Source organism: Oryza glaberrima, chromosome 2 (genome assembly GCF_000147395.1).
Source record: "Oryza glaberrima chromosome 2, OglaRS2, whole genome shotgun sequence".
In the NCBI taxonomy this organism is placed as follows: domain Eukaryota; kingdom Viridiplantae; phylum Streptophyta; class Magnoliopsida; order Poales; family Poaceae; genus Oryza; species Oryza glaberrima.
In genome coordinates, this window is record NC_068327.1 from 3,671,392 (window position 1) to 3,728,712 (window position 57,321).

The 57,321-nt window shown below is 41.4% G+C and overlaps 4 protein-coding genes, 1 long non-coding RNA gene and 1 pseudogene across 6 annotated transcripts; 5 read left to right on the forward strand and 1 right to left on the reverse strand.

Moving 5' to 3' along the window:
* The first annotated feature begins 11,968 nt into the window (after positions 1-11,968).
* Positions 11,969-13,278, forward strand: LOC127762035 (uncharacterized). The gene is made up of 3 exons (XR_008015351.1): positions 11,969-12,247; positions 12,364-12,931; positions 13,210-13,278. It is a non-coding gene; the product is annotated as an uncharacterized LOC127762035 (long non-coding RNA).
* A 1,304-nt stretch (positions 13,279-14,582) lies between these two features.
* LOC127761632 (defensin J1-2-like) lies at positions 14,583-15,264 on the forward strand. Its single transcript, XM_052285957.1, has 2 exons — positions 14,583-14,655; positions 15,011-15,264. Exons 1-2 carry the CDS (start codon positions 14,604-14,606, stop codon positions 15,262-15,264), a joined length of 306 nt encoding a protein of 101 aa, XP_052141917.1. The 5' UTR covers positions 14,583-14,603.
* Positions 15,265-17,488: 2,224 nt separating this feature from the next.
* Positions 17,489-18,109, forward strand: LOC127764518 (defensin D2-like; annotated as a pseudogene).
* A 2,359-nt stretch (positions 18,110-20,468) lies between these two features.
* On the forward strand, positions 20,469-20,967 carry LOC127764517 (defensin-like protein 1). The gene is made up of 2 exons (XM_052289407.1): positions 20,469-20,520; positions 20,735-20,967. Exons 1-2 carry the CDS (start codon positions 20,469-20,471, stop codon positions 20,965-20,967), a joined length of 285 nt encoding a protein of 94 aa, XP_052145367.1.
* Positions 20,968-24,890: 3,923 nt separating this feature from the next.
* LOC127763283 (cation-transporting ATPase HMA5-like) lies at positions 24,891-30,403 on the reverse strand. 2 transcript variants are annotated; one of them, XM_052287934.1, is made up of 9 exons: positions 30,053-30,403; positions 28,642-29,256; positions 27,727-28,156; positions 27,201-27,523; positions 26,728-26,786; positions 26,303-26,645; positions 25,996-26,196; positions 25,616-25,873; positions 24,891-25,503 (listed from the first exon to the last, which is right to left on the reverse strand). In XM_052287934.1, exons 1-9 carry the CDS (start codon positions 30,347-30,349, stop codon positions 25,027-25,029), a joined length of 3,003 nt encoding a protein of 1,000 aa, XP_052143894.1. In that variant the 5' UTR covers positions 30,350-30,403; the 3' UTR covers positions 24,891-25,026. The 2 variants fall into 2 exon arrangements, with proteins under 2 accessions (XP_052143894.1, XP_052143893.1); XM_052287933.1 differs by having other exon boundaries at positions 27,201-27,526.
* A 15,342-nt stretch (positions 30,404-45,745) lies between these two features.
* LOC127761260 (protein RGF1 INDUCIBLE TRANSCRIPTION FACTOR 1-like) lies at positions 45,746-49,463 on the forward strand. The gene is made up of 3 exons (XM_052285530.1): positions 45,746-46,148; positions 48,102-48,176; positions 48,438-49,463. The coding sequence occupies exons 1-3, from the start codon at positions 45,978-45,980 to the stop codon at positions 48,924-48,926; spliced, it is 735 nt and encodes a 244-aa protein (XP_052141490.1). The 5' UTR covers positions 45,746-45,977; the 3' UTR covers positions 48,927-49,463.
* Positions 49,464-57,321: the final 7,858 nt, after the last annotated feature.

The window sequence follows — 57,321 nt, forward strand, 5'->3', positions numbered from 1 at the left end:
TCTCCTGCAATTCGATCTTGTTTTCCGGGGGCTTAATCTTTTTAATCGCATTGATACTTCTCTGAGTTATCTCAATTCCCCTCTCATAGACAAGAAATCCCAAGAACTGGCCAGCCGATAAACCAAAAGCATACTTTGTCGGATTCATCTTCAAGCCATATTTCCTGGTCCTCTCGAAAACTTTTCTTAAATCGGCTATGTGATCTTTTATTCCCTTAAATTTAACAACCACATCATCAATATAGACCTCAACCAGCCAGCCGATTAGATTATGATAAATATAATTCATGGCCCGTTGATATGTAGCTCCAGCACTCTTCAAGCCGAAAGTCATAACAACCCATTCAAATAAGCCGATTGCACCAGGACATCTAAAAGCTGTCTTATGGATATCTTCTTCAGCCATAAAAATTTGATTATACCCTGCGTTTCCATCCATAAAACTCAAAATTTTGTTCCCTGACGCGGCATCAACCAGCTGATCGGCTACTGGCATTGGATATTCATCTTTCAGTGTAGCTTTATTAAGATCTCTAAAATCAATGCATACCCTCACCTTGCCGTTCTTCTTGATGACAGGAACTATGCTAGAAACCCACTCAGCATATCGGCAAGGATGAATAAAACCAGCATCATATAAACGCTTAATCTCAGCTTTGACAGGTTCAAGCATATCGGCTTTGCATCTCCTCGGAGGCTGCTGGTGCGGCCTAACCTCTGGTTTGATAGGTAGCCGATGTTCTACAATTGATCGGCTGAGTCCAGGCATCTCATAATACTCCCAAGCGAAGCAATCTCTAAACTCTTTTAAGAGCTCTATCAGCTTGGTTCTAAATTCTGGAGACAAATTCTTACTAATAAATGTCGGCCTTGGCTGATCGCCTGGACCTATATCTATTTCTTCCGAATCATCGGCTGACATAAAACCTTGACCTTGCTTGTCATCGAGATCATCTACCGTATCCTTAGTGTAGACACTTGAACCCTCCACGACGCCCTCAAAATAATAGCTTGGGTTCTCCATCTTCAACTGGCTGTATATCAGAATCAGACACTTTTAGAAAATCTCCATTCCAAACTTTTCCAGATAAACAATCAAGGCCATCCATCTCCCAAAGAGCTAAATTGGAACTGGCAATATTAACTGACCTGTCGGCTGGTACGATCTCTATTTTGTTGCCTTGCCACTGAATCAAGCATTGATGCATAGTTGAAGGAATACAATAATTGGCGTGAATCCAATCCCTTCCAAGCAACAAGCTGTAAGAACCCTTCCCATCGATGACAAAAAACGTGGTAGGAATAGTCTTACTGTCGACTGTCAGCTCCACATTTAGAACACCTTTGGTTTCCGATGGATTGCCACCAAAGTCCTTGAGCACCATATTTGTCTTGATAAGATCCTCGGCATTTCTACCCAACTTCCTGAACGTAGCATAAGGCATCAAATTCACCGCGGCCCCACCATCAACCATCATTTTAGACATCGGCTTCCCATTGACATAGCCATTTATATACAATGGTTTAAGATGCTGATTCTCTGTCCCCTCAGGCTTCTCGAACACCGCCTGTTCTGGTGACAGAACCAACTTAGCCGATTCCTCTTCCACCTTGTCGACATCGGCTTGATCGATCCCGAATTCGGCTGGCAAGGTAAAAACCATGTTAACTGGTGCCATCACAACACTCTTTCCTTTTGCCAACCTCTTTGCCTCATCAGCTGCAACATCATCGGCTACATGAGCCTGATTCTTAACACGCCACTCCTGCCTCGGTTTTGCTTTCTTCAGCCGATGATTAATTTCTTGCTCGACCTCCTGGAAGCGTTACCTACTCCTCAATCTTTGAACCCTTCTTTTCTGATTCTTCGTAAAAATACCAGGAGGACACCATTGAGTCTTCTTATTTTCGTCATCTTCCGAATCACCACGTTGGTTTACTGGGCCCAATCTCTGATGAACAGGTACTCTTGTTTGTTTTGGCCAATTGCCTCCATCGTACAATTGGCTTGAACCCCTTGCAACATCACGGCATCCAGGACAATCCTCGATAGATGGTAACCTCATACCTTCATTCCAACAGAACCTGAAGAACTCACAGCCCCAATGAGGATCAAAGCCACCATTATCTTCTTCATGATGCCTTTCCTGTTGCTTGTCGTATTTCCTTTGATATTTGTTTATAATTCTAGCTGAAGTTACTTGATAACCCCTCATGCGCCCCGTATCAGTTGTTCGGCCAGCTGTGTGTACCATGTTAACGGGAAATGGATTACCATCGACCCTCATCGGCTTTTTGGAATCATCAAACTTAATCTTGCCTCCCTCAATGGCCACCTGAATCTGTTGTCTAAACACCTTGCAATTGTTAGTAGAATGGGACCCAGAATTATGCCATTTGCAATATTTCTTTTTGCCTAATTCCTCATCCGATGGAATCGTATGACCAACAGGGAGTTGAATTTGCTTCTCTCGGAGTAGCAGATCAAAAATCTTGTCAGCTTTAGTAGTATCAAAATCATACTTCTCTTCCTTTCCAGAACTCTTTACCCATTGGCACGGTATGACCTTTTTACTCCTCACCCATTCGGCTGCAGCTATCTCAGAGTCATCTTCATCGTCATCCGACCCATACATGTAAGGACAAACATGATTAACCTTCTTAGAGCTTTTCCTAGCCTCCGCAGACCTATGCTCATGCAAGGTTACCTTTTGTATCAGATGTGACAAGCTATCAAAGTCTTCAGACGAGAATTTCTCCCTAATCGTGCAATCATACCTTGAAAGACCAGATCGGCTAACTGAGCGTCAGTTAAACTCAAGCTGAAGCATTTGTTCCTCATCTCCCTGAATCTCTGAATATACTCGTGCACAGGTTCATCATGCCGCTGCTTAATCGCCGTCAAGTCAGATAACTTCATCTCATGAACCCCACTGTAGAAATAGCTGTGGAATTGCTTCTTCAAATCGGCCCAACTATTGATCGACCCATACGGCAAAGAAGAAAACCAAGTAAAAGCCGATCCAGACAAAGATAACCGGAACAACCTAACCCTCAGAGCGTCCACAGCCAATGCTTCACCACACTGAGCTAAAAATCGGCTAATGTGCTCATAAGTTGACACACCATCTTGTCCCAAAAATTTGGAGAAGTCCGGAACTTTGAACCGATTGGGGAGAGGAACTCTCTCAAACCACTCAGGGTAAGGCTGCCGATACAAGCTTCCAGTCTCTTTTGGTTTAAGCCCAAACTGTTCCCTTATTACATCAGCAATCACATCGGCCCACGGTCGTTGCTGAGTTGCTCCCTGTGACTGTTGTTGCATGGGCTCGAACTGACCGTACTGAGACGCAAACTGAGGTTGAGCCAGTCCCCCTGACTGATATTGGGCTTGCGGGGAAGGAGGATGATATTGATAATTCAAGTTGCCCCCCTGGTAATTATGAAGGTTCGGCTGAATTTTACGTGCCAAATGCTCGGGAACAGCTTGAGGCATTACTATGCCATCCGGCTGTACGTGGTGAACCAAGTGTTCTGGGACGACTTGATTTAAAAATTGTTGTACAGGCTGTCCACCAGGCGTCACAAAACCGGCCGATGCGCTCATTGAGCCTTGGTACTGAATCGGCTGAACGATTTGCTGTCTTAACGGCGTTTGCTGAATCGGTCGCGGAGGCTGTTGCCTTGGTGGCGTTTGCTGGACTGGTTGCACAACTTGTTGCTGGATTGGTTGTACAACCTGCTGACTCGGGAGTGTCTGTTGAATCGGCTGCTGCTGTATTGGATCAATAGCAGGTTGAGGCGGCAGAAACATGGCAGCAATCTGATCTTGCGTTGGCCGATTCACAACCTGCCCACTATGCTATGGCTGCTCTCTCATTAACAACCTAGGGTTTACCAGCTGGCCTGGTGCCAATGCTGACGGAGCAGGTAAGGGAGTCGATGCCGGCGCCGTCGGCTGAGCTGATGGTGCGATGGGGGGAACTGCCTGAATAGATGGTTGGGCATCAGTGATCAAAGGCCGATAATTTGGAAAGACACCTCCTTGCAAATAAACTGGGCCTGCAACCTGATGCTCAGCTATTGATCCATCGGCTATTGACTTCATCATGTTTGATAAAGTATTGACTAACACCCTAGACTAATTGATCAAAGCATGGTGCACAGCATAGTCGACCCGGTCTTGGAAATTATTGAAAAAATCTTGTGCCGCATCACTATTCTGATTAAGATTTCTCCCTTGCAACCCCTGAGCACCATCACCTTGAACTCCATGCACTCCATCGCCTTGAACTCCATGGACCCCTTGAGAGTTGTCACCTTGACTTCCTAGAGAACCGTCGGTAGCCCCTTTGTCACTCAGTCGAGCCGAGCCATCTGGAGCTTGTTTCCCGTCTTCACCTTTGGAAGAACTGGTCCCAGGGTCATCGGCAACTACCTTTACTTTATACTTCTGAACCAATGTTCCCTTGCGGGTCTGCATGAATGAGTTCAAGAACTGATCCCGGGCTTGCTGCAACATTGCTTCAAAATCCCTCTTCTGCTCAGGTGTGAATTTCTCTGGATCGATGGGCACGACGTTTCCTTCATTGACGTCAGTCAACCCCAACTTCTGGATCTTTTCTTTAACAGTGCTTGGGCTAGCCGAGGATGGCGACAGCGGTGGCTTCTCGGCCATGAGGAAGAATTGCTTGCTGACTTCTAATTGGTCCCACCAGGCGTGCCAAAAGCGTGTTGACAGAAAACATGAGGCCTGGGAGATCTGCTTAACTCCAGTGCAGGTCCAAAGCTCGCCTTCGAATGTATGAGCGTGCCAGTTGATTTGATCCTGTAATCAACAAGAAATAGAGACAAAGAATTCGTGGTTAAATTTATAAATGATAGCCGATCGGCTAGGTGCTGATGACATATCATTTATCTTTGAGCCGATGTCATATATGAATCGATCGGCGGTTATAAATAGATAGTAAGGAACTAAATCTATTCGATCTGCTGTAGATATTAACGATATATAGTTCTTATATTAATATATACTTAAATCAAGTGATTGGGATAGATCGGTCACCATGCCGAGACAGTATAAATCACTTAGATCGAAATATATATTAATAACAGGATTATATATGTTTATAGCATAGCCGATCAGATAGTTCTAGAATGTATCGGCTAATACTCCGATACTACTTTATATAAAGATATCAAAACAAATATAATATACCAAACAAAAGCTTAATATACTTAAATGCAGTAAGATCCCGACATAAAGGGCGGATTTAACATGTCATTGAAGCATATAGATCGAATATGGTTAAATCAGATAAGATCGGCTGAAACTCCGATACTACCCTAATCGGCAACCAGAGGACAGGCTAGAGATTGTTATTCTAAGTACGACTTAATAGATTAAACTCAACTGATGCAGTATTAAGTATGAAAAGAAGAACAATATCTAGACAATCAAGCCGCTGGGTTTTCATAAAGTGGTAGATATCTTATATAATCTAGAACAACGTCGCTATTTAACCTAATCGGCTGCCTTCTATTAACAGATGTTAGCCGATTGTAGGTTAGATGACGATATTGCCAAAGATTATGTAGGATATATGATAACTTGATGAATTATATAGACAAGATTAGAGTGTCATAAAGATGGAAGCACTAATCTCGAGAACGTAAGTCGTCATAACAAGTTTTACCTCTTGTTGAAGATCGAAACCGATGCAGCTCAACCCGAAAGCAAGAACTCGTCGAAACAAAACTAAAGCAAAAAGGTGGCGATGCGCCGAAATTGTATTAAACGTATGTGTTCTTTTTTTAAATTACATAGGGCTCGGGGTCTATTTATACCCGAGAATTACAAGATATGTCCATACCGGATACGACCACTATCTCTAACAAACTCTAAGATACCATAAGTCTTTGCGGCAGACTTTTGCCTAAACATATCTCTAAGGAAGTTACATAAAACATCATAATTAATAGATACAATTACCTTCTCAGTACTCTATCTATGTGCGGCAATCATCTTAAAGCACCTCAATTCAACCCAATATCATACACCAAATCATACTGTCAGAATCGGCCGCATCGACTCACCTAGTCCGACTCAGATCCAGCCGATCCTAATCGTAGCCGATCTGGACTTCAGCCGATTCTTGCTCTGTTCTCGGATCAATCTCCGCCTTCGACTCCACCTTGATCTAATCTCCTTTCCGATGCTGATATTACCAAATTTGGTCGTTAACATACGCACATACCCTCGAATGTTAGTGAGAATAGGAATATACCGTTGGTTTCCCTTTCTTTTTCGTGTTAGGAGGCATATTCGTGGGTGTGTAAGGGTGGTGTTGTGTGTATACTAGTGTATGGTGTATGTACGTGTGTGTCTGCCATGTAATTGAAATAAAGAAAAAAAACAATTCTTTGCTACATAATGATGGCGAGAAAATTGTTTGTTTGTTTTTGTTTTGACAGGTGCAAAGCACAAGAGGGACTGTGGCGAGCTGAATGCGCCGCTGCCGCTGTGCGACCCCGGCGGCGACGCCTGCATCGCGTGGTGCATCAACGAGGGCTACGCCACCGGCAAGTGCTTCGGTGGCGACACCGGCTGCACCTGCCTCAGGCCGTGCCCGGCTCCGGCTGCTCAGCCCACGCCGGCAACACCACGAAAATGGGCTGATTTTCACTGAAAATTTTTCTCATCAGGCTTTCAGTTACGTTGGTGGTATACATGCATATACTATCATTCCTTCTTACACCAAGGAAATTCATCTTTACGGTGCTCTTTAGTGATAATATTCTATTGACTATTGCCAGTATTATCACCAATAAAAATGATTCCCATAATTGGCTTATGAGTTATGTTGTGCCATTTGTATGTACTACATCCGTGCAAAAATAGTTCTCTCTAAGATTGTCACTTTTGAGTATTACATGCTAAGATTGTCACTTTTGAGTATTACATGTCTCATCAATCATCTTCATTTTAGTTTTTTTATTCTACCCTCAACTATCCTGACACATCTATAACCATACCCTATTTAATAAGGAGCACTATAGTCTTTTTCTTTAAACCTTAATCTACCCTAAACAATTTAGAATGACAACTATACTACGACGGAGGGAGTACATATGATTCACTAGATTAAAAAATAAATAAATAACTGGTCTAGATTAATTATACTACCACAAAACACCTCAAAATTCTTCACTATAGTTTGAGCTTACATTTAATCCATGCGAAAAGTTCTCCTCTCAACAACAAAGAAAATATCCACGAAAACTTATCTGAAAAATGATCAGAAGATAATAAACAAGTATGAACATTTGCATGGTAAGTGAGTACATCCAAACTAGCAACATTTGAATGGTGAGTAAGAGCAAATGAGATGAAAATTTCCCCCCAAAAAAATATGATGGAAAACTCGATACAAATTCAATAGATCAGAACAAGGATATCATTTCATTTACTCCATTTTTTTTAAAAAAATAAATGCAACAGCATGGATTTGCACATAAATGCAAGTGTATCTCTCTCTACACATAAATTCGGTTGGAATCAAGCTATGCACATTAATTCATTGCAGATGCAAATTAATTCCTATATATATATGAACGCTGCCCCCATCCCATTTACATCCATCACAGAAAATTCTCTACACAAAAATTAGATTAATTTGCTCTTAATTCATTCCTGGACTTCTTGACCCCCTTCAAAAAAAAAAAAAAACCTCTAGTTGTCGAACAGTTCATCATCCATGGAGTTAGAGCAGCAAGATCGCAGCTGCATTCTTCGTCTTCTTCCTCCTCGCCACCGGCGGCGGCGCCGCCGGCGCGTGCTCCGTCGGCGAGAGCAGCACGTTCAGAGGCAACTGCGAGATCGACGGCGGCGGCTGCGTGGAGTCGTGCAGGGGCGAGGGGTACACCGACGGGTACTGCTTCACCGAGGTCGCCAACCCTGGCTACCACGTCTGCACCTGCACCCGCGGCTGCTACTCGCCGGTGCAGTCGACGAGGAAGATGATGGCGCGCAATTAATTAGCTGATGATTGATTCGATGGGCGGCTTGTTTGAATTGAATCGAGTTTCGGTTTAATAATCAAATAAGAAATTAAGAATCAAGCAGAGTTCATTCGAATGTGACGTAGAGGGGCTTGATAGGAATATACAGGTTTATGACAGGGGCTATTATGAAAAAGTTCCAGAACTAACGCCAAGCGACGCCAGGAGAAAATTTTCTTAGAGACACGCTATAAAATTAAAGCAGACACCCATAACACGTGTATAGTTACCCTATGAACGTACGTACACACAGCCTTCTCATATGAGTATACTTTCGGAACACTAGACCAATATTTTTTGAGATTGACGAAGTCACTACGGACGTCTCGTTGCTTAGGGGTGAAAACAGAGCGGATATTATCCGATCCGATCCGATCCGCTCCGAATCCGTCCGATGTGAGGATATGGTAAGGATCTTTAGATATCCGGCCGGATGCGGATGTGGATGCGGATTTTATCATGCGGATGCGGATACGGATATGGTATCAACGATGTCTGACGGATGCGGATTATCCGATATTTTAATCGGATTATCCGATGTACTGTTTGGCGGATAATCCGCACCTTTCAGGCTATACAACAACTCTATTTAGCCCATTTTACATCGGACGGCCCATCTAGCCTATCTAGTGTAACCTAATCCAATCCTCCCCTAAATCTCTCTCTCTATGTGACTCTTCTCTCGGTCCCTTCTCCTGCTCCCACACGCGCCGCCGCATGGCACCATAGGTGCGCCGCGCCACCGTTGCAGCCTGCTAGCGCCACCGTCGCCACTCCTCCTTCTAGTCCACCGACAGTGTGTTGTGTGCTGTGTGCTGTAAACAATGTGCTGTATGGAACTAGTGTGGTGTGTGCCGTATGCAGTGTGCTACTGCGTTGTGTGGTTGGATGCTGTATGCCTATATTGTTGTATGCCTCATTGCCTCATGCCTGTCGTACTGATGAGTGAACTACTGAACTGAACACTATATTTTAAAATTTTAAGCAACGCAGTGAACTGCTGAACTGAACACTTATATTATGTTTTTGATGGATATGTTATATTAAGCAAAATTATATTATTGATGTGTTTTGGTTGGTTTTTCATAGAGAGCTGAGATCATGTTCATATGTTGTTTGGCCATCATATTGCGGCTAATTGTATTGCCGCCCTCTTGTTGTATGGATTGAATACAAACTTGACATCCGACAACTTTTTGTCCGTTTCCGAACCGAGTCCGCACCGACTCCACACCGAATCCGACGTACGAAATAATCCGCTCCGCATCCACACGTCATCCGCACCCGCTCCGCATCCGCTTAAAAGAGATGGTTTAGGATATGGTATAGCTACTATCCGTCCGAATCCGCTCCGTTTTCACCCCTATCATTGCTGATAGGTACGTCACCTACCACTAAAAGATTAATTAGCCGTATATACGAGCACCCATGTTAAATCTAAGATTTGAAAGGAACGCATATACGCACACTCTATCCCTATGAGCACCTTCGGAAGACTGGACTAATGTTTCTTGAGATTGACGAAGTCATCACGGACGCCTCGCTATCGATAGGTACATTACCGACCACTAAAAGAATAATTAACCGTGAATACGAGCACCTATGTTAAATTAGGATTTGAAAAGAACGCACATATCCTATTCCTATGAGCACCTTCAGAAGATTGGACCGACATTTCTACAGATTAACGAAGTCACCATAGATGCCTCGCTGTCGATAGGTACGTCACCTACCACTGAAAGAATTATAAGCCATAAATACGAGCACCCATGTCAAATCCAGGATTTGAAAAAAATAATTACCTGTAAATGCGAGCACCCATGTTAAATTTAGGATTTTGAAGCCGGATGGGTTGGTTTCATTATAAGTAATCTAACCAATCGAGTTACGCTCACTTTGCATGCCAGCAGAAAATTGTTTGAGGAGCAAGGTGTTATTCGTAAAATTGCTGACGATCTAAAATAGGAGGGCCACTGTGAAAAGTTCTCTAGAATTTCACCCGTTAGATCTCTGAGGAAGATCCCTAGCCGTTGGATCAAGATTATCCGATCGCTCTTTCTTCCCCCTCGATTCATCGCCGCCGCGCCGCCTCGCCGGCCGACGACATCCCCGGCGAGATCCGCCGCCGCCACCCTACTCTCCTCCTCCGGATTCGGCGCCCCGCCGGCCGCCGAGGCCTCCTCCAAACCCTTACCCTCCCTCCCTCCGCGCGGCGCCGCATCCTTCTCTCTCCTAGTTCGCGCGGCGACGATGGCTTGCGTGGCACACGAGGAATCCATTGATGGGTAGATGAAATCAGCAAATGCATATTTACCCCTGATGAAGTGAGCTACTCTACTAACTTGTCGTAATCTTTTTGTTGCTGTTGTTGTTGCTAAGTAGGAGTAAAACTTATTTTTGCTAAGCATGCTGGGATGAGTTTGTGACATTTTCGGTTGGTTTTGCCACTGAGAATATATCATTGATTCTTTGTGCTTGAGAGAAACAAATATATGTAGAAATAAACATTGCATGCAAAGATGAATTGAAACGAGACAAACTCTTGTAAATTGTAGCTGCTTTTCATTGAACCTCTCTGCTTCAATGAATGAACTTAATTAGTCTCTTGTATTTATCTTTTTTTTTTCGAGGGGATAGGCAGGGAGCTCCTGCAATTCACTATAGAAGAAGAGAGAGTTGATCCAGTTTATAAGGGAAAACCGGACCCAAAAACCTTACAACACCACGGTTAATTAAAGGAAAACCGGCAAAAACCTCGACATTGACAAACTGAACCTAAGTACAGCTGTCCAACAAGAGATAAACTCCTAGAACGAAGCCTTCAAGAAGGTCACGCCGACAGAACGACGACATCGTCCGATCCTAACGAATCTAGGTTTTCACCCGGAGAAAACTCTTGAAGTGGAGTTGAACGAGGGCTCCAGTAGCAACGCCTTCAAGAAGGTGAACGGCACCCAAGGGCGTCGCCGTTGCTAGCACCGAGAGCGGAGCAAGACTTTCGCCTTGAAGCACCCATCAACCATAGCATCCATGACGGGAGCCACCAAATGTCACCTGCACACCGAGGGTACCTGCAATATGCACACCACCTGCACGACAGCCGGATGCCAAACCACCCCATCCCCACTCGAGGACGCGCCGGATCTGGGCAAGGGAGCCAGATCCGGCCGTCCCCCTCACCACCAACGCCGGCCGACGCCTAGAGGGGCGCTGGAGGACGCCAGTGGCCGCCGCGGGGTGCCTGCGTGCTCACGCCACCGCAGGCCGCCGCCGGATCCGGGCGCGCCGCCGCCGTCCCAATGCCGTCGCCACCCACAACACCACCCGGCGCACTCACCTCAGCCGCCACCGTCGCCCGTCCCCGCCGCCGTCGTCGTCCCCACCGCCGTCGTCGACCCCGCCGCCGCCGCCGCCGACCCCGTCACCAGCCCATCCCTGGGCGGCTCCCCAGGCCGTCCGAGCGCGAGGAGACGAGGAGCGCCCCGCCGCCGCCGTCCTTGCGGCCACGCGGCCTCGCCGGCAGCCGCTCCGGCGACAGCGAGGCGGAGAAGGGGGGTGGGGTGGGGGGAAGAGGGGCGGCCGGGTCGCCTCCCGAGCCGCCCCTGGGGAGAGCCGACTCTGGGGGAGATCTCTTGTATTTATCTCCATCTGCTGTAAAAAGATATCCATTTGCTGATATCCTCTCTGGTTTACAGAAAATAGAAATGTCCTTGGTGGTTGGTGCTCTTTGGCCTCCTATATATACGCACTCTACACAAGCAAATTCCTTCATGCAAACCAAAAATAGTAGCCAAAAATGCGCATCCGATGAGATGAATGCGCGCCTCTAAATTTGGTTCAGCATATATAAACCTTTCTCTTCGATGCCATTTTTAAACAATTCCATGCCTTGTTTCCATTTCTAAAAGAGAAACGAAACAGTTTCCCTTCTTTTTTCCCCTTCTGGTTGGTTCTCCCTTAGTTGATGCCAAACCATAACTTCTTTCCAACTTCAACAATAAACTCCTCCACGCCTTATTTTCCGATAAATGTTTCACCTTACTCGTCCTATAAATTGTCATGCCAACCTACCCTAAGATTCTTTCTAAATCTTATAGCAACCGGCATATAGGTTTCGGCATGGTTTGCAAGGTTACCTCCATTTTTTCGTCTATCTTAATTTATCCACTCCTCACCGTGTCTTGCGGTAATTGCAGATATATGCTCCTCTTTGCTGATGATTATAAATATTTAGGATAAATTTCTCCGTATGCTTCTCTGCCTTGATCACGTAATTTTTTGTTTGTTTGTTTGTTTGAACAGATGCAGCTAATGCCCCTGCCCCTTGTCCAACGTTTCCTGCCCCGGACACAACCTGCGAAAGTCCTCAAGCCTGTGCTAATCAGTGTGTTGCCAATGGCTACCTGATCGGATTCTGCGAGATCTTTACTTTGGGACTTAGGGATTGCGTGTGCGTGAAATGCCCAAATGCCCAGATGATGCATGCTGACCATCTTCCATTGCAGAGTCGCTTCCAATAGAGCAAATACTACTAAAAACTTATTGATTGTGCACCTTACGGCAGTGCTAGGGGATGTAAAATATTTCCATCATTTAAAAGAAACAGAGCGATCACTTTTCGTATATGCGTATATGATGAACACCACCATAAATGGGAATAAACTGGTGATTGTTGATAGCTGAGTTTTGGTAAATCAAGTGTTGAGAAGTAATGGATATGTAAATAAAGCAGCTTGGAAAATCAGCAGTGTGCAACTTCGGCAGAAGAAATGCTTTTGGTGGTTTGAGCTCCGAGAATCAGATTGCTCAAACTGATCAGTGAGGATTATATGTTTTTTTTTTCTCAGGATGATTGCGCCTCACATTTCAGGTAACTTTGTCAATCAGAAACTATTGCAATACTTATTCAATTCTAGGACTGAAAAACAAAAAAAAAACATATGCTTTCTCTGATATCAAAATAAAAATGTATGAGCATTTATTATTCTTTCAGAGTGACTGAACCAGGATGTCTGCATTTTGTACTTTCCCTGAGATACTACCAATTAGTGCAACACACTGATGCAGACTAGCATACACATATACAAACATGCCATCAAGCACACACTGTATAAAGAGCCATCTGGACCCTCACCCAACAAAATTCAGTTCATTTCAGGTCACTGTTGATTCTGCCATGGAGGCCAAAATTGGAGCCACAGCCATGGTCCTGCTCCTCCTGGCCTTTGGTGAGTTCCTCACTGACAAAATGTAAAGCAGAAATCTTTACTAGTTAGTAGCACTAATCAGACACCGAACTGGTTACAATGGTAGCTTCATACCACCTGAATCTTAACCTGATATATAGCCTGATGATACTGACTTGTTGATGTGAGCAGGTGCTTCTAGTGAGGCCAAGAAATGTGAATACTGTACCCAAACCTTCAAAGGCATCTGCATCCATGACGATCGCTGCAATGAGTACTGGCCTCAGGGAACTTCACCTGCGTCCACTGCCCCAGCGTCTTCCCCCGCCATTGCATGTGCACCGAGGAGTGCGACGGAGCTGGGGACGATGGATCATCGCCGGTGAGATCCTGATGGTCGATTGGTCACTGAAGACACCGGCAGAAGGAGATATAACTATGCATACTTGATGGCAATACGAGCTGATCAATTATTCCAAAAAAATACGGGCTGATCAAGATAACAGGGATGGAATGGAAAGAATAATTAGTGTTGAAGCATGGTGTGAGTTAAGTTTTTCAGTTGAATGAAAAAAATGAAAGGGGAAATGCAAAGAACACCATCACCGTGGTTGAAAGATTGGGTGTTACTAGTTTACTAGTGAGTTTTGATGCTTTTTTTTACTCAATTACGGTTATCATGAGCACAATTTCAGTAACATTGCACCTGTGTCGCGGCAAAGTTCAGAAGCACTGGGTAGATGTATATATGGGATCACGCTTGTAAAAATTTCCAGAATCTTAATGTGACAGTTTTTTCTTTCAATCGATATATCAACTTTTGTTTTCGCGAGGATATGTTACTTTTTTTAACAACAACATGATTAATGTGTTGATGAATGGTTTGGCCTTCTCTTTACCAATGGCTATATTGTTGACCATTAACATTACTTATTTTATAACCGGGACACAATTAAGTCTTGGTACCCTAGGAATTGGAGAAACTTTAACCAAAATTGTATGAAATGGCTGCACAAATTATATTAAAAATGCTAGTACTAAATACTAGGAGTAGTATACTGCAACCTCCAATAAACAAGATATACATGACATGTCAAATAAAATATATGCACGTTTATTTTTATAATGCCTAGGAACAAGATGTGGGCATTAATATGTGTTGAATTAAGAAGCATCCAAAAACAAGGTATCCATATCTGATTATTTTTCAAGGTGGCAATTAATGCAAACAATCCTTATTCTACATACAAATTAATTAAACATGCTCAACTCTGCACTGTATAAATTAACCATCTCCACCCATCTCTACTCCATCAACCAGCAAAAGTCAGTTCAGTTCAGTTCATCTCATCTGCCATGAAGGCCAAGGTTGCAGCAACAGCCCTGTTCCTGCTCCTTCTGACCTTTGGTGAGTCTGATCAACTATTTCCTCCATTTCATATTATAAGTTATTTGACTTTTTTCTTAGTTAAACTTCTTTAAAAATTGATTAAGTTTGTAGAAAAATATAATAACATTTTCAATACAAAACAAACAATTATCAAAATTTAAATGTTAGTTTTAATGAAAGTAATCTGATATTATAGATGTTACTAGTTTTTTTTTCTATAAATTTGGTCAAAATTAAAGAACTTTGACTAAGAAAAAAGTCAAATGACTTATAATATGAAACAGAGTATTAAACAAAGACATTTACTAACCTAATCATGTTTAATTTGTTGAGTACTTGTCTTCTGAATTTTGATTAATTTATGTATTATCAGGTGGTGAGGCCAAGATATGCCATGATCCCAGCCAAACCTTCAAGGGGATGTGCCTCAGTAACAGCAACTGCATCTCCAGCTGCATCTCCGAGGACTACACCGGCGGCTACTGCGGCGGCGTCATAGACCGCAAGTGCATGTGCACCAAGGAGTGCGACGACGCGCCGCCGCCGCTGCCGTTGCTGCCGGCGCCGAAGAGCGGGCGGCGGCGTCCGCCGCCACGGGCGCCGGGGGTGACGACGACGATCGAATGAGGACTGAAGAGAGGCTGTGTTGTGTGTGGTGTGTGGTGGCTATTCTGATTCATGTTCAATTTAATTTTCGATCGGTCGAAGATAATTAAGATAATGGAATTCAAATAATGGTTAATGAGATTGAGTGATTGAATACCTGGTGCAATCCACTGTCATGTTTCTACTTGCAAGTAGCTATGTGTCCACGTGTAACACACATTTGGCTGTGTACATCCGATTGGATGTAGAGGCTCGGTTTATCCCATTTTCTAAAAAATGTGTAACACGCATGGTGTGATGGTGCTAAGATGAATTAAACTGGATGTTTTCATTGATGATAATCCAATGCAAAAACTAAAGGAAAAATTTCAAATACGATACCCAAAGTTTGTGGTTTTTACCGTGGGAAAAAAAACACAACTATTGAACACCCTGAAAAACTAGCAATTAGCTGTGAGTCACCCTGACTATTGGGCGACGATGACTAGCTACAAGCAAAGAATTAAACTGAAAAAATTCAAAAAAGAGAGAAAATAATTAAACTGAATTTTTCATGCAATGAGAAAATCTATATGCATGAGGCGTGCCTGTTGATGTATATGAATTGAAACACAGAAAAATTCAAGATATATACGAACAATCCATATTTCTCCTTTTACTTTCCATGACAAAATGACAGTGATATATAAATATCCTATTCTCATGTTAAATCAACAAAATAAAATATACCTTTATGTTCGTGTGAGGTTTTCAATCAATTTTAGACAAAACCTGCAAGCTTTAAAGTTCCTTTAATTTAAACCTACAAGTCACAAAGTATACCATCACAACTTGTGAACTGAGCTATTTCTTGCGGTGGTTCAAATTCTTAGCTTGCAACGATGCTCGTATTTTGGAGGATTTAATCTCAGGAATTACTACATACACACAGAAAGGTGTGTTCAACAATAATCTTATGTAGACGTGTGGACTATACATGAAACGGATCGAAGTACCGTGACAAGTTGCTAATTATGATGCTCAATTGTTAAAGATTTCTTGGACATAGGAAAACCTTAACCAAGAAACTAGCACGTTTATTTTAAAACATTCCTACAAAAATCACATCCAAATTCGTAGAGCATCAAGGCAAGTTAAAGCATATTATTTTTGGGCAATTTTGTTGTTACCCCTAATTTGATTTCCAATATTGATTTTATCCTATTTTTTAGTTTTCAATTTTGCTCCTGTTTTTTTTTAAAACGAAGCTAAGTTTTACCCTTACTTTGGATGGACATGTTAACGGTGTTAAAACTTTAACGAAAAGAAATCCATACTTTTACTTGCTTGCACATTTGACACTATTTTTATTCATCAATTGTGCCCCCATTTGTACATGCGGCTCGCAGTTTTGATAAGCTTTTACAACTATTTTTTTGTTGGAGTAAATTACACTAGCGGTTCTTAAACTTGTAACGAAGTTTCACTTAGGTCCACGAACTTGCAAAACGCGCATCAAGATCCTTAAACTTGGTTTAGTGTATCATTCCGGTCCAAAGCCTAGTTTGATCATGGTCTTGCCTATGTGGCATGCCACGTGGACGATGACATGGCTAAATTTTCTTTTCCCCTTTTTTTCTCCCCATCTTTTCTCTCCTTCCTCACCTCGGGTGAAGAAAAATGCGGCAGAAGGGAGAGGAAGGAGGCAAAGTGGAGAAAAAAAAGGATAAGAAGAGAGAAAAGAAGGAAGAAGGGAGAAAAAAATAAAAAAATCCATGTCATCGTCCACGTAGCATGCCACGTAGCCAAGACCGCAGTCAAATGAGGATTTGGACCGGGATGATACATTAAACCAAGTTTAGAGATCTCAATGCGCGTTTTGCAAGTTCGTGGACCTAAGTGAAACTTCGTTACAAGTTTAAGTACCACTAGTGCAATTTACTCATTTTGTTGGCTTTTTCCAGACTATAGGAAAAAATAACAAACAACGAAGGGTAAAAAATCTCCCAAAACATGATATGCCATATCAAATAAAATATATCCACATTTATGTTTTCAGGGCTGCATGAGTTGTGTGAATTAAATTTTGCCATTTCTGCAAGTATCCAAAATTAAGGTATGCATATCCATCTTGGATGCAGGGTGGCCATTAATAACTAATGCAACATCACTTGGGTGCACTCACATTTATCAAACATGCTATACCTCTACAATACAAATAGCCATCCATCCTTCTCCTCCTCATCCAACACATCCAATTCAGCTCATGGAGGCAAAGGTTGCAACCACTGTGTTAGTCTTGCTCCTCCTCACCCTTGGTGAGTTCACTATCTACTACTCTCTCCATCAAAAAAAATACTCGATCTAGACGGGAACGTGACCTTTCCTGTACAACGAATATGGACACATCTATCCAGATTCGTTGCGTTAGGAAAGATCACATCCCCGTCTAGATTAAGTTTTGTTGGGACGGCGGAAGTATACAACACCTTTATCATTGCCGATACATAACCAACATGGCTGCAAACTACAGATTAAAATTGGTGTGACTAAACAGACAATGATACTGCTAATTATTAAGTATAGCTATAAAATTCTCATAATCATCGGCAACCTCATATGTTGTATACTGCTACTTCCACCGATTAAGCATCATCGTCAATTGATTTATATTTGTTATTTGTGATGAGTATAGGTGGTGAGGTGGCTGCTGCCAAGATGTGCCATGATCGTAGCCAAACGTTCAAAGGGATGTGCTTCCGGACCTCCAACTGCAACACCAGCTGCACCAACGAGGGCTACACCGGCGGCCACTGCACAACCTTCAGACGTCGATGCGTGTGGAGGGGACAGCCCGCCGGATGATCCGCCGCCGGCGAGGGCCTGATCGGGGCCGGAGAGGATGGCCGGCAATGTGGTTTCTTTGATTAGATTGTGTGTTACAGTGTTAGTCGTTTGTGGCAGTATGGATGGAAGTCGAATAACGGATTGGAAAGAACATAGTTGATGCTAATGTGTGCTTGCATGTCTCTTTTTCAAGGTGAGAATTCATGTAAAGAACTTTAACTTTTATTCGACATAAAAACATCCCCGATGTGATCACCTGGACCAGAACTGAAGCCGGTATCTTCACCACAAAAGTGCTTATAATGCACAATTCCTGGGTTCCTGCTCAAAGCCTGAATTTGACGCCATTTGGAAATCAACAGCTCAGCCTAAACAGATTTTCCTTGGATGGTTAATTCTCCACCAGAAAACCCTCACAGCTGAAAATCTCCTTATCAGGCATTGGCCATGCGATTGGATTTAATTTGTTCTTTGTGCAGGCAGGCGTTCGAAGATGCTGATCACCTCTTCAGAGATTGCCTCTTCACGAGATTGGTCTGGACAAGAGTGGTGGAGATGAGAGCACCAGATTTGCAGCCCCCTCCAAATAACCTAGCCACCTGGGTCCAGCATTTGCAGGCTGTTGGAGACAAAACTACGAAAAAGAGAAACCTAAGTTTGCTGCTCACATCTTGGTGCCACATCTGGCTGCAAAGGAATGCAAGAATTTTCAATAGTACGACGTTAAACCCATATCAAGTAGCAAATCTAATTGTTGAAGACATGGATTTTAGAGAATTCGCTTTTAAACCTCCATAAGCTACCTATGTAATCTCTTGTAATAAACCTCCCTCTGGGGAGGACAAACTCTATGCTTTCCTTTGTTTTACTCCTAATATAATCGGCAGAGCTCATGCCGTTTTCAGCTTAAAAAAATAAATTAATTAATTAAACATGCTCAATTCTACACTACTCCCTCCGTAAAAAAACAACCTAAGATGATTAATAAGACAATGGAATTCAAACAATGATTAATGGGGTTTGAGTGATTGAATACTTGGTGCAATCCATTATCTTTATTGCTAGCTTTGCTTAGTAGTAGTTAGTAGCCATATGTGCCTACGTGTAACTTGCATGGTTTGACGGTGCTAAGATATTTGGTGATGTATATATATGAATTGGTTCACGAAAGTTTCAAGATATATATAAACAAATCCTATTAGGCTTTTACTTATGTATGACAAACATGACAATCTCCTTTGAAAAAAAATGGCACTGATATAAATAATCCTTATTCTCATGTGAAATGAAAAAAAAATGCTGCCTTTAGGTTCGAGTAAAGTTTTCAGACAATTTGCAAACTTTCAAGTAATTAATACCTTTAATCCTAAAAGTTACAAAATATTGTTGCAAGTTGTGAGCTGAATTATCTCTTGTGATGAAACTACTCACTCGAGTTCAAATTCTAAACTTAACACAATTGCTCAAATTTTTGAGGAAATTTAATTTTGGGAGAGAGTACATGCACAAGTAGGTGCTTCCGATAATCTCGAGTGCGTTCAATTTATATTTGAAGTATCATTAGAAGTTACTAAATTATGGTGCTCGATTGGTGAACATGACTCACTACTACATAAAGACACATGGAAATTGGCACTATAGGTACCACAAGTACTAAAACTGACCCCTATAAATTTTTTCCCACCTTCACGGGCTGAAAACACACGAAAAATAACCAACACCTTTAAACGATTATAGGTGTTGGTTCTGTAGATATGGAAAGTACCAGCACCTTTAAGCGGTTATAGGTGTTGGTACTTTGATATGGATGTTAACCAAGCAACTAGCACGTCTGTTTGAAACATGTCTACAAATTATGTCCAAACTTTGGTTTTGATTTCTGGAGCATCAAGGCACGGTAAAGAATATTATTTTAGGTGGATATCTTCTACACAGTATCACCATGTTAAATTATCAAATGCAAAAATGCCAAGCATATTTTGATCTCCATTGGCAAATTGTAGTTCCATCATATTTACCATAAGAAATAAATGTGATATGATCTCCCAAAACAAAATATATATATATATATATATATATATATATATATATATATATATATATACCATATCAAATAAATTATATCCGCATTTATATTTTTCTTGGGTGCATGCATGAGATATGTGCATTAAATATTTGCCACTTCCAAGTATTCAAAATTAAAGCATGCATATCCATCTTAGATGCAGGGTGACAATTAAATGACTAAACAACACCCTTTAGGCTATCTTCAATTCTCAATATCATCTAGTGTCCATAGCATTAAATACACAGACATTTATAAAACATGCCATACTTCCACACTACAAATAGCCATCCACCCTTCCTCTTCTCCTCATCCAACACATCCAATTCAACTCATGGAGGCCAAGGTTGTAGCCACTGTGTTAATCGTTCTCTTCCTCACCCTTGGTGAGTTCACTATCTGCTACACAATAATGCCTTGCCATTATCACTGCCAATTCACAATTAGCATGACAACAAACTATTAATTCTACAGTGACTAAGCAGGCAGTGATACTGCTGAGCATCATCATCGATTATCAGATCATACATAAGTACTAATTACCTTGTACTATTCCTAATCAAGTATTGATTGATTTGTTTCATGATTTATGATGAGCAGGTGGTGAGGCAGCTGCCAAGATATGCCATGATCATAGCCAAACCTTCAAAGGGATGTGCTTCCATACCTCCAACTGCATCGCCTGCTGCACCAACGAGGGATACACCGGCGGCTACTGCAAACCATTTACATATAGATGCATGTGCACTAAAGATTGTGGAGGGGACAGTCCACCTGATGATCCACCACCGGCGATGCCGACATCGCCGGCGGCGACGACGACGGTGGCCTGATCGCCGGAGAGGACGGCAACATATGGTTACATTGTGTGTTAGTTGTTTGTGGCAATATGAATCAATTGGTGGAAGTCTAATGATGAACTGAAGAGAATAATTGGATGTTGATGCACATATGTTGCAACTCAAGTTTCTTGGTTGAAGATAGAATGGCATGCAATGGAGAACTAGTGAGATGTGTTTGCTGAAATTGACTCTTAATTAAACATCATAAATAAACAAAGTAAATTTGACTTAAACATGGCTCAGAAAGTGAAAATAAATGGATGATTGAACATTAAATTGTATGGCCTAGATCGATTTAAATTAGATGGGGGACTGACATGTGGGGCTAGAGGGTATTTCTGACCTCTCACACCGTATCTCTCTGATTCAACCGAAAATGTATATTTTATAAGTGTGGTGTCCAACAACAAATATTCACATTTCGAGAGTGTATTTCCCAAAAGATTGACTTTTATCGTGTCTTGAAGTTAAAACTGTAAAGTCATAATGTCCCGTAGCAAAATTTATCAAAAAAATAAGTTACTATAGATTGCATAACATGGTTTGATATATAACTTGATCAACAAGGCACTGTAGGCGTTTTAAAAAAATAACATGATTAAAAAAAGTTATGCTTCAAACATCTAATAGTCATTACTTTTTTAAAAAAAAATAAAAGTAGTGGGGATGATACACAGTGAATCTACTACCATCCCACCACCAACTCCCTCTGTTAAACATCCAAAAATAAGGATGTGTTTGGTTTGTGGGATGGGTCGGGTTAGGATGCGTTGGTCCTATTTTTAAGGTTGGAGGGATGTATGGAGTGGGATGAACCCAGATGGGAATATACCTCTTAGATCCAAATCCAATTAGTCCGCCAAAATCGGCTGAACCAATCGAACCCACTTCGACGGAGCGAATTGCGTTAGCATCTCAGCGAGGCTTCGCTACTCCTGCCACCGCCATGGGCCACCCGTCCCTCCTCCGCCGCCTGGCCACCAGTTACTGCTGCTCCTTCGCGCATGTAGTCCGCTAGCCCACTCAGGCCATTCATCTACCTCAACGCTAGTCGATGCCGCTCGAGACAGTCGTCCGCTTGCCTGTCAGTCTACACTGCCTCCTTCCACCTACTCGTTCACCCGCTCGCCGAGTCACCGGCTGCGCCTCTCTCCACCCGCTCGCGAAGCTCCTCCTTATGCCTGCTCGCTCACCCGCGCACCACTCCTCCGTCCACACGCGCTGCCGGTCGCTCCCGCACTGCTCCTCCTTCAGCCGCCCGCTATTTGCCGCCCCTCCTTCCTCTGCGAGTTGTGAGCCCCTCTTCTCGTCGGCCACCGCCACTCCTCCACTTGCAGGTCGCCGCCAGTCTCCACTGCTATCCTCCACGAGCTGCAATCTTCGGGTTCTCTCTACTCGCCGGGAATAAACGTCGTGCTAACGTGGCTCCAAACGTAATTCATCCCATCCCTGCCTCATCCCTTCTACCAAACAAAAAACTATGATCACCCCATCCTACAAACCAAACAAGCAAGTGGGGATAATTTCATCCCTAAAATCAGGGATGGTTTCATCCCATCCCTATATAGTCCCCAAATCAAACATATGCTAAGAGAGCATAGGGCTAAAGGGCTCACCTATGACCTTTACGTTGATTATATTTTTTTTCTTCTAATACATATTTTTTAAAATTTCTAATAACATATAGTCATTCAACTAGTGTCTACAAAAATCCTTTCCAAATTGTTTTTCAAGTTATAGAGCATCAAAGCAAGCCAGCATAGTAATTTAGCTTATGGAGAATCAAGGCAGGACAACAAATTTAGGTGGCTATATTCTACACAATATCACCATGCCAAATAATAAAAATTCAAAAACACGGCGAAGCATATATGACTTCCACTGAAATGAATAGCTCCATCATATTTACTATAAGAAATAGATAAAAGTATGATATCCAAAAACAAGATATGCCATATCAAATAAAATATGCCCACATTAATGTTTTCTAGAGTGTCCAAGATGTGTGCATTAAATATTTGTCTCTTCCAAGAATCCAAAATGAAGGTATACATGCATATCCATTTTGGATGTAGAGTAGCAATTAAATGACTAATGCAACACCCCTAGGTGCCACACATTTATCAAACATGACAGTCTTCCACACTACAAATAGCCATCCAACCTTTCCCTTCCTCCTCACCCAACCCAACACATCCAATTCAGTTCATGGAAACCAAAATTGCATCCACTGTGTTAGTCTTGCTCCTCCTCACCCTTGGTAAGTTCACTCACCACTCAAAATGGCTTTATCACTACCGGTTCATAATAAAAGCTGGGTATCACCATTGATTCCTGGAATTCTTCCCAACCTCATATATGGTAATGCTAATTATCTTTTAAATTTGTAGTTAAAACATTGATTCATTTGTGATTTTGTGATGAGCAGATGGTGTGGCGGCTGCCAAGATGTGTCATGATCCAAGCCAAACCTTCAGAGGCTTGTGCGGCCACCCCACCAACTGCATCGCCTGCTGCACCAACAAGGGCTACACAGGAGGCTACTGCACAACTGTTAGACACAAATGCATGTGCACCAAAGCGTGTGGAGGGGAGAGTCCACCTGATGATCCGCCGTCGGCGATGCCGGCATCGCCAGTGACGACGACAAGAGCCTGATCGCTGAAAATATATATGTTGCAATGGAGAATTAGTGAGATGTACTTGCTGAAATTAATGGATTGCAAACAATAAAGAAAGATGATTCACAGTAGAATTAATGGTCTTGTATAAGGGAGAATTCCCAAGGTCCTGATGTGAATAAAATCGATGTCTATGGATTGAATGAAGTTTCAAGAAATCTTGGGACAAATTTGTAATATCTCAAGCTTTCCATTAATCATACACCGAGAACATTCCCATCCGAATGCATATGTCCGAATGCATATGTATTGTAAGGATAAATTAAATATTACATATTATAAACCTAATAAATATCTTATAACAAACTATGCTGATGTAGAAAGCTTGTGAAGAAATCGTAGTTTTGAAAGCATGGCACGAATGATCTGCACATAATCCATTGGAGTTAATCAAAAAAAGAATGGAACCTAGCCATCAAGAGCTTCAGCTTCAGCATCAGCCTATCACCAGTTACCAACTTATTAAGACAGGTTTGGACTTTGGACTTTTTCCTAGCTCATCACTTGTGTTATCCCAAGGTACTAAATATGATTCACCCAAGAACCAAGAATCAGGAAGCTGAAGCTCTACCAAACGGGACCTTTGAGCTCATAAAGATCTAACTGGAACAATTGGGTCACTTCAGCCAAAAAAAAAAAAGAAGGTATGCACACTCATTCTCAAAATATCCATAAGCTTTGCAAACTTATCACCACTATCCAAAACCAAGATGGCATATCTATGTCTTATGCATGGTGATGCAATGTGTCTAAAGTCATAAATGCCAAGACTCCCATAAATATAAATTAGAGTAACAAAGATATACAATTCATTTTAAAATATCACAACAAAAATATGCACATATATCTTTCTAACTCCCTAGCATCCAAAAACAAGATATGCAAATCTGCAAGGTAGCAAGAAATGTAAAACCTATTTCCATGCAAGCCAAAACCCCAGCATTCATACTACCAAAATCGATTCAAGTCAGTTCATCTTGTTTCAGCCATGGAGGCCAAGTTGCAGCTGCAGCAGCCTTGGCCTTGCTCCTCCTAACCTAAGTGATCCGCCACCGATGGGGATGGCACTAGAGAGGGCTTGAGTGGACAAAATTAAGCCGCAGAAGTTCTGGTATAAGTTCTATCTGTCAACAAAATCCTGGAATAAGCACAACAAAAGAGAAATTAAGCTTTATGGTTCATAAATATATACACGAGTTAGCATCGTGTGTAAATCTTCAGTAGAAGTATAGCTTTACCATATATACAGGCATTACGGGGTAAAAAAATGTATCGTGTATTCATGTACATCAACATATAGGCATCTCTCATTTCTACTATTAAGTGAATAATGCAAAAAAGAAAAAGAAAAAGAAGGGGGCAAAAAAATTCACTCTACAGTTATTTGTAACAGGGTTGTGAGCCTTGGTTTTCTGTATCTCCTCAACCACAGAGAGGAACATACTACACTAACAGATGAGAACGCCATGCAAGCACCAGCCAGCCAAGGTGGCATTTGGAGGCCGGTGAATGGGAAGAGTGCTCCAGCAGCAACCGGGATAGCGATGATGTTGTACGCCATGGCAAAGAAGTAGTTCCATCGGATTCGGCTGAACGTCTTCCTTGAGAGGTCAATTGCTGTGATGACATCTTCAAGGTTGTTTCGCACCAGCACATAGTCCGCTGCTTCAATTGCAATGTCTGTTCCTGCACCAATGGCCATTCCGACGTCAGCTGCTGCTAGGGCTGGGGAGTCATTGATGCCATCCCCAACCATTGCAATGACACTCCCATCCTTTTGGAGAGAACGTACGACATCAGCTTTTCCTGCAGGCATAACCTCAGCTCTAACATCCTCAATGCCAACCTGCAGACAACAACTTCAAGCTATTAGGAGTTTGTTTGCATCAAAAGATAAAATAACGATGCTACCTAGCAGCTGAGCAGTAGTGCAGTACAACATGAGAATGCTAACCAACCTCCTTTGCAACTGCTTGTGCAGTCCTCCAGTTGTCCCCTGTAACCATTACTGGATAGATGCCCATCTTTTTTAGGCCTTCGACAACTACAACAGCCTCCCTTTTCAAGGGATCAGTCATTCCAATTGAGCCAATGAGTTCGCAGTCATATGCTACAAGAACTCCTGTCTTCGCGTTCAGTTCGAGGTCTACCAAGAAACTTTCAGCTTCTTCAGGAATATTTATCCCATTTTCAGTTATCAAAGTACGATTGCCCACCTACATAAACAGTTAAGCATTATCAGATTTACTCACGCATAGAAATTTATAAATCAAACATCAGTTACTTAAGAGACAGTCAAGGGGTAACTGACTAGCTGTATCATATTCATATGACTCACCAAGATTTTTTTCCCATTGATCAAACACTGAACCCCTTTGCCAGGCAAGGCAGAAAATTCTGCTACTTCCAGAAGCCACTGGGATAATATCTGTTGTTTTCTTTTCTTGATGTCATCTTTTGATGAGGGGAGTTTGCCAAAGAAATGGAAATGAAATGCGTAATCCAATATAGCTTTTGCAAGTGGATGTTCACTGCTTGCCTAAATTACAATAAAAGAACAGAATAAGATTACCATGCTTTCGCTTCATTTGAAACAAGCATACACATACATTAATGTAATTATCCTAGGGAAATCTTTGAATTACCTCTGCAGATGCTACCAAAGTAAGGAAGTCTCCAAGATCAATTCCTGAGAATACCTTCGTCGATGTTACGGTAGCCTTTCCTTGTGTCAGTGTCCCAGTTTTATCAAATATAACATATTTCACATTCTGAGCCCTCTCCAGTGCATCTCCACCCTTTACAAGTACCCCATGATTAGCCCCAACTCCAGTTGCTACCATGACAGCAGTTGGCGTTGCCAGACCAAGAGCACATGGGCAGGCTATCACCACAACAGAGATGGAGAACATGAGAGAGAAGACAAAGCAATTGCTAGTTTCATCAACCCATGAATTTGGGTATGCTCCCAACGATCCGCAAAGAAACCTAGAGAAGTCAACAGGCATATGTGAGAAACGTGAACACTAGTAACCACAGTTCTGGACTTAAACAGATGTACAAAACTTACCATGCAATGAACGTAACCAAGGACAAGGTGACAACTATTGGAACAAAAATGCCAGCCACCTAAAGAATACATGTATTGTCAGCATTTTACAGCAAGTATTGGTAGTTGTAGCCTAGTAGGGATGCATATGTAAAGACTGAAAAGCAAAATGCCAATTCATGGTAAAAAAGATGCATACATTCCACAAGTAGCTGGACAATTTAATTGACTTCATGTACTTTAATATATATTATAATATTGCATAGATAATAAGTTACTCTGTAAGACTTCATAAAGTATCAACCATGCATTCCAGGTAACAAAGGAAGTGGGAAGTGATGTATTGAGATCCTGTCAAGGGAAATGTAATTTCCTCCATAAGGCACTTATGAACCTAACTACATAAGTTGCCCCGAAACAATTTTTACGGATTTAAGATTTGAATAGAGAAAAAATTATTTGCTCGGAAACCTTGAATAGAAAGATGTACTCACATAATCAGCGAACTTCTGAATAGGAGCCTTAGACATCTGGGCAGTTTCAACAAGAGAGATTATCTGGCTCAAGACTGTCCCTGATCCTACTTTAGTTGCTTGTATATGGAGGATTCCATGTAAATTCATTGTGCCTCCAATTACTATACTGGATACTTCCTTGGAGATAGGTGCAGATTCACCAGTTACCATACTCTCATCAACATGACTTGTACCCCAAACAACAGTACCATCAGCAGGTACCTTGGAACCTGGGAGCACTTTCAAGACATCTCCAGGTTGGATTAAGGATGCATCAATCTCCTTCTCCGCAGCATACTTTCCTTCTATATTCAAGGATAGTATTATGAGTTGGTACATTTGCGAAAGTCTACTAGTATGAAAATGCCTTAAGAGTATGTGTGCATCATTTCAATTCTAAGAAATCGGTTAAGATACAATACCAAGCCAAAAAAGAAATACTATTTGAAGATAATTTGGAAATGAGCTTTCTGAAATTGCTACTACCATAATATGAATTTGTTACCTTTGTCTTTCAGAAGCAAAAGTGCTGTAGCAGGGACCAGCTCTACAAGCTTCTTAATAGCGTCTGATGTTCTGCCTTTAGCAAGCACCTCAAGATATTTCCCAAATAGCACAAATGTGATTATCATGGCACTTGTCTCAAAATATATCGGGGGATGAAATCCAGTGAATGCACCATAAAGAAGCGCACATACAGAGTAGACGTATGATGCAGTGGTGCCAAGAACAACTAGTACATCCATATTTGTAGAGCCATGTCTCAGGGCCCTATAGGCTGCAACATAGAATCGTTTGCCAACACCAAACTGTACTATACTCACCAGTATCCACTTCAACAAGTCTCCTATATAAAATGGTCCCAAGTGCATGAGTAGGAGGGAACGAGTGAAGTGTATGCGAGGGCATACCATGCGAATAAAAAATACAGGAATCTGTTGTAAGGGAACCAGAGGAGAGTCAGTATGCTAGTAGCAGGACATAACTCATGTTAAGTTAATTTCATATCAGTGAGAATATGGCATATGGAAATTGTATCAGATAACACTGACATGTCAGATGGGCCAGCTATTTATATTTACATCTACAGTTATGACAAGGCTAAGGGCCTGTTTGGCATAGCTCCAGCTCCACCTCTCCTGGAGCTGTAGCTCAGCCAAACAGTTTCAGCTCCACCTAGAGTTTCAGCTCCACCTAAAATGGGAGCGGAGCTAGGTGGAGCTCTTTGTGAACTAGAGAGGTAGAGCTGGTTTAGGCAGCTCTATAACTTCACTCCAGACCCAACTCCTGGAGCTAAATTTAGTAGTTGGAGCTCTACCGAACAGGCCCCTAACTATTAGCAGAAAATATACATTGAAGTACTCACTAGAAATATGAGGAGAATCAGAAACCTCTTGGGAAGCAGGACAAACAAACTTACGCTTAGGAATAAGCTAGAGCAAAGAAGATGAAGCATTTTGGAGGCCTCCTGTGCATCATTTGAAGCAGCCCGTATGTAAGGATTCTGTACATGGGCTTTCAGTCTGCCACTGCTTTCCATCTCGATGGTATCCACAATTGACCTCAAACCAACAACTTCTGGATCAAATACAATTTCAGCTTCCGAGAGTACCAAATTTACGTTGAACTGACGCAAGCCTTCCATTTTTTTTAGGATATCATGCAATATATCTACATCTACCTCAGTATGCAATCCCATTAAGCCTAGCAAAACCTTGTCTTGTTCACTACTTTGTAACAGTGCAGCTTCAAAACCAGCATCCTCAATAGCCTGAACAATTTCATCTTTGCTGATGACAGAAGGATCGTATTCAACTTCCCCTAATGAGGTCGCTAATGCAACAACAGCTCTTTTAACACCAGGCAATTTCTTCAAGATACCCTCAACAGAATTCACACATGCAGCGCATGTCATCCCCCCTATCCTAAATTGTCCAGATAAAGTGTTCTGCAGCTTGGGCTGAGAAACAGTAGAGTCCGGGAGTAGTTCTGCCTCGAATCCAGCATCTTCTATTGCTTCTATGATGTCTTCTTCCTGCATGTTCCAACATGGAATCAATTGACTGGATGCATACATCTTAATAAAACAGTCCCTTTCAGGACCTTTCCGATACTTAAAGTAAAAGCAAATTAGTTGAAAAAAAAAGCTCGCAGATAGGTAACAGAGCAAACAGTTGGAGTATTTTAAAGGACCGAACATCTACCTACATTGTAGGGAGACTGTTTGCAATTGCAAGTTTCCAAGTTACAACACTGTATCAAACAGGATTAATCATGAACTGGTTGAATCATAGTGAACAATGTCCCTATGTCATAATGGTGACTGTTGCAAAGTCTGCAGCGCCTTCACAGTTGATACTACACAAATCGCCCTATTTTCCCATAAAAATAGACGTAATCCCAATAGTTATCAACCTCAGTAGAGTTCCCCCCCAAACACAGCAGCAGCAGCTATAAAAAAAAATCACCATAATATTACGCATCCTACCAGCTCAGCTTATCATTTCGGGTTGAAGTATTTGAATCACTAGCTTGATATTGCACAAATCCCACCCAAAAAAAATCGAACCAGCTCTCGAATTTTCCCATTTGGAACGACCTTCCAAATCTAAACCACCCTAACTGACAACGAACGAAAACGAAGCTGAATTTCCCGCCTCGAGAAGGAATCGATTCCGCGGCTCATCTATCACCAACCCAAATCCCCCCAGTCCGAGAAATCCATCCACCGCGACGCGCTACAAGGGGGACGCGATCCCAAATCAGAGCCCCGCGCGCGCGCGCGCGACGCGAGAGAGGGAAGGGAAGGGATCGCGGCGTGGGGGGGTCACCTTGGCGAGCGCGGGGTCGAAGACGACGCGGGCGCGGCTCTGGAGGAGCGAGACGGCGACCCCGCCCACGCCGCGGCGGGCGGAGACGGCGGCCTCGACGGCGGCGGTGCAGGCGGAGCACGTCATGCCCGTGACCCGCACCTGCACCCGCCGCATCCCCTCCTCCTCCTCCGGCCCCGCCGCCGCCGCCGCCTCCTCGTCGTAGGAGCCGGGGCCGAGCAGCGCGACCTCCTCCATCTCGTCGGCGCCGCCGCGGCCGCCGCCGGCGGCGAGCGGCGTGAGCTGGAGGTGGGCCATGGATGTCAGAGACGGAGGCGGCAATAATTAGGGGAAGGGGAATGGGAAGGCCAGGAATATGGGGGAGAATGGTGGGCGTATTTGTATAATAATCCCAGAAACGAGGGGGGTTTCAGGTAAATTTGAAGGATTTTAGGGGTTTTTTTGCAAATTTCGCAGTTGTAAACGTTTTTGTTTGGTTGGTTGGTAGGCAGCATCTGGCAAACTGTCAAAATTAGAGAATTACTTTGTCTAATGACTTCTTAACCCTGGAGGCTTGGACTAATTTTAAGAGCAGGTACAATAGCAGATTATTAACCAGCTACAAACATATTTTAATAAGATAAAATATAAGAGAGAAGAGCAACGGGCTACAGATCTGAAAGGACCTTAATGTCGCCTAGAGGGGGGTGAATAGGCGTTTCTAAAAATTATCACAACTTCATAGCATATTAGAATGATGAGAACTTTTGGTTCAAATAGGAACTTCCGATATGAGATTGAAAGTTCCGGTCTCAACCGAAAAGTTCGGCGGATAATGGAATAAAACACTAGCTATGAACTTGTAGCTCAAATAAAGAAAATGTATATGAATCAAAAGGTGACAAATAAGGTATCTAAACAAGATATAAGGTCACCAACTAAATCAATTAAGCATGCAAGTAGATCGGGTAAAAACAAGCTCATGCACAATATGAGAGAATGCATAAATGGGCAAACCAAGAGAGGAGACGCGTGATTTGTTTCCCGAAGTTCGGATCCACGAATCCTACGTCTCCGTTGAGGAGCCACAAGGCCGGGCCTATTTTAACCCTTTCCTCACGAGGTTGCACAAATGCACTCCTCGGTTTCACTCTTGATTTCTTCCCTTACGGAGGCGAAATTGAAGCCTTCACAAACTTTCCGTGGCACACCACAACCTTGGGTGCTCACCGGCGACGCCTAGCCGTCTAGGAGACCTTAGTCCCCAAGAGTAACAAATACAATCGAAGATTTGCTTGCTATGAACTCGAGTGCTCAGAGTATGGAGTGAAGCTCACTAGCTCTCAACTTCTCAATCTCTCAATCCAACTCTCTCCCCTTCTCAAATCTCTCTCACAAGAGGCACCACAAAGGATGGAGTAAAGCTCACTAGCTCTCAACTCTTCACTCTCTCAATCCAACTCTCTTCCTTTCTCAAATCCCCCTCACAAAGAGGCACCACAAAGGATGGGAAAGGGGATGTCTATTTGGGTTTGGATGTGTCTAATGTTGCCCAAGAACAGCAGCCACTCAAAGGAGGGGTGGAGGAGTTTATATACCCGAGCCTCTCAAAAACTAGCCGTTGGAGGCCAAGACTGTAATTTTCGGATTTTCCGAAAAGCATTTTCGGACAAGCCCGAAAATCTACAGAAGCAAATCTCAGATTCGCAGCCATTTTCAGAATGTCCGAAAATTTTCGGAGTTATCCGAAAAATTTTCAGAGTTTCCGATAATTTTTCGGACTTTCCGAAAAGCACAAAGTAAAACGACTATAACTTTTCGCTCGGGAGTCCGTTTTTTATGAACTTGGACTCTATGGAAAGCTCACTCAGAGGACTACCCAACTCAACCAAAAACAAGGTCTAAAACCACTCAAAGGATAGGTTAAAGCTTGGGTTTCTCTCAAGGTAGCACTATGATATGTCACTTTGAGCACCGAGATATACACAAACACCTCGACGTTGCATCCCTCTTAATAGTACGGCATTCCTAAACTCAAATGTAAATAAGAAGATAATTATACCATTAGGAATGCTTTTTTTTATCTTTCTTTCATTGTCTTTAGAGACGCCAATGCCGATATAGTTTCACCATATATTCTTCAAATGATTGATGCGGTTACTTGTAGCTTCAAATGGTCTCGCACGGTCCATCATGACAAAACCGTCACTCGCCCTTCACCACCGGATTTGGTTCTTCGGCGCCAAGCCCCTTGCTTGCCCTTCACCGCCGCATGGTCCATCGCTACCGAGCATCACTTGCCCTTCACCGTCTTGCCATAATAGCCACTTCGTATCACACATCTTCAATATCTTCACTTTGTCATTCTTGGTATTGTTAGGTGTAATGATATCACTTGAGCATCAACACCTTTGTAATCCTTGGGACCTATTTCTTTCATTCAACTCAATAAAAATATTAGTCCCAATGATCCGGTTGTCAACCTCCACATGTTGACCAACCGATCGCATGTATAAAAGGATATGAATAAATGATGAGTATTAATCAACACCACAAGTGTCATATACTCAAATATATGTTCAAATGTAAAGATCCCAATTAAATGAAGGTGAATAACTTGGATCGATTACATGCATAACTAAAGTATAGGATTTGCTCCCCCTAAATGTATGCATACAAAATATTTGTGTGAAGCAAGAGTATGCATAACAAGATATTAAACATTGAGAGCTCATCCTATACAAGAATAGAAGGCATTTATCAAATATAGACAGTAAAATAAAAACATACCTTTATCATCTCCATGTTCTCAATGTAAAGAGACTAAACAAGATATGGCTCAAACAAAACATTAGTCTCACATGCTTATGTAATCACATGAAAATATTATATATGAATATATCAATATGTGCACGGATAGAAAGAGAGATACATATAGCTTGATCTCCATGCATTTCATCCTTGTGATTTAGGTACCCCATCAATGAACGTTTCTCTCTCAACTCATATGAAGTCCAGAAATCACCTCTCACATATTCCACTTTCATATTCATATGAGACTAGTAGACAAAGAAATGCTTATAACAATGTTAGTCTCATGTAATTGGATTTGTCATTAATCATCAAAACCAAATTAATGGCACTCGAACTTTCAAGATCTGTAGCTAGCTACAACACGGACTTTAAGACGCAAATGTGTGTATGATAGGTGGGACCATATATTAATGATATATTAAACAACTAGTATGAATTGGCTATTAGATTAGTTATAGATGAATTGGAGATAGTAGTGGACTATGCTATTAAACTTGCTCTAAGGTGACTTTGTAGTTTCTTATGGTTTATGAACCGACACTTCTACATAAGCTATTAATTTCATTGTCATCTACAATCCTATCAATTTCTGGATACTTGTACCCACTTGGTATCTATAACGTATAAAAAAAATTACTTAGTTAGTCATAAGTAAAGAAATTTTACTTATTATATTTTTTTTACTTGTATCTACAAGTGACTCAATCTTCCGTTTGCAAATTTTATTTGTTTTTTACTCAATTGTTGGCTCTTATGTTAATTTTATTCCTATCGGCTATGTATCTTCTACTCCCTTCGTTTCACAATGTAAGTCATTCTGGCATTTCCCACATTCATATTGATGTTGATGAATCTAGACATATATATTTATCTAGATTCATTAACATCAATATGAATGTGGGAAATGCTAAAATGACTTACATTGTGAAACGAAGGAAGTATTTAATTATTGTAACAGTGCTATCTATGATGTTGCAACTTAATGTGGTATTCTGATGTGTGTATTACTTTTTTCCCATTTATCCGCCAAGGGTGTGTTTAGTTCACGCCAAAATTGGAAGTTTTGTTGAAATTGGAATGATGTGATGGAAAAGTTGGAAGTTTATGTGTGTAGAAAATTTTTGATGCGATGGAAAAGTTATAAGTTTAAAGAAAAAGTTGGGAACTAAACCGGGCCCAATTGACTATCTTCCTTTTTTTCATACTAAAATCCCCTAAATACTTCAAGAAAATACTCAGGAACTCAGGAATATTCTAACTAGCTCCACAAGGTGGAGGGTTAGTCGGGCTGGGTTCTAAATCTCATCTATTCTATTAATTTGAAATTAGGTTATTTTATAATATTGGCCTTCTTTTTTTTAAAAAAAAAAGGTTGTGCTTTCAATTCGCTTCCATTGTCAAGGGGCCGGGATGGGTTGGTGGCTTGGTGGCCGACAACGTGGATAACACGACCACTTTTGCACATCAGTCCCCTCACCTTGGGCCCAATTCGTTTCTTGCCCCCTAGAAAACCCTTTTTTTAGATGATGAGAGAATCGATCAGTACAGTGCCGTATAATATGAAATTTAGTTAATCAGCAGCTATGTAGTAGTACTACATGATAATCGTACGATGATGATGGCGTCATTTGCAAGGATTAACGAGAGGTACCGGTCATGCTGGCGAAGAAGAAAAGAGAAAATGGAGAAATTGTCAACGAGGCGTGACGTGCAAGGCAGAAAATTTTGGCCATCAACGAACTGACACGAGCATAGGCCGACTTTAGTTTCAAACTTTTTCAACAAATTTTTAACTTTTCCATCACATCAAAACTTTTCTACACACATAAATTTTTAACTTTTCTACCACATCATTTCAATTTCAACCAAACTTTTAATTTTGGTGTGAAAAACACACCCATAGTTGAGTGCAATTACACATACGATGGAGCAAGTTATACATGTAAGTGCTACGTCCTGGAAGTGTTATTACAAGTAGTATTATTTAGCAAGTTTTCTACTCAAGTATTCCATTATTGACTGCGCGCGTGGATAGAGGTGTAAGTGGCTAACCCGTGAAACCCACTTATAGGCTAAAATAAACCGCAAACCCGCTTATTTTGACCAATAAGTGGGTTCGCGGCTGACCCACTTATAGCCCTACGCGTGGGTAATAGGGTGTGTTCGCCAGAAGCGGTTCCCAACTGGTACAATAAATACGGAAAACGGAGCGATCCATTAACGCGTGATTAATTAAGTATTAGTTTTTTTTTCAAAAATAGATTAATTTGATTTTTTTAAAGCAACTTTTATATAGAAACTTTTTTGCAAAAAAACGTACCTTTTAGCAGTTTGAAAAGCGTGCGTACGGAAAACGAGGAAAAGAATTGGGAAAAGGGGCATCCGAACTCACCTAAGGCCATGTTTGATTCAGCTTATGATTATTATAATCTGGATTATTAGGAGTAAGCTGAAACAAATAAGTATATTATTATAATCTATAAGCCAGATTACTATAATTCAATAATCTCCTCTAGAGGAGCTTTTTCCAGATTATTGAGTGGCTAAAGACCCACTACCCTTAGATGCATCTAATAATTTAGAGAAACAAACAACTCGTGGCTTATTTTATGTTAGCTTATTATAATCTAGTTTAGAGTAATCTGATTTAATAATCTAGATTACGGTGAAACAACCAGGCCTAAGTGTAGTTAAAAGTAGATACTGGAAATAATCCGGGGTGATATTCTAATTAGTTTTCTTTTTTTTTATTAAGTTGCGATTGTGTAAATTTCATTCGTCTGTCCATAACTTCTATAATAATGGAATGCTATTAAGAAGAAAATACTAGTAATTTGAGTAGTGCTATTACATATATGTGCATTGATAAATGCAGAGGCCAGAAATTAATTTGGCCCATCTTGTATTATCTAAAAGAAGAAAGAAAGAAAATAGTAACGCGGCAAAATAGCAGTAGGTACTAGTAGATGTTTGCATGGACATGGCTTTTGGGAATTTGGGAAGAAAGCAAAGCATGTAGTACAAGGTTGTACGCTCTGTACTGCAATTTTGTTGGAAACGGTCACGAGTGTACTACTACACACCACGACCGCAGATCCATCGCATGTTCCACCTGCTTCTAGTAGTAACCTTACGCATGGATCGTCATCATCATTGTCTGGTCTCTAATTTAATCCTGAGCAGTTAGAGCAGTTACAATAGCAGGCTATAAACTAGCTATATGTACAGATTTGCAGCCAGCTGTAGTATGGATTTCAAGACGCAGTATGTGTTTGACATGTGAGACCAGATATTAATAGTGTAGTATGTACCTATTGTGAATTAGCTATTAAGTTAACTATAAATGATTTATAAGCTATACTATTAAACTTGCTCTTAGTATAATCTACCATGCCGTTAAAATTGCCAAAACTACCAATATTATCAGCAACATATATACATGTGTTAGTGTTATTGTTATATTTTTTATACCAAACTAAACACCACCGAGATACTGTTTCAAGGCTGCGTTGTAATGAGTTATTTTTCTCATTTTTCATTAGCACGTTTTCTAAAGTGATAAACAGTGTGCTTGCTGTGAAATTTTTTTATATCATAGTTTATTTTAAAAAATTAAACAAGTATGCTTTTCAAGTTTATAATAATTAACACTTAATTTATCATATTATAATTACTTTTCTCGTTTTTGTGGGCTTTGTGATAAACTCATCCAAACCTCCACATATCGAATAGAGTGGCAATAATTTGATACGGCACAGTTAATTTGTTTTCTTAAAGAAAAGTATGGGACTAAGAGCAAGGTTAACAGTATAGCCATCAACTAGCTTCAATTTATCTATAGCCAATCTAATAGTGAATTCATACAATAGTTGCTTACTATACTATTAGTATATGGTCCCACATGTCATACACACATTACATCTTGGAGTCCGTGCTGCAGTTGGCTATAGATCTGTAGCCCACTACTCTCTCTCATCTTTTATTTTATTAAAATATGCTGGCTAATAGTCTACTATTGTAGTACCAACATAAAAAGTGTGCAGTAATCTAGCTAGGAGTAAATGACAGATGGTAAGCCCACGGTATAATGGGCCTAACGAGTTTCTAGCCGGAAAGGTCCACTTTTGGTCCCTTAACCACAAAGTTATACAACATCCTCCACTATCAAAAGCAAGTGCAAATCGAACATGTAGTGGTTTAGAAGACGGTTTCCTTCTACATGCAGTGGCGTAGCTAGAATTTAGAGTAAAGTTTGTCCATCTATATGTAATAGGTCAATTAAATGGATGGTCCATTATATAATTTTTATTATATTAACTAGCACAAATACAATAGTTTTAATCTCGATCAATTTTTTAGGTGGTCCATGGACCACAGTGCCACCTAGCTAGCTACGACACTGCCTACATGACACCCACATGACACTTTAACTTGATCTTCATACCATGTCTCACATATGTAACACTAGAAAAACTATAAAAAATAAAAACTCAATAGGACCCACCTGTCAGTCGGCCATCTCTCCTCTCCATCCCCCTCTCGTGAACAGCCTACCCGTTCTCCTACAAACAGCACGGCGAAGTCATTGCCGTTACATAGAGACGCACGGAGCCATACACACATGACACACGAATCAGCTTCTCCGATGGGACCGATAGGAAGGCAATAATATTTTGTTAAGGAAAAAAAAAAGCTAAATCGGAGGTAGCAAAAGAGTGAAACACCCAAGGGGTCTATCGGCTAGCTATACAAAGTGGTGGACTAAACGATTTAGATTGGAGTATTTGATATTAGTTCCTTCCCTAATATTCGTCTCTTTTTAAGGCAATCCACATGACACCATCTGTGCAGTCCAGGCAGGGAAGAGATGAGGCATATGCGTGTCGCTGAATGTGGGCCCTTTGCATTTTTATTTATTTATCCTAACTGAAATGCCACGTAGGCAGCCACCAGGGACATCTGGTTTTAATAATCTGGAGCCCCAAATCTTGAGTAAACTCCATCACCGGTCCCTAAACTTGTACCGCTGTATCATCCCAGTCTCTAAACTCGCAAATTGACCGTTCAGGTCCTCAAACTTGTTCGACTGTGTCATCCCGGTACCTAAATATGCAGATCACTCGTTTAGTTCCTCTAACTTGTTCAGTTGTGTCACCCCGGTCCCTAAATAGGACGGTCTAAAAACTTTATATCAAAAAATAATTTATAACTTTTTCATGTGAACTCTAATGAAGACAAACTTTATATCAAAACTGTAGCCCTCGATGCGACCTACAACTTTGTAGTTGAAAAGTTTTTGAATTAAAACTGTTTATGGTCCCAAAATATTGTTGCATGTTTATAGATTTTGAAATTTTAATTTTAAAATTACATTTTGGGACAAAAAAATGACTTAAAATAAAAAAAAATCAACTACAAAGTTGCAGATCGTGTCGAGGACTACAAGTTTGATATAAAGTTTATCTTCATTAGAGTTCACATGAAAAGGTTATAAATTATTTTTAAATATAAAGTCTTTAAACCATCCTATTTGACCCAGATGATATTCATATCCAAGTTTAGGGACCGGGGTGACACAACTGAATAAATTGGAGGACGTAAACGAGTGATCTGTAAGTTTAGGGACCGGGATGACACAGTCGAACAAGTTTGAGGATCTGAACGGTCGATTTGCGAGTTTAGGGACCAGGATGACACAACGGTACAAGTTTAGGGACCGGTGATGGACTTTACTCCCAAAATCTTGGGGCTATAGTTGGGGAACGAATAATAAACTTCTTCCTTTCTGGCCCGTGCAGCATTTCAGGCCCAGCTCACCAAGGCCCAATAGTGCAAAGCCTTACTCCCACATCCGGCCTGCGAGAACGCATCCTGTTCGTGCGTCCTTCCGCTCGTTGCGTGCAGCAAGGCATGGCCGGATCATTCAAGCTTCATATGTAAGAGTGTCAGATTACTGAAACCTTCCGTATAAAAATGAATCAACTTTTAAAGAAAAATATGAAAACACTTGTTTAGATTCATCATCAGAAGTTGATTTTTTCCTAGGATGAAAAAAATAGATGTTTGTGTGCGTGCTCGGATTCAGAGATTGAAAGAAACAACCCTTTCTTTTCTCACGATAACATTCACAAATTCAAGTCTCTGTTTGTTTCTGTGTCCAACGTACGACTGTTCGTTTTATTTGAAAAAATTATGAAAAAAATTAAAAAGATAAATCACGCATAAAGTATTAATCATGTTTTATCATCTAACAATAATAAAAATACTAATTATAAAAGAATTTCATATAAGACGGACAGTCAAACGTTGGCACGGAAACCCAGAGTTTACCTTTTTTTTGGACGGAGGGAGTACCTACTATCCTACTGTGAAGATGCTCATAGGGATAGGGTTGCGTGCGTGTGTTCATAGGGGGTGGATGTGCGTGCGTTGTGAGCTGTAATTCTTAAAAAAAAACATGAATCCATCAACGAAAACTATAAGAAACCAAATGCGTTTACTGCAAAAGCAAACAATACCAGGTGGATAGGATCCCAAGGCCGAGTTTAGTTCTAAATTTTTTCTTCAAACTTCTAACTTTTTCATCACATCAAAACTTTTCTACACACATAAACTTTTAACTTTTCCATCACATCGTTTTAATTTCAACCAAATTTCTAATTTTGACGTGAAAACACACCCCAATTTGATCGCCGTTGCGTTGCTGGGTGCGGGTGGGTGCCAGTGAGCATGGTCAAAAGACAGGAATACCGGACCTGCAGTGGTACGTGCAGGCAGTCAGAGCTATGTTAGCTGGGGTAACAGCTTTCATGCCGAAAGTTTGGATAGTTTTTGGCAAACTGCATGACATGGATGCATGGATGGACATGATCGATGGATCCATGGACGTGACAGATGAGATAATTGGCACTCATGCTACACAGTAAATACTCCTTTACTTTGTGTTTTGAGGAGTATCAAACTGTTAATTAGTGGTGCAATCGTGTGTGTTTCGAGGACTTGAGGAAGATGATCTGGATATGGCATATCTCATATTAGATTAACTTATTTTAAATTGATGGAAGTAGTAAGCACCCGTGTGTGCCAAGACGAACGCAATGCATCGTGGAAGAATGGGACCCCCTATGAAGAGGGATTAGGCTGTGTTCGGGAGGCATGGTTGCCAACCTTGCCTCCCGACGAAAAACAAAACACGCGATTATAGTGAGATTAATTAAGTATTAGCAAAAAAAACTTGAAAAGTGAATTAATATGATTTTTTTAAAATAACTTTCATATGATTTTTTTTATAAAAAATACACCGTTTAGTAATTTGAAAAGCGTGCGTGCTTATAACGAGAGAGGTGGGTTAGGAAAGAGGGGATAAGAACACAGCCTTAATAATTGACTAGAGTACGAGAAAGGCAACAAGCATGCACGTTCTCCCGTCCCTTTCTTTGTTCAATTTTTCCTTCTCAACATCGAGTATACACATACACGACCTGTCGATTAGTCCATCTTCCTACAGCATAGATAGGTCTCCCATCGTTGGCCTCATATCTATGGCCATCTTGGTCTTTGACAAGGGAAGAAAAGAACATAAGCATGCATGTTTGAAGGAGCTCGACGTTCGAAGTAGGTAATGAGAATATAAAAACATTGAGTTCTCTAATTTCTGTCTACTAGTTTATTTTATTTACTTCATAATAATTACTATATACATTTGTATCTTTTAATAGTTATCACAAAATCATTTGGTTATTTAGTCATTAAGCTATTTAAAAAGGCCATATAGTATCACAGGCCTACTTCTTCCGTCCCATAAAAAATCAGTCTAGTAACGGATATGATACAAATCTGGATAGGCATTTATTCACATTCATAGTAATCAGACTTCTTCATTTAAATGGAATCAGACAGTAGTACAATCTCCATTCTCTTTTGATGGGTTTGTTCCATTTCAATTATGATGAATAATTACATGGCCCTAAAATCTCCCGTCCCTTCAAATCTGAAAACGACCGACTTGAGATGATTGGCTCCGTAATTGGACTCTGGACGAGGTCTCGTGTGAGCTATGACAACATCTGATATTCAAACACCAAAACTCGTGATATTCGAAAAGGAAAATCGTGATATACTCCCTCCTTTTTTTTTTCAAAAATACTAATGCATGTTTGCAACATGATTTTAGAGAAATGCGGACAAATGTTTTATTGGGTTTAGGTTTCCTCTAATTGGTTTGTTCCGATGGGTTGATTTTTCGTGGGAATACCTTTTTTTTGTGGATTATTTTCTCTTTCTTTTTTACATGAGGAGATATAATGGAAAAGAGAAGGAGAACGGCTTCGTTTTTACGGTAGTAGAGATAGTTACGTGTAACATTTGATAAATTTTATCCTAAAATATAGCTGTACTTCCAAAGTACTAAGGTATGATCGTAGTGCTAATAAAAAAATAAGAAGGAAAGATTGTAGTGATAGAATATCCAAAATACCCCCCTCATATCTCTATAGTTTTTCAGAACATACATATGCATTTCTGCTCATCAGTCATCACCATGAACACAACCAATCCTGCAAACCGCAAAACTACCATCAATAGTTCAATCTACTCCTGTCTTATGCATGCCTTCAAAGCTTGTTTAGGCCTTATTTAGTTCCAAACTTTTTCTTCAAACTTTTAACTTTTTCATCACATCAAAACTTTTCTACACACATAAACTTTCTAACTTTTCCATCACATCGTTTCAATTTCAACCAAACTTTCAATTTTGGCATAAATTAAACACACCTTTAGTAGTGTTGGAGTATTATCTGCTCCTATCTATGAAATCTATCAATCGGTTCTCCGCTACAGTTCAACAAGAGTAGATGGAAGGACGACCATGTAAAACAATGGGAGAAAAAGAGAGAGCAGAGGATGGTAGTGGTACACTAGTACTACTCCCCAATTATGTCATTTTTATTTTAAAAAATAAGGAAATACCACAAAGACATGTGATGGTATAAATGGTGGTATATGAAAGAATAAAGTACTACAAAATTTAGTGTGTGGGAGGATAAAATAGTATAAGGGCCCCTTTGAATCAAAGGATTTATGTAGAAATTTCATAGGATTTAAATCCTATAGAAAATTTTCCTATTTGGCCCTTTGATTCAAAGGATTGAAGCTTTCCAAATCCTATGAAATTCCTATGGAATGGCACATTGCATGTGGATTTTAGAGGAAATTTAGCAAGAGCTCCAACCTCTTGGAAAATTTCCTTTGAGTTTATCTCTCTCATTCGATTCCTGTGTTTTTCCTGCGCTCCAATCAAACGACCATTCCTATGTTTTTCCTGTGTTTTGCAATCCTCTATTTTATACTTCAATTCCTGTCAGAATCCTATACTTTTCCTATTCCTCTGTTTTTTCTACCCTGTGATTCAAATGGGCCCTAAAAGTGGATGGTGGAGAATAAACTAGTACTATAAAACTAGTAGAATAAACATCGTCTCAGATTATAAAATCCTTTATATTTTGAAACAAATTTGAAGGGGGGAGTACCATGGTTGAGAAAAAGCAACAATAAAAGCTTAGGATTCATGGGTACATGCAAATATGCATGCAGTTCTTCTCCTACTCTTGCAGTGATGATGATGAGTGATGAGGCAACAAGGGGAAAATATTGTAGTACTAGTGTACTACTACTATCTTGGTCTCTTGGAGCTGGATGCATGCAAAGCAAAGGATTCAGATTTGCAGTGAGCAGATGAGTTGAATTGCAATGAGATGAGGGGAAGAAAGCTGAAGTGGGTTCTGAACTTTCTGAAATTTGTTAGCCATAGGAGGATTGGGACTTGTAGGGAGCCAGCTATGCATTTCCTTGTCCTAGCTATAGCTAGCTGCTCCTTCTATGGCATAGTGGTACTAGTAGTTGTCATACCGAGGAAGTGGATTGGAACTGGAGCATGAAAAAATATCGAGTGTGAATGTGAGCATTTTAGAAAGGACAAAAATATTTGCACCGTGTTTAGTTCCAAAGTTTTTCTTCAAACTTTCAACTTTTCTATCACATCGATCAAAACTTAACTTTCAACTTTTCCGTCGCATCGTCCCAATTTCAACCAAACTTCTAATTTTAGTGTAAACTAAACACAGACAGAAAGTTTTGAATTTGTTTCCACGCATGGATATCCAAGTAAGGGTGTGTTTACTTAACGTCAAAATTTAAAGTTTGATTGAAATTAGAACGATGTGATGAATAGTTGGAAGTTTGTGTGTGTAGGAAAGTTTTGATGTGATGAAAAAGTTGAAAGTTTTAAAAAAAAGTTGGGAACTAAACCAGGCCTAAATACTGGAGTAGCATGCATCACCACCATCAAAGATTCCTCAAATTGAATTGAAAACAATTGTCTTGTTTTTATTGTTTTTATTGTTTTTATGTCTCATCGTAACAATTGTACACATATCATGGTTGATTGGAGAATACAAGTAAACAAAAAACGATTTTTTTTTTGTTATATCCACTCAACCTACGATCAGGTTACATCATGTTTGAACAATATAAACTGGCAATAAAAAACAGAGACAATACAAATGACAACAACAATATAACACTTCGATCACATCCACATATCCGCTATACTCTCGATCGATCCTTATAAAAGTATCACCAAGATATATAATCTCCCTCCAAATTTTTTAGTTTCCTAAACTGAAAATAGAAAGTAAATAAATGATCTCTCTAAAAGAAAGTCTAAATTTTATCAAAAAACTAAAAGTGGGTCCTTCTGTTAAACTACCAATATAATTCTCCGTTATTCTCGGTGCGCACGGAGAATATATCGCGCTCCTCTAAGACGGGATGTGTTGGACCCAATTTTTTTTTCTAAAATCCCTTAAAATTAGTTTTGAAAAAAATATAGATTTTAACAAAAAAAATATAGGATACCTATTGGTGATGCTCTTAGAGCATCTCCAGCAATAGGCCTTATTTTAAAGCCCCTAAAAATTAAATGAAGGCTGCCCCCATCTCCCAAGGACCCAAAAAATACCTCCAACTCTAGCAATAGCCCCTATTTCTTAGCCCCTACTCATGTTTCTCTTTTATTTTAACATGCAATCCATGTTTACACTATGTTTAACACCACAATAATTAAACATAAATATTTCTAACGCGTATAATTTAACCATAGTTAAATTTACAATTTCAAACACTACAATTCAAATCCAAAATCAAAATTTTCAAACATGTAAATATGGTGTGGGCACAATACCATATACAATAACACACAACCAAGATTTATAATTCACCAATGAAAACGAAAATTGCTCACCAACATGTGTAGCTCAGGAAATTAAATAGCAATACGCCTATACCCTCTAGAATACGATCACAAGATTTCAGTAATAGAAAGGTGAGGAGCTTTGCCCAAAACCATATTAGCTTGATCCATGCATTCCCCCTGCCAATTTCAGTTATAGTACTGATTCTCTGCTGAGTTGTGATATTGTCGATTTTTATTATGATCACTAAAATACAACAAAGTGCCCACCACCGGATTCTTTCCCACCAATTCATTCACATGATCAGTTCGGGCACAATTAACCACCTATCTTATAGAATTTCCCTACTAATATCTGAACTGAACAGAAATTTCCACATGTTTTTCTCTGAACACACCAAAAATTTGGCTCCAACAAGAGATTTCTAAATACACACATCCAATTTATCTCCCCGACAAGCTAAATCTCAACAAAGAACAAATCTTATCTAATTGCATCCACAAATCCATTGGAAAAAAAAATACCTTCGACTATTGCCGGCCGGGGAGAAGGGCGCCGGATGTGGAGGTGGTTTACCAGGAGGAGGCCGCCCTGCAGGGAGGTGGCTGGTAGGGCAGGAGGACGCCAGGAAGGAGGCCACCGGGTGGGAAGGTGGCCGACAGGGGAGGAGATCGCCAGCCAGGGAGGTGATCCGCCGGGGAGGAGTGCAGCGAGGAAGGAGATGGCCACTGGCTAGTCGGAGAGGACGGCGCTGATCAGGCGGCGCACATGCGAGGAGAGGATTTAGCGGCGGCGCTAGCAAAAGTTTTCGCGCGAAAAAAGAAAACAGCGCGCGGATGTGGGAGATCTCTCCCACGCGTGGAATAGGAGCCAGCGAGAAAGCCCGTAGGCCTAGGGGCTTGAGGGGATAATTTGGAGGCCTTCCTATTTTAGGGGCTTAAGTAGGGGCTTTGTTAGACCTGATTTTTTTCTCTCAACTCTCAAAACTTGTTTAGGGGCTTTGTTTAGGACCCCTGCTGGAGATGCTCTAACCTCTCACACAAAAACCACCATCTACTCTCAAATTACAATGGACATACAGCCGATCGCGAAAACCACCCTCCTAATCCCATCATCCACACCCAATACCGCTATTGACCCACACACACCCAAGTATCCCCAATCATCCCCACAAGGGAGAGGATGACATGCATGCCAATCCCATGCCAACAAGCCAATGAGAAAACATATAGCTCATCAAGGTTTTGCATGTATATAGGAAACAAGAACACCTCCAAAACCAAACCAACCCCAGCACTTTGTGCCACCCATCATCACACCCCCAAAACTCATATATCCTTCACACAAACACGTACTCCCTCCGTCCCAAAAAAAAGTAAACCATGGGTTTCCGTGTCCAACTTTGACTATCCGTCTTATATGAAATATTTTTATAATTCGTATTTTTATTGTTGTTAGATGATAAAACATGATTAATATTTTATGCGTGACTTATCTTTTTAATTTTTTTCGTAATTTTTTCAAATAAGACGAACGGTCAAACATTGGACAAAAAATCAGGGTTTGTCTTTTTTTCGACGGATGAAGTATATCCCTCTCTCTCTCTCTATAAATACCCTCCTCCATGGATTCGTTACCACATTCTCCTCTTTCTCTCCCTCTCTCATCCATTTCAATTCTCTCTCTTGACACAGCTACAAGACAAGCCACCTCCTCCCTCCCTCCTCTACTGAACCAAGAAGAGGAGAGAGAAAGTAGAGGAGAGGGAGACAAGCAGACAGACAGAATTGCCTGCCAAGAAACGAGATACACACACATCTAGAGAGAGAAAGTAGAGAGAGATCAAGAACAAGAACAAGATCAAGAAGAGGAGATCTGTGGCGATGGGGATGAGGCCGGGTTGGGTAGGCGGGCTGGTGGAGGAGAGCTTCTTCGTGGGTTGCCCAGCGCACGAGAGCCGGAAGAAGAACGAGAAGAACATCTTCTGCCTCGCCTGCTGCACCAGCATCTGCCCTCACTGCGCCCCCTCCCATCGCCACCACCCTCTCCTCCAGGTTTCACTAATTAATCCCCCTCCCCCCTCCTTAATTCTCCCCTCCCATCGCTTAATCACGCATGAATCAAGAACCATCATCCACCCAGTTCTTTGTCTTCTTGTTGCTCACTTCTTTGCATGCATGGTCTGATTTTCTTGAAAAAGGAATGGAGTGTGTGTGTTTTCTTTACCTGTTCATGCCTGAATTAATTAGTCTTTTCTTGGAGATTTGGTAGGAGGAGTGAATTGATCGATTGATTATGAGCTACTAATGAGAGAGATAGTAGTAGAGGCCAAGAGGAGGGGGTGGTGTGTATCTTGCTTTTTGTTTTGTCCTGTGCTGTCTTTTCAAGTGCTGTTCCTTTCCTCACCTTTCTTGTTCTCTTCTCTCCCCCTGGATTGATTAGATTTTGGATTAAGACTTTGAACACTTTTTGTTGATTTGCATACTAGTGGGATGATGATGATGCTTCTCCTCTCTTTTGGGATTATATGTGTTATTATTATTTGCTAATCTTGGATGTACTTTTGCTTGGTTCTTCACCATTGTCGTCTTGTGAGCTTTTGGGGGGTTAATTCTGCCACCATTTGAGGCCTTGAATTTAGGGGGGTTGTTCATGATGTTGATTGCGTCCTGTAATTAGCCACACTCACAATCTGATTTGTGCAACAATTTCCATATAAACTTCGTGGATAATTCTTGGTTCTACTAATACACCTTCCTTGATCTTTGGCACTAAATGTAGTAATTTAATTGTGGTTAAAACTGACCTAGGTAACTCATTGTGTGGGTGAAAGGTGGGAGTAGTATAGAAATTAATTGTGATTGAGATTCTCTTGTTGCATTACATGCAAATATGCAAGAGCAAATCTGCTTCATTTAATTTGTTCCTTCAATTTTTTTTTTTGCCTTCAATTTGTTCCTTCAATTCGGATTTGTCCTCTTCCTGCCACTTCCTTTCCCTGCATGCATTTCATTCAACTAACTCGGGTCAGTAAAATTTGTTGGGGGTGAGGTGAGTAGTAATAACTCCGATGTGAAGAGGTTTGGGGGAGAAAAAAGCTGTGTGAGTTTTTACTGCTTCACCTTTGGCCTTACACTTGAAATGGGCATACTGCCATAGCCTTTTCACATGTTGAATTCTTCTTTTTCTTGTGTCAATTTACCTACAAAGTTAGTAGTACAAGTCACTTCAATTTTCAAAAAATTGGCAAAAACTGATTAGGTATAATTGTACTAACAGTGGCAAACAAATTCTGAAAAAGAATCATCTGATTGGGGGGGGGGGGGGGGGGGTTAGGAGATTTCCTTTAATAGGCCAGGTTATCCAAACTGTCTTGCCATGAATAGATAGAAACACACACTCTCTCATAGAGAATCCCTGATCCCTTACTGCCTCTGCAAAGCAATGTGTGGTGGTAAAAAAAAATTAAAGAAAAGAAATGGGGATAATATGGCATCATCTTAGAATTGTTACTGCCAGAATTTACCATATGTGTGTGGTGTGGTAAATTGGCGACCTTGTCTTTTTTTACCAAAGAAAGGCTCAACACTGTTGTTACCCCCTGCAACTGCAACCGTCCAGTGGGCCCCACCCCCTCCCTCTGCTGGCTGATACTGTTCATCAAAGCCACAGTGAAGTAACCAGTGACCCCCTCCTCCCAAAATTTTCTTTTCATATCTCAAAATTTTTCTTTCTTTTCACTGCTCCATATCCATTGGCTGGTTGTACTTCGTTGAGGATTTGACGTTTCTGCCCTTGGGTTCTGGGATTATTGAGCTGCACGGGGCAGGGGCATTTCGGTCATTTTGGCAACCCCCCTCCCGGTCAAAGCATGGCCCTGCTTTCGTACGTACTACCAGCTGCAGCAGCGTCCTATTAGAAGATAGCCTAGCGAAGTGTTAGCAGTAGCTGCACGAATCTTAAAGCACCCGGATGGCCTAATCGGACGGTGTTGGTGTTCCCCACAGGTGCGGCGGTACGTGTACAATGACGTCGTCCGCCTCGGCGACCTCGAGAAGCTCATCGAATGCTCCTACGTCCAGGTGATTAGCTACTGATCACTACTAATTAATCACTCATGTTCCATGTAAATTACTCCCTTTGTCTCCAAAAAAATAACGGATTTTGGAAAGACGTGATATTTCCTAATACTACGAATTTGGATAGGCTCTTGTATTACTAGGAAGTGTCGTATCCCTCCAAAATCCCTTATATTATATTAATGATGTCGGAGTAGGATAGAGGGAGTACGTTGATTAGTGATGTGCTAATGATCTGTAATTATCGTACTAATGTGGGTGCAGCCGTACACGATCAACAGCGCGAAGGTGATATTCCTGAAGCCGAGGCCGCAGTCGAGGCCGTTCAAGGGGTCAGGCAACGTGTGCCTCACCTGCGACCGCATCCTGCAGGAGCCCTTCCACTTCTGCTCCCTCTCCTGCAAGGTGGACCACGTCATGGTCCACGGCGGCGGCGACCTCTCCGACATCATCCTCCTCCACCCCCACCACCACCCCAACACCGCCGCCGCCGCCGCCGCCTCGGCCTTCCCCCGTTTCGAGGACCTCTGTGTCGGCGCCGACGATGATGCTGTCGCTATCACCGCCGTCACGCCAGAAGGACGTTATGGTGGCGGCGGTGGTGGGTCTAGTGATAATGGCGGCGGTGGTGGCGGTGGCGGCGAGGCGGGGGAGGTGAAGAGGAAGAAGAAGAAGGGGGGAGGGTTCTTCCCCCAGATTTTGGGGCTGGGGAGTAGGAGGAAGGGTGCACCCCACAGATCACCCCTGTCCTAAGCCTAATCACCACTTTGCCCCCCTAGCTACATATATGTGCCATTAATAGCAGCTAGCTGTTAATTAATTACTAGTAGTAGCTAAGCTAGCCCCTAGCTCTACTAGCTAGTTCTAGCTTTTAGTGTGTCATGTCATTATAGCCCTATGATTAGCCATGTAGAGAGAGATGAGTGTGTATGTTAATTTGTGTGTTGTTGGTTGGTTGGATGGGTTCTTTGGGAGGTAGGGGCCTTTGTTTGTGTGATCTAGCTTAGCTTAAGGTTAATTAGCTTAGCTAGGGCCACTTCCAAGCTAATAGGCACTTAGGCAGTGTTTTGATGGGAGACAGAGAGAGGGAGGGAGAAAGAGAGGAAAAGAGCAAGCAATTCTCCTACTGTTACAGGCCTAGGTAGCTGAGTCACAGGTATGTGGGGCCCAGGTTGCATGGCTTCCCCTACATGATAGTGTGTGGCTACCAATTTTGTACTTGATGTAACAGCAGGGGTTACTGCATACACTTCCATAACCACATATATAATTAATTAATATCGTTCCTCATATTATTATGCCACTTTTACTGTGTAGAGTACTTTCATCCTACAATGTAAGCTTTTTTTAAGTTGGATATGCTCCTTCCGTCCTAAAAAAAGACAAACCCTGAGTTTTCGTGTCCAACTTTGACTGTCCGTTCTTATATGAAATTTTTTTATAATTCGTATTTTCATTGTTGTTAGATGATAAAACATGATTAATATTTTGTGCGTGACTTGTCTTTTTAATTTTTTTCATAATTTTTTCGAATAAGACGGACGGTCAAACGTTGGACATGGAACTTTTTTTTTTGGACGGAGGGAGTAGGTACTAAGAGACCTCATCGCTTGACCTAGAACTTATAAGTTATTGTTAAAATTTGATTTTTGAAGTTGATTTTGATGTTTTTAGTGTAATTTTTTTAGCATTAGCTTCTAAATCACTAAGTACACTTGTAAAAATTCTATACACAAATTACTTTTTATCACTAATAAACCGTTACGGCTTATAAATAATCAGATGTAGGCAACCAATAGACCTAAGAAAGTTGGTGATATTGATTAGATGAAGGTCATGATCAGTTCAGAAGTTGCGATTGGTTGCGTAAGCGAAGAAATAGTTTTATTTTAGAATAAACTATTGTACTAGAACTACAAGAAATAGTTTTATTTTGATGCGAAGTTAGTAGTAAATTACTACTATTAATTAAGTGAATCTGTTTGGTGATGGTTCCAGGGCATGATGAGTAAAGTACTGGAGTATACAGTACATGTATGATGTGAGAGAGTGTGATCTGTTGTCTTTCTCCGAGGAATTGTTTGTCACTTTGACCATGCAAAAATGGAGAGATGGATGCATGTGATGCACACAACACATTTCCCAGCTCCAGGCCAAACTCTTCAATTGAGTTGCTGGTGAGAAAGAAAAGAAGAAGAAAGGAGAGCTGTCCCTGTGGAATTGTGCTGTTTTGTTCTGATGCCATTGTGCTTGCTTCAACTTTGCAATGTGCCACTGTTTGTTTCTGCTGCACAGTGTGTGTGTCCAATGTCCATCACTCTAGAGACAGATAGATAGAGAGAGAGAGATGGGCAGGGCAATGCTATTCTCACTCATATCACCTGGATGTCTGCCATAGGTTGAGGAGGCAGGGTGCAGCTTTATTAACCCTTTCCATCCCTTCTTTTGCAGGAAACGAAAAGATTATCTCAGCTTTGAAGGGTAATCTCAATAACAATGAAATTAATGATCCATGTCACGATCAACGAGTCTAAAGTTGCATGATTAGCTAAGAGCAAGTTTAATAGTATAGCCAACTACTAACTCCAAATCATCTATAGTCTATAGTCAATGTAATAGTCAATTAATACAATAGTTGCTTACTATACTATTAATATCTGGTCTCACCTGTTATACACACGTTACGTCTTGAAATCTGTGCTGCAGCTGGCTACAGATCTGTAGCCCGCTGCTTTTCTCTCTCTGTTTATAACTGGCTTATAGTCTACTATTGTACCTGCTCTAAGCTCATCAGTCACTACAGCTGATTTTGATTCGATCTCTTTCAGTGTCTGGATTCTGGCAATCCAACATCTGAAATTAATAAGAGAGCAACTGGTTGTCATATTTTACTCTCTTGGAACATCTCCAGGAGACGAGCTTGTTGGAGTTAAATCTTAAAATCATGAACTTAGGCTATGCATGATCACCTAATTTCTCTTATGCTGAATTTGGTGGTGTATTGACCGAATGAAGAAGCCATATGGTCGCCTTAGATGCGTCGGTGTAGTGGTTGTAAGGCGCCACGACGGCGATGGGAATTCGCCCTTCGTTCCCCTTCAACGCACCTTAAGATCGATAGTCTGAGAGTTTGCCTTTGGCTAACCGTAAGTCGATCGTTACCAACGAACGGGTAGAGATCCCTTAATATGTGTGTGCATTGAGGGGATCGGGGGTGAGTCCGTTACGTAGATAGCGTGTCCGATCATCGCGCGAGAGAGAGCATCATGCGCTCGAGACCGAGGGAATCGGTCCTCAACATTAGGCGCGTGTGGGCGTAGGGTGGGCCAAGCCCATTGGCGCAATTCTCTGACTCGGTGGCCAGAGCTATCAGGTTAGCTATATTTTAAAACGGGCGAGGTTATCTATCTTAATCTACTATCTAAATTTTCCCTAGCTAGCCATCTTTGGTAAAGAAAAAGGGGGACAAGGGGTTGAGTGGCTGACGAGTCCCACTAATCCAGAGCACTTTGTTGGAATGCATAGGAAGTAAAGAGCAATCTTTTGGAGAACCAAATGGTGATATGGGTAATGAATTTTGCCAAGTCTTCTTTCTTTTTTTTTTTGCCAAGTCGCTTGGAGATGCTCTTTTTCACCAAGGTCCCTAGAGCCAAAAACCCTAGGGAGCATCCAAAATACTCTAGGGAAAACGCTTCCCTAGGGTAAACCCTAGGGAACCCGCTCTAGGGATCACTTCTACGGGAAAGCCTCGGTTCCCTAGAGTTTTTATGTGAAAACCTAGGGAAAAATTCAGTTCCCTAGAGTTTCAAACCACAGGGACAAATGTATAGGTGGCAACTTCATCTGACGTGGAAAGTAGCTTTTCTTTGTTCTCATCCATATTTGGGGAAAATACTGGCATTTATCGATATTTACCTTTTTTTATTTTTTTGCTTTTTCACTGCCTGCTTTTGCCTCAATTTGAAAGAAAAGAACAATCAATTGCAGAAAATAATACCATTCTATTATTAACAGGAAACACTCAATTCATACAAACTGATTCTCCATTTTACATAGTACTTTTTTGTAGTACAACAATAGATCTGAAAATTTGGCTAACTATTCCTCTTATAAACACATGACAAACTTCAGGATGTGCTGATGTATCGTCGACAACATCACAGAACCAAACAATGATAAAAAAAAGAATACAAGTTCTTGGGGACGAATGTAACCACTGCACTCTAGCTTGCTGCTGCAACTAGTACAGTAGAAGCTTGAGAACGGCTAGATCTGAGCTGAATTATTAATCTTGTTGTTCTCCAACGTTTCCAATCCATGCCTCTTCCAAACTAGTCCCAAATATCATCCTCAATAGCTCAAAATCTAGATAATCTGCAAAGGGACACATACAAAAAGTATAAGCTAAATTTTAACAGCACTCACTTGGATCTGTACTTCCATGAGTTGGCATGCATCACGGTGGAGGTGGAGGAGCAGCAATCGTGTGGTGCCCGCCGGTTGCCGGAGCTCGCTCTTTGGCTGCAGGCTACCAAGAAAAGACAGTAGAAGAAATCAGGACACAAGAAACTTGGATCTGAACAGTGCATGAATGGAGAAGATGGAAGTGCGGTGGGAGCAACGACTCCAAACTGCCGCGTCAGGAGCAGCAGCTGTCAAGTGCTTGCTTGCTGCAGCCAGTCGCTGGAGCTTGAGCTTGGACTGCCGGCGATGAAATGGCAGCCGCTGGACGCCGGTGCCGACCGGCTAACTCCTTGGATGAAGAAGAAGATAGAACAAGATGTGGTCTGCCTTGAGTCACGGGACTAGATAAGGTGGGAAGGAAAAAAATAAATTGGCAGAAAATTTGTATTGTCAGGGTGCGCTTTGCTTGGCGCGAGTAAAAAAAATCTCTGAAAAAACTTTGGGAATAATCTATTCCCTTTTGTGCTGACATGGCACAACTGTGTGTCCTTTTCACGAGAGGTTCCCTAGGAGTGCAGTCAAACTCTAGGGATTCAGTTCGTTCCCTTGGGTTTGCAAAATTCACTCTAGGGATATTTTGTTCCCTAGGATTGTTTTAAAAGCTCTAGGGAAGATTTTAAAACTCTAGGGAACCCATTGAATTCTAGTAGTGATATGAAATAGTATTCTGCTTGACGTTCATGGCAGCTAATGCAAAATATACTACAGTCTGATATACGCTATAATATTAGTGTTGTATCTGAATAATGGAGGCTCTAATGTCTTGACCTCCTCAGGACATGAAGAAGACAGTTTTTAATTTCAAAACTAAATCTTAGTTTTGATCAACTTTTTTTTTATCAATACTTAACCTTGGTTTTTATATCATGAAGGTAGAAATGTAAAAGTGTTACATTAAAATATTTTGGTTACACTAGCCCGGCTTATATGCTAGACCAGCCAAATAGCAAATCTTCTGGCTGTTTTGGTTTAATGCGAGAATTTGCCCTCCCAAATATTTGACAACTTAAACAGTAGTTGCTACATATTGTGGATGATTGGATGATACAACTCAACTTCACTGAAATATTGATCAAGTGAAATCGCCTATCTATGAAAACTATACAATTGCGATGATCTAACTCAACTTCACTAAAATATTGATCAACTACTGAAATCGCCTAAGGTTTAACACTACCAATAATTTAAACAGGGTGGCTTGCCAAATTGTTGACCGTTGAGTCACCGAAAGAGAAAAAAATTGGAGTTAAACAATTTGACTCAGGCAGGTAGTTTTCCAAGTACCGATTCAATTCGATTAACCGGCAATTAAATCGAACCCCTGATTAATTGAGTTTGTCAACTCCGAGGCGATCGATCGTATCGTATCGTATCGAATCGAACCCAACACAAACATTTGGGAGTGTGGTCCCTGTCGGTGCCACATGAGCCGAGACAAGGAGCAAACAACAAAAATCCATTTAGGTCAATTCGATAGCATTTCATTCAAAATTCCTGTCATTTCACATGCCTCGACATTCATTTCCAAACCAAATCTTGTAGTATATATATTCACCGTTCGATACCAAGTCCAGCCACAATTTCAATTGGCTGGACCAAGCTATATAAGGTTTGCTCAACCAAGTTCATCAGCAACTGAGTCACATGAAGATTTGATGCAAGGCATAATTTTCTATAATAATATTTCCCATTCATGTGTAGGAAGAAAAATTCTTTTGGATTGGGCAAATTTGACGAAATTGTTAGAAAAAAAAGATGAATTTGAGCTAAATTATTCTGCGAAAAATCCTAAATGCTCCTTTGGAAGTTGGGACAAAGGTTTTTCAAGAATTTTTTTAGATACCTTTGGAATATTTTCCTATATGTCTCTTTGAAAGAAAGGGACGGCGCCTTTGAAATTCCTATAGAATGGTTAGATCCATAGGAATTTTGAAGAAAATCTAGCGTAACCTCTAAGCTTTTGAAAAATTTTCTTTGTGCATGTCACACTCTCTCGAACTGTTGTATTGTCTGTCTATGAAGCATCCAACAACACAATTGAATAATTCATGCATTTTTCATATTTTTTTAATATTGCGCTCACATATCACCCTATATTCCGTGTTATTCTATTCCTACATTTTCAAATCCTATATCCTCCGTTCCTAAAGAATCAAATCCTTGCTATGAATATGAGCATGTGCATGTTCAAATTTATAGCAAGAATTTGAAACTTCTTATAATTTTTTTAAGAACAGAAGGAGTACATTTCAAAGTAGTATTTTCATTGTTGTTAGATGATAAAATATGATTAATACTTTATGCGTGACTTGTCTTTTTAATTTTTTTTCATAATTTTTTAAAATAAGACGAACGGTTAAATATTGGACACGGAAACCCAGTGTTTTTTTTTGGACGGATAGGTTAGTTCTTAGTGAAACATTGTTGTTTTTATTCCTGTACTGGTACAAATGGACGGAGAAAATTAAAACCAACGTCTTGCAATCCCTTCAGGGGAGTACATGGCAAAGTTGTACAACCTGTCTATGGATGCAGATGCAGATGCAGAAGACAGAAGCAGATGGGTAAGCTATCTTCTCAGCGTCCGTACCGTGTAATTTAATGCGTCCGTACACCAATGGATCGTGGGCTTTGAACCTGCAGGCTTATCCTCCATGTCCCATGTCTCCATGCAGCATCACGGGCTATATAATCCTTCTTCCTCTGACCACAACCTCCCTCAACTAATTTCGTCTACAATCTAGCACTCTATCAATGTTAATGATCTTGCAAACAATATGAAAAATGGAAATTACGAAGCGAGCGTAACTCGGTTGGTTTGATTCCTCATGGTGAAACCTGATTATCCGAATTCAATTACAAGATTTTAATATGGCTGGTCGTATTTATGCACGCGTAGTTTTAAGCCTACTTAGTATCGATATATTTTTCTTACAAACAATATCAAAATTAATCTTTCTATTTTCTAAAGCAATTTGCCAGGGGTTGCTGATCTACTGTAATCGTCAATGTGGTGAATTGATGTTGTTATTTTGCCAAGTTCTCTTAATTAGGGGAGTATTTTGTGACTCTAGCTAGAAAAAGTTAAGGCATTCTTTAATTTTTGCATCATGGCTTGTTTCTTCTAGAGGTTTGAGTGGAACCATTGGGTCACACTGACAGTTTTGTATAGTACTAATTAATAGCAATATCACTAATTTAATATACTGTTTTAAGGATGTCAAGTCTCATCACAACACCGCAAGCTATATTTTCTTAAATAAATGAAAGCACAGGCTATATGTATCCCCACGCACATCGACTATACTACCTCCGGCCATAAGTTTTAAAAATGTTTAAACTTTGACCACAATTATCTTTTTAATAAATTTTATTCAACTTTTGAAAATGGTAGGGTTAGATTTACATTTAGATTTATCTTTAAAATATTTTCGAAATTGTAATTTACACATATGTATTTTTTTATAAATTTTATACCGCTAGTAGTAAACAATTAAACAAAATGGTGGCCGAGCTTTTTACATATGTTTTTACGTGTGCCGGAGTCGGTTGCCATTATACCTACACTCCTCTCACTACTTAAAAAAAGGTCTTTGCATACGGGCGGGAGAGATTTTCGCATGCGGTTGGCGCAACCGCATGCGGGAAATTGTCTGTGAAAATTGCCAACTTTGCATGCGGCCACGGCACCCGCATGCGAAAATCGGTTTTTCGCATGCGGGCGCTTAAGCCGACCGCATGCAAAGAGAAAAAAATCGCCAAAAAAAAAATAAAATTTCAAAAAAAAAAACCTAGCCCGCAGGCGGCGGTGCCGCCGCTCGAGCTCGCCAGCCACTCCCGTGCCACCTGCCCCCGCTCCCACCGCCGCCTGTCCCGGTCCCGCCGCCGCCTGCTCCTGCTCCCGCTCCCACCGCCGGCCACCCCCGCTCTCACTGGATCCGAGCGGGACGAGGCCCGCCACCGCCGGATCTGGACGGGACGAGGCCCGCCGCCGCCGGATCCGGGAGGGACGAGGCCCGCGTCACCGCCTCGTCGCTGCCCAATCGTCGTTGTCGTCGGGATCGTCGTTGGGGTCGTCGTCGCGCCGCTCTCGGCCGCCTCCGCCCACCGGATCCGGGCGCCCACTCATCGTCGGGGTCGGCGTCGTCGTCGCGGGGTCGGCGTCGTCGTCGCGCCGCTCTCTGCTGCTTCCGCCCGCCAGATCCGGGCACCCAGTCGTCGTCGCCGCCCAGTCGTTGTTGTCATCGTCGGGGTTGTCCGCATCGGGGTCGTCGTCGTTGTCGCGCAGCTCTCGGCCGCCTCCACACGCCACGCCGCTCCCGCCCGACGCCACCGCGCGTCTTCCACCGCCGCTCACTGTGCGCCACGCCGCTCTCGGCCGCCGGCGCCGCCGCTCGCCCTGCGCCTCCGCCTGCTCCCGGTGCCGCCGCTCGCCAGGCGCCTCCGAAAGGTTGAGAGAGAGGAGAGAAAGAGTGAGTGAGAAAGAGAGGAAGAGAAAGAGATGAGGGGAAAATATCAGAGGGGAGAGAGAGAGGAGAGAGGAAAAGAGATGAAAAATTTTGAAGTGGTGAGGAGGGAAAAAATTAATCTAAAATTATGAGAACTTCGAATCAAATTTTATGATATTAAATGAACTCATATGAAAAAGTTACCAAAAACAAAGTTGTAGAACTCGTTGAGATCT

Bases quoted from the DNA above. Each gene is read 5' to 3' on its own strand.
- LOC127763283 (XM_052287933.1), bottom strand. From the start codon at position 30,349: ATGGCCCACCTCCAGCTCACGCCGCTCGCCGCCGGCGGCGGCCGCGGC. The intron at 28,157-28,641 runs GTAAGTTTGTTT...CCCTTACAACAG, and splicing joins GCTCTAGCTTATTCCTAAGC to ATTCCTGTATTTTTTATTCG. The intron at 26,787-27,200 runs GTGAGTACATCT...TGTATTCTTTAG, and splicing joins TTCAGAAGTTCGCTGATTAT to GTGGCTGGCATTTTTGTTCC.
- LOC127764517 (XM_052289407.1), top strand. From the start codon at position 20,469: ATGGAGGCCAAGGTTGTAGCCACTGTGTTAATCGTTCTCTTCCTCACC. The intron at 20,521-20,734 runs GTGAGTTCACTA...TATGATGAGCAG, and splicing joins CGTTCTCTTCCTCACCCTTG to GTGGTGAGGCAGCTGCCAAG.
- LOC127761632 (XM_052285957.1), top strand. From the start codon at position 14,604: ATGAAGGCCAAGGTTGCAGCAACAGCCCTGTTCCTGCTCCTTCTGACC. The intron at 14,656-15,010 runs GTGAGTCTGATC...ATGTATTATCAG, and splicing joins CCTGCTCCTTCTGACCTTTG to GTGGTGAGGCCAAGATATGC.
- LOC127761260 (XM_052285530.1), top strand. From the start codon at position 45,978: ATGGGGATGAGGCCGGGTTGGGTAGGCGGGCTGGTGGAGGAGAGCTTC. The intron at 46,149-48,101 runs GTTTCACTAATT...TGTTCCCCACAG, and splicing joins GCCACCACCCTCTCCTCCAG to GTGCGGCGGTACGTGTACAA. The intron at 48,177-48,437 runs GTGATTAGCTAC...ATGTGGGTGCAG, and splicing joins TCGAATGCTCCTACGTCCAG to CCGTACACGATCAACAGCGC.